At 45.5% G+C, this 72,089-nt stretch overlaps 1 protein-coding gene across 3 annotated transcripts; it reads right to left on the reverse strand.

Annotated features, from left to right (window-relative positions):
- Positions 1-26,089: 26,089 nt before the first annotated feature.
- PYM1 (PYM1 exon junction complex associated factor) lies at positions 26,090-51,432 on the reverse strand. 3 transcript variants are annotated; one of them, XM_078689080.1, is made up of 4 exons: positions 51,154-51,288; positions 34,835-35,001; positions 34,097-34,205; positions 26,090-27,025 (listed from the first exon to the last, which is right to left on the reverse strand). In XM_078689080.1, the coding sequence occupies exons 2-4, from the start codon at positions 34,836-34,838 to the stop codon at positions 26,497-26,499; spliced, it is 642 nt and encodes a 213-aa protein (XP_078545206.1). In that variant the 5' UTR covers positions 34,839-35,001; positions 51,154-51,288; the 3' UTR covers positions 26,090-26,496. The 3 variants fall into 3 exon arrangements, with proteins under 3 accessions (XP_078545206.1, XP_078545207.1, XP_078545205.1); XM_078689081.1 differs by lacking the exon at positions 34,835-35,001 and having other exon boundaries at positions 51,154-51,432; XM_078689079.1 differs by lacking the exon at positions 34,835-35,001 and having other exon boundaries at positions 26,351-27,025; positions 34,097-34,190; positions 51,154-51,385.
- Positions 51,433-72,089: the final 20,657 nt, after the last annotated feature.

The following is a 72,089-nucleotide window of genomic DNA, read 5'->3' on the forward strand; positions in this document are numbered from 1 at the left end:
GGTGGCTTACCTGTAGTGGCTGTAGTTGTTTGAAATAGTGTTTTAGGTACTGCTTGGCCTACATTTGTTTGTTGTCTTGAGGAAACATCTAAACACAATCGTGTTTGGTGAATGTATGCGGTGTAGATAATGTTGCTGCCTTAAAAAGGTTAGCTATGGGGATATTTCCCAAGAAGGCCATAGTAGCCCCTATTTTGCGAGTAGAATGCGCCCTAGGGGGTTCTAACAAAGTTCTATTTGCTTTAGTATAACATGTTTGGATACATTTTACAATCCATCTTGCAATTCCTGACTTCGAGATAGGATTGCCCTTGTGAGGGGGAGAAAAAGCAACAGTTGTTTTGTTTTCCTGAAGTCTTTGGTTCTTTCTATGTAGTAAAGAATTGCTCGCTTAACATCAAGTGTACGTAGAGCTCGTTCTGCTACAGAATCAGATTGAGGAAAGAAAAAAGGAAACTCAACTGATTGATATGAAAAGCAGAAACTACTTTAGGGAGGAATGTAGGATTAGTACGAATAACCACTCTATACTTGAAAAGTTGAAAGAAAGGTTCTCGTATGGTTAATGCCTGGAGTTCACCAACTCTCCTTAGTGAGGTTATTGCTATGAGGAAAGCAGCTTTCCATGATAGGAATTGTAGTTGACATTTGTGCAATGGTTCAAAAAGTCGACCCATTGGCCTTGTAGGAACTAAGTTTAAATTCCACTCTGGAGCAGGTGGAATCCTTGGAGGTATTACTCTTTTTAATCCCTCCATGAATGCTTTAATCACTGGTACTCTGAATACAGACAGATGTTGTCTGTTTTATAAGTATGCAGCTATAGCTGCTAGATGTAAGCAAATGGATGTGTAAGCTAATTCACATTGTTGCAAATGCAACAAATAATGTTTTGCACAGAAGCATCAAGTGGATTGATAAAGTAGGTGTAGATGTTCTGGTGACATTTTGTGGGATCGAGAAGGAATGTTTGAAGGATTGTTGGCAAGCTGAAGGCAGTAGCCATGTTGGATAATTCCAAGCCCCCATTTGTCAGATGTTACTGAGTTCCAAATGGGGAGAAAGTTTTGAAGTCTTCCGCTGACAGGTGTGGAATAGTCGGCTGGAACCGTTGGGAAGTCACTGCTTGTTTGAGCAAGGGGAAATGCGTGGTGTGGGGTTTTTACCTCTGCTCCTAGGACTATTTCCTCTATAACACCCTCTCTAAAAACGTTTTGTAAAGGAGGATTCAGAATTACCTTTGAAGGAGGAAGTGCTCTGGTCGGTACCAAAAGACTTGGACCCTCCTTTATAAAGGAACCTCTGTTTGAGGGAGATTGAAGTGTTCCCCTTGAGTTTGCCACATCAGTATCCTTTTTCAATCTATCGAGTGCTAAATTAACATTGGGGCCAAAAAGATGTTATTGATCAAATGGCATATTTAAGATGGATTGTAGGACTTCAGGCTTGAATCCTGAAATCCGTAACCAAGCATGGTGTCTTAACAAGATGCTAGTGTTTATTTCTCTAGCTGCTGTGTCAGCTGCATCTAGAGCGCATCTAATAGAAGCATGGGAAATTAACTTCCCTTCTTGGACTAAGTCCTGAGCTTTTGGCTTCTGCTTGTCTGGGAGAGACTGAAGCAATTGTCCATTTCATCCCAATGGGCTCGATCATACCGGAATAGTAGGCCCTGTGTATTGGCAATACGCCAGTGATTAGCTGCTAGTGCTGCTACACGTTTTCCCGAAGCATCGATAAGTTTTGAATCTTTATCTGTGGGAGGGGCAGCCCCAGATGCTTGACAATTAGCCCTTATACTGGCATTTGATACTACTGGAGAGTCAAGTGGTAACTGACCCTCGATAAAAATAGGATCTGTGGGGAAAGGTTTTTTTTTTGTCCACTCTGGGAGTAAGAATTCTAGCACGGACAGGATCTTTAAAAATATAGTCCTTATGCCTCAGCATACCCTTGACATAGGGAGTGTTTGGTTAGATTTATGTGTACCTAAAGTGCCAAATAGAAAATCTTCTAAATACTGTTTATGTAGCTCCACCCCGTGGTATTCTACTGCCCTGGCAATAAGTAGTTAGTATGACATATCATCAGGTGGAGATGGCCTAGCAGGATAAAGATCAGGGTCTGTATCCTGTTGAGGATCAATAGTGTAATCCGTCCAAAGATCGAGTACTTGTACATCATCATCGTGGTCAGTGTCACCTGTATCAAGTTGAGGTGGAGAAGAGTGGCCTGGTGTAATATTTAATGGATCAAGCTGTGGTAAAGAGGGAGGAGGTGGAGATGGAAAAGTAAGGAAAGGGCTAGTGCCTACACTTTATATTTTCAAAGGAATTTTGTATGGGCTTTCCTCATCAGGATGCTTGTGCTTGAATGGTGTTTTGGCATGAATGTGTCCTGTATCTGGATGGATGTACATTTTTTTTCTGTTTTGGATTCAATACAGGCGGTACAGTGTCTTTATTTGGATCCAGTTGTGTTGCCATCAAGTCTTTGGATTTCGGCACCAAAGCTTTCGGAGCTGAGCAGGAAAGTCCTTTTGGTGCTGAGGATTTTGACTCCAAAGGTTTTTTATGTTTCAAAGATTTTGGTTCCCAAGATTTTGGTGCGGAACCAATCTTGGATCTGGAGACTGAAGGTTTTGGCTCGGAAGTGGGCTTTGGCCAGCTCGGTCCCGAGCTGGAAGGCTTTTCGGAGTGTTTCAAGCCATGGGGCGGGGCGGGCGTGAGGAACCTCTTCTCGGTGCCGACCTCGGCCTTGAGGAGGAGGTGGTGCCAAAGCCTTACATTTTTTAGGGTCGGGGTGGGGGTGGGGGGGGGGGGGGGAGAAGGTGTCTTCAGTACTTGCGTCCCCTTGTCTCTGCAGCACATAGTCGTCTTCGAGGTCGATCTGTAGGTCAGACCTGGAGACAGATGGAGCCGAAGCCATCTCTTCTTCTGGCACGGATACCTCTTCCTGCTCAGATTCTTCACCAAAGAGGTCTGGTGTGACATCCAACTGCTGCATCTCTTAGGGAGAGTTTTCTTCGACCTGAAAGAGCGGCACGCTGCGCAGTCTTGCTCCTTGTACTGGGGGCACAAGCACCAATTACACACCTGATGAGAGTCTGTGCGTGCTTATTTTGAGTTGCACAGAGGGCAGAATTTAAATGGAGTCCGTTCCATCGACGAGGGGCCGAAAGGACGCGGATGGGCTGGGAAGGCCGACCGCAGAGGTTTCGATCAAATTGTCGAATATTAGAGGTTTGGTTTGAACCGCAAAGATAGAAGCACGATCATGAACAATACCGTAGAGGTAGAGAGAGATACGCACCGAGAGGGAACCAGAGGATCGATTTCGAAGCGGAGAGCAGCAATACCCGTCTGAACCAGATGGCAGGAAAAAAAAAAACTAACAATGGAGAGGATACCCATGTGCACTATCACCAAAAGAAGCAGTCACCTACCTCGTGACTGGAAAGACTTCTTCGAACAAAAACAACTTGCAAACATCCGGACCCAACACTAGATGGCAGGAGTATACAAAGCATGTGATCTACAGCTCACATGCCGCAAACATATAGTGACCCATTTTACAGATACATGTATGTGTTTTTACAAACCAAGTCCTGAGGCGAAGACAAAATGCATTGGCTATGTCATCATAAATGTATTGCTCAAGAGTTTTTGATGGAATCATATGATGAATAATCATCTTCTCATTTGGAACATGACACAGAAACCTGAACATCACAATTAGAAAATAGCATGACATTTTGGAGAAGATGTGGTGGATTTTGAGATTGTCCTCTCAAACTATTGTACCATCTCTAGGTCAAGATATACCAGCAGCTGCAAGAAGGATCTGGGAGGATCCAATTTTGTGAGGGCCTTATGAATTATACAAGAAAATCAGAGTGATTTTAAATAGGAAAACAGCGACTTTCGTCTTGGCTGATCAAGATAATTATAAGCCAAACCATAGTCCTTTCTATGTTCCGGTTACCAAGAACCTGGGAATAATGTGTAAAAGATGATAACAAGCCCTAGGGAGCTAGAATATGAGAAATATTTCTCATTGATCTGTGCATCATAATCCTTGTCATCTCACAATGTTGAGGTGCACTTTCATTTAGGTTATTTTACACACCCTGATACACGAGCACCATGCAATGAAATTGGTATAGTGAGTAATTCTTTTTTGATGGTCTGTGGGCAGGAATTCACATAGATGCCACATGATTCAGTTTATATTTATATACCTCAGTCATTCAGTCTATCTCACAGTTCTAATGTGGGAGGAAGCTGTGGAAGTTTTGCTCTCTAACGCAGTCACTTGTGAAACGCAAAATAAAATTTGCTGTTTTTCTTGATTATCACAATCTGGATACTGCCTACATAACAAACGTGGGCACATTCCTACTCTGCCCAGACTTGGTCTCGGCAGTAACCCCTGGTTATTCTCCCTACAGATTAGATATGACTCAAAAGACGGGTGGCAGATTAGCTGTCATATATTGAGACCACATGCTGTCAATTTTTCAATTAGTTTCCTCCTTGGAGTGTGAAGCACTTTCCTTTAATACTGAATTGTCGAAAACTCAGTCAGGCAGGGAAACGGCCACTACAACGCGGCCGTTTCAACGAAAACCTTAACCACGCATGCATTACAACGCATGCGTGGTTACAACGAAAGCCTTTACCACGCATACGTTTACTACGAGGTACGTAGTAAAAGCATGCGTGGTAAAGGGTACAAATAAAAAAAGGGGGGTGGGGGGGCTCCCCCCCCAAAAAAAACACTAACCTTTCGAGATGTGCAGGCAAACGGCGTCGCAGAGGAAGGAAACGGCCGTTTCTTATTAACTACGTATGACGTCACCACGGAAAAATACGTGTAGAAGGATAAGCGTGAAAATAGCATTCCGTTGTAACGCATGCGTGGTAAAGGCATGCGTTACAACGGAGTTCGTTGTAAAAACATACAACCAGTCAGGCAAGGGTCTGTTAATTTATCGTCCACCCGGACTTCGTAACATTTTTATAGAGGTTACAGGCCTCTTGGAACCGTGTTAACATTCTTCAGATTATACAGTCCTACAGACTTTCATTTTCTTTTTTTTTTTTTTTGAAAACCTTTATTTAACAGTAGCCATCAAATACAGAGAAGGGCCTACAACCCCCAGGGCTGGCCGCCAAGCAATGCGATACGTTATTACACCCCAACTGCAACTACACCACCCCGGGGAGCATAGGAACTCCATCCATAGAGCACATCAGTTAGAAAGGCGATTCATCTCGGAAACAGGATAAAAAGGTTCTCATTTTACAATAAGAAGTAAAAAGGATCAGGTGTCGTACAGTGTCTCGAATTACAATGGGGAGGCGAGCAAAAGAACAACGCATCCAAAATAAGCTCACTATCATGCAAGTTGACGGCGTTAAGACATACGACATCAGGATAAACTGGCACAGTATTATTCGGCAACGCCATCATTATTGTCCGCCTCATAGCGCCAAAACCTCATAAAGGTCAAGGTACAAATGTAGAAACAAAGACGTAAAGAAAGTCGAACCCACTACACTAACCCGGAAAAGGAAAGTAAGAAAAGACAAAGGAAGAGAAGGGAGAAAAGAGGCCATAGAACCAAAATATAAACACCCATCCCTACACCCCCCCACCCTGCACCCCTGCTGATGACTACGGCCACCCCCTAGCAGCGTGCCTATCGCCCAGTAACCAAAACCCGAAATATAGGAGAAAGGGAAGAAAGGAAAGGACAAAGAACCCCATTCAATAAGGGAAAGCGGAGGAGGGCATATTTCTGCGGACTCCCGGTCTCCTTCCCCCGTTGTAGCCAGCCCCACCCGGACTCCGTTAGGTCAATAAAACAATCCCGGTAAACATAGTGCCACAAGGAGAGACCCAGATACAATTTCAACCCTGGCCCCTACGATCAAAGTCACTGAAGTCGACAATTAAGGAAAGCCTTTTCCACAAAATACCACAAAAGTCAGCAAAACAGGAGTACACAGCGGAGAAAAGAACGGCAGATCCCAATGTAGATGGCTGGCACCAATGTTGCCCCTCCGCGCCACCGAGGCCAAGCCGTACCCCCTCCGCCATCTTGAAAGAGCGACAGGGGAGGGGAGTCGACACAGTTCGAAACAGCAACCGATAGAAAGTAGAAGGTTCCAAAATGGGGACGACTTGTAAATGTTCCGAGGGATACACAATCGGGGGTTCCGACAGTTCCATTGGGAGGTCAGGCACATCACAATCAGGTAGATCCACTACAGTAGGGGCAAACTCTGCTCCCAACGCCGGGTCAAAATACGTCTCCAAAACCTCTTTTGAAAGGCGGGCTGGCTGCCGGGTCCCGGGCGGCAAGCCATGATCCGGTCTCAAGCCCGCGAGTCCATCCGACGCAGACAACAAACTGCAAGTCTGGACTTCGATAGTCCCCTTAAGTGCCATAAGTGCCTGCAGCACCGTCCTCAGTGACGGGCCAATTCGAGCCTGCTCCGCTAGATGCCTTTCGCCCTCCAACATGGTAGTCCCCCCGGAGAGGCGCCTTCCCCGGGGCAAGATTAGGCGGAGCAGGAAGAAGCCATGAGGGACTGACGGTTAGCGAGCAGTAGTACGCAGCCAGGAACCAACCCGGGGGATCGGCGATGTGAACGTCGAACCCCTGGTCAGGGACCCCCACGACACAGCACCGTGTAGCACTCGTCACCTCACCTATGCAGGGCACCAGGCAGCTGATGATAGCAGAGCAGTCGGAAAAAAATCCAGGTTCTCCAGAGACCGGACCCAAACACATTCAGCAGTCCGTTGTTATTTAATTCTGACCCGGCAGAGCCGGCACTCGAGACCCCGGCTTCCCTGGTGGGTCAGGCCTCAATGCGCCCATCGATGTAGCTCCGCTCCACAAAGGCGGAGAAACGCCGGGATTGCACCACCGGAATGCGGGTCAAATCGCACGCACGGATCCGGTACAGGTAATCAGAATGAACAACAGGATAATAGATCAACGGGCGGAGGTCATCGGAGCCGGGAGACTACGCGGCCATCTCGGTTGGTGTCGTAGCTCCTCCCCCCCCAGACTTTCATTTTCAATTGGAGGCACACATGGATAAAGATACAGAGGCTTTAACTGATTACATGTCCTACTTTGGCCTCACCCAATTGATGGATGGCCCAACCCAGTTTGCACGTCACACGCTAGATGGCATTTTAACAAACAACTTTTTATAGAAAGTGCATTTTAGAATATAAGATCCCGTTACAGGAAAAAGAATCCCGATAGTATACCCAAAAAACTAAATCAGCAAAAAATTAAGTTAAACAATGTTTCAGACATTCAATAAGCTCTCCAATGTAGCTTGTAATAAGTTGACAGGAAGTAGCCAATCCTTCTGCAACACGCTACTTTTTTCCAAAACAAAGTTGAACTGATCTACAATAGGTTCTCCTCTAACATGAATCGGAGTCAAAGGAAAGTAGTTTGATTTCCTCTTGTACAGAGAACAACATGTTCACTGAATTGACCCTGCTCATGAAGGGACAGGTACAAGAGCTAAATATGCCTCCAAGTTTGATCCCTGTCCCCCATCTATTGTTCAACTGGATCCTGACATTATTGCAAATCATCTCATGGAAATTTTCAATACAATGTTTACATCTGGCTATTTTTCCAAACAATGGAAACGTGCATCTATACTTCCATTGCAAAAAAACAATCCAACCTTAATCCTAGGGATCTAAATAACTACTGTGCCATCTCTAGGCTTCCTTTTCCAACTAAAATCGTGGAAAAACTATGAATCAGCAATTAGCTACTTTCATACAGAAGCACCAGATCTTAGATCCCACCCAGTTCCGATTTAGGAGCGGCCACAGCACTGAAACGGCCTGGATATTGGCAACTGAGGATATTAGAGCAACTCTTGATGGGGGGGGGGGGGGGAAGCAGCACTCCTCATACTTAACCTATAGACAACATTTGATACGGTCAACCACGGATTCCTGAGCAACCGCCTCTTTAAAATTGGGATAAAGGGGGTCATTCTGGCCCTTTTGAGTTCCTTTTTCACAAGAGAGTTACTAAAGGAGTTTGAATCTGAATCCTTCTCCTTGCCCTGCAGAGTCCCTAAGGGGTCTTCGCTGATCTCCAATCCATTGAACATTTATGTAACATCACTGACCAGCCTGATCAAATCATTTGGTATCTCCCTTACATCTTAAGTGGATGACACTCAGATCCCTTCTTCATGCAATGATGATAACACCAGTAACAGATTTCATAACTGTATGCTGGCAGTCAGTGATCTGATGAATAATAACTGCTTGATGTTAAACTCTGGGAAGGCAGAGGTCTTTCTGTTCAGTAAAGAGGTCTCCTTTTGGTCCCCATCTTGTTGGCCTCTTGAGCTAGACACTCTCCCATTACTGGCTAGAAAGGTAAAAAATGCAATGTCCTAATGACAGCAAACTCGCAAATGTATGGCAACCAAGTCAATGCCACTATTTCCTCCTATACACTAAAGATTTAAATAAAATCCTCCCCATATTTCATCAGCTTTGTAAACAACTATTGTGACAGCCTTAGTTTTGTCTAAATTAGACTACTGTCACAAATATGGGGCGAGGCCATGAGAGACACTCCTCTCCGTCTCTCCCGCTCACCACCCATATCCATTGCCACAATTTAGCGTTTCTGCCCTGCTGTACCTGCCCGCGAGCGGCTGAGGAGCGGATCTTGACAGGCTGCTCTGGTGCCTCCTTGAGACCCAATCTGACACCGAGGGAACTCACCTGCCATGCTGGGAGGCCAGCGAGTCGAGAGCGGCCCGTGAGAGAGAGTGCCAGCCCGGACGGACCTGCCTGCTGCGGTTTCCCAGCTCGAGCCTGCGGTGGCTCTGGCCTGAGTGGCACGGGCGTTGGACCTAGCTGCTGAAACTGCCGGAGTCCCGGTGGAAAGGACTGAGTGGGCTGCCTGGACCCAGCATGTGCCCGGCTCATGGACAGAAGACGATTCGGGTAGAGAGAGCTATATCTGCCGGAAGAGGTGATCCAGGTACCTCAGGCCTACAGCTGACCAAGGCCCATTGGTGCGCCTTAGTTGAGGTGCACCGAATGAAGCTGCAGCCCTCCCGCTGCGGTTGAGCGGCCACATGCCTACCGGCCACAGACGGAATCAGAGGCGCCAGTGCACCAGGCAAGTAGGGAGTGTGGACTGGGAAAGAAGGCCCTGCGGTGGAGACCTGTGGCAGGGGCGGGACTGGAGCCGACGCTGCTGTTTAAGCCAGGTGCCTGATCCCCAAGGGCTGGCTGGGACGGGACCCCAGGCCCGTGCCTTGAGTGGTACCTCGCTTCGTGGACCGTACTGACCTGGCAGAGGTGAGAGGATGCAGCTGCGGGCCCCTAGTCCTTCTTGTTGATGCACACAGGCCATGAACCGAGACCCTCTCCCTACAGCATCCTCTGGGGTGAAGAAAGTAGCGGACCCCCACGAGTAGACCCATGGTGGCATCCGGTCCACCCCCTCTCTGGCTCAGTGTGAGCTTGTCATGTCATGCTGCCTTTTGGGGAGCACCCCTGGGCGAGGGTGCAAGTTAGAACCTAGCAGACCCCAGGTGGTAGACACCAGGGAAGGGAAGGGACATCGCCCTGCGGGCCTGCCACTGCTTGGTGACTGCACCACGATTGGGACTGCTGAGCACATATGGAACCCCTGGCGACTCTGGTTAGCCCGCCTGGCGAGGACTACGGACCGAACAAAGAAAGACCACATTGTGAAGGAGATACTCTTCAGGCTTGCGGGGAGAACTGGGGATCACCCCCCACAGCTAACACTCCCTTCTGTGTCACATGAGGAGAATTCGGAGGAACCCGTGACACGCTCCTTCCTCGAGTCCCTGTTCACATCCCTCCGAGATAACCTACAGGAATTCAAGAAGGACCTCTGCAGCAATATCAGAGAACTCAGAAGGGATATGGACTCCCTGGGTGATCGTTTAGCAGCTCTGGAGGCCCACGACAACAGTCATGTGGAAGACATTCAGCTGCTGCAACAGGAAATCCTATGTCTCCCTGATCAACAGTTGGACTTACTGGCACATGTGGAGTATCTCGAGAACAGATCTTTCCAGTATAACATCCGGATCAAGGGTATTTTGTCCAAAGCAGAAGGCAGGGACCTCACTGGCTATGTTGCGGTTCACTTCTGTGCGGTCCTTGATGCGCCCCTGACTACGGAAATAAACATGGACCGGGCTCACTGAGTTGGCCCTCCACATGTGGAGACAGTCCGTCCCCACTGACGGACATTCAGGTCTGTATACAAAACTTCTACCAGAAGGAGGACATCCTGTGCAAGGCCCAGGAGAAGCATCCCATTGCCTTCCAAGATCCACTATCCACCCATTTTGCAGGACCAGGCAGCATCCACTTTGCAAAAGAGATGTGCCTTCAGACCAGCGATCTCCCAACTCCGGATCATGAGAGTGCCTTACTCATGGGGGCATCCTTTCCGCCTCATTTTCCGCTTGGAAAGGCATCTTTTACAGCTGCGGTCACTGGAAGAGTCCTGCAAGGTGTTGGGTATCGATCGGTCAGCGGATAGCTCAGCATCTCTGACCCACACCCGGTGGTCGCCCTCGGTGGCGTTCGAGGGTGTCGGGGAGATCTGCCCATCCGAATCCGTCGATGACACGAGGTACGCACTGCAATGGCCAATTCATAGAGGCACAGCACTATCTCCCGCACCACTCAAAGGGCGCCAATAGGGATAGATGTTCGCTCCTCCCTACCATGCTGTGGGGGGACACTCCTCTCAGGGTTCTCTCCCTTAATGTGAAGGGCCTCAACAGCCTAATTAAGCTTAGGACGGTCAAATCCTACCTGGAGAACTTGAAGGCCAACCTTTGCCTACTCCAGGAGACACACCTCCTTACACAGGATTATCATATTCTCCGTTTACGAGCCTTCCCACAACAATTCTTATCCTCGGGACGCACTAAAACAGCGGGGTGGCTCATACTTTCAGGGGGGAGATCAGTTTGAAGGAAGCGGAGGCGAGGGGTTGCCTTTTGGCTTACCATCTCACTCTTAATGGCTGGTCCTTTGTGGTGGCATCCATCTATGCCCCTAACGAAGGCCAGGAGGCATTCCTAAGGACAACCTTGCCAGACGTTTTCACACTCAGGAACAGAGAATCTTAAGGAGAGAGACCTAAACCTAGTCCTGGACAATGACCTAGACAGGTTGGCGCAGAGACACAGCAATGCTGGAACATTAACCAAAGGAGGACAGGGTTGGCTCATGGACCTAGGGCTTTTGGATATGTGGAGGACACTTCACCCCATACCTGCGACTACTCTTACTTCTTTCATACACCTAAGACCTATGCTAGAGTGGATTGTTTCCTGAGCACGAAAGACATTCTTACCTCCGTAGCGGAGATCCTCCCCGCCATGTCAGACCATGAAGCTAGAACTCTGGAGTTGACGCTTCCCACCATGCACCGCCTGGCCTGGTCCTGGCAGATGTGTGACACTATTGCAGCACCCTGAGGTGGTACGGCAGGTTCACAAGGCCATCACTGACTATTTGGCTCTTAACGATTCCCCATGATGTCTCAGTTGCAAGCATTTGGAAGCTCTCATCAAGGTGGTTGTACGCGGGGAACTCATCGCCATTTCAGGCGCGGATAATAAAGCGTGAAGGAAGACAAGGAATCAACTATCCGGGCAGGCACGAGCGCAACTGGCCAGTATTGACCTCGATAGAGCAGAATATGCGGCTCTTCATTTGCGTCACACCTTTTATGTCAGAGTTGACAAGGTGACAAGGGTGGCCGCCTCCTAGCCAATGGGCTAGGAGGCGGCCAACAGGCTATGCATGCAGCAGCAGAAGATGGGCGTCCACTCACTCCTTAACGCAACGGGATGCAGATCACAGATGATGCCGCCATCGCGGACGTATTCAAAGACTTTTATGCAGACCTATGCACTGATCAACATCTGGACCTTGCAGACTGTACATCCTACCTTGCAAATTCACATACATACCCCCTCTCTTCATACCAAATAGCCTCGCTGAAGTCTCCTGGCCCCGATAGCTTCCCGTCCACATTCTATAAAAAATTCTGTCAAGTCCTTGCCCCGCTCCTAACCCAGCTATTTTCCCTCCATGCTGACAGCCCTGGTGGCGGTCATCCCTAAGCCCAGTAAAGATAAACAACAATGCAGTTCATACAGTTCGATCTCCCTACTGAACGTCGATCTCAAACTGTTCACCTGTATCTTAGCATCCAGATTGGGCAGAAGTATGCAGTCCCTTGTAGACCAAGACCAGGTGGGTTTTATTCCACCTACACCAGACTAGCGATGACATTAAACGAGTGCTGCATATCATTAAGAAGGTTTCAAGTACCCCAGGAGAATATAAGCTTTTAGCTATTGATGCCGAGAAGGCCTTGGAGAGGGTTCGCTGGCCTTTCCTAGAACAAGTCCTGGCCTACTTTAAGCACCACCGGGAGGTTCCAGGCTTGGGTACTAAATTGCAATCACCTTCCCACATACATCAGATCCCATCGCCATTGACAGAGGCACTCAGTAGGGCTGTCCCTTGTCCCCCCTACAGTTCGCCCTCTATACGGAGCCCTGGGCTCATAGAGTCCGTGACAATTTTAAAATCATAGGAACCACCTTCGGGGTGGTGGGGGGAGGGGGCGGGGGGGGGGGGGGGGGGACAACATAAGATTAACTTATACGCGGCACACATGCTGGCAACACTGGACAGCTCGACGATGTCCCACCCGGCATTCATGACGGAGCTAGAGATATTTGGTCCCAACTCGGGATTCCGAGTTAACATAGCCAAGTCTCAAACTTTGAATCTACCTATGCCCCCTTCCCTCGAAGCCTGCTTCGCTGCACAATACCCTACATAGTGGGCAAAATCGGTGATCCCTTACCTGGGGATCACGCTGGCCTTCACTGTTGACGAAACCTCACTCCTTAATTACTAATCCCTACACAGTCACCTCAAGTCTGAGTTAGCCCGAGGGAGATCGCACACAATTTCATGGCTGGATAGAGTCGAAGCCATCAAGATGACCATTTTACACAAAATCCTGTATATCTTTCAAACGCTTCCCCAAGCTCCCCCAAAGGGATTATTACCAAATTACAATACAGACTGCATCAATTTGTCTTGGCTGGGAAACTACCCCGAATGAAGAGAAAGGTTAGCTATCTACCTCCCAGTGCGGGGGGCCTTGGGATACTGAATTTACAACTCAACTGTACTTTCAGGCAACCCAACTAAGATACCTGGTTGAATGGAAAAGGCACTGGCTCTTTCAGGATCGCGCAGTGGCCTTTGGGAGATCCCCTTTCTAAAGAAAGCACAGAGGCCCCGGAATCTATATCTCTCTCCAATCTCAAGAGTGACTATGGAGGCTTGGGATCGGTGTGGCATCAGATATGGCCTATCCTCCTTTCCCTCGCCTTTGACGCCTCTACTTGATAACCCGGACTTCCCACTGGGCAACAGCCCCGGGGAATTTTCCAGATGGCGTCAGTCCCCCTGCCGTTCGGCAGGACACATGATGGGCGAGGAAGAGGTGATCCCTCTACAGGTGATCCCTCTGCAGTTGTCTGCCCAGCTCCACGCCGCGTCTCTGCCAGATGCGCCGCTCGTCTCTCCTCATGCGGACGGTGAGTTCTTGGTGCCTCATCACTGCCGGGGATGCAGCCTTGCGCCACAGAAGAGGCAGTTGTCTGCCCAGGCCCACGCCGCTTCTCTGTCTGATGCGCTGCTTGTCTCTCCTCATGGGGGGCCAGAAATCGAACTTCGACCTCCGCATCCTTAACCCACTGCTGGTCTGCGATCATCCCCTGCAATTATAATGTTGCAGCCCCTTCTCTGCCGCCACCTCTCCTAGATGAGGGGCTCGTAACCACAACAACGCCTCACCGCTGCCTCTTATGACAGAGCGCCTTGAGGCTTCTTCGTCGCCGCCACCTCCCTTGACTGAGCGCTTCCGAACCACAAAGCGCCTCACCGCTGCCTCGTAGGACATAGCGCCTCGAGGCATCAAAGTGCCTCGGAACCTTCAGTACGTCCGCTCACTCGGACTTGCCATTGCTCACTTTATGACTGGGACCAGACTGCCGAGGTTCCCAGCAGGGAATTTAGTTAATTGTTGTGAACCCCCCACCAGCACCGATCGGGGCCTGCCTCACTAAGGCTGCCTTCTGCCTTCGCCCAGCATTGCTTCATTTGCTGTTATGATGCGAGTGGAGACACGCGAAGGAGCGCTACTTTATTAGTGGCTTTGGGGTAGGGAGACTAACTGGGCTAATGTGAATTAGAGGAGTTGAGGCAGCGCTAAAAGGTGTGGTAGATGCACGGTTGCAACATAACTGTGTGATCTCTTGGTTGTCTTGGTTGTTTTGGAGCTAATCATGTCCCCCCTTTAAAAAGTCCAACAAAATGGCGTCTAGCCGGGATCTGAAGCCTTCTAGGCTACTCAAGATGGACGCGTAGCCAACAGAGAGATAAAAAAACAAGCATTTACAATGCAACGGTTTCGCCTTTGGAAAAGTTTGAGCTATTGGCATTGTGAATGACAAACTTTTTATTTATGTGTTGGTTTTAAAAACAGATAAATAAATGGCATTGTCATTTACAATGGCAATAGCTTAATCTCTCGCAAATGCGATTTGTATTGCAACTATTATAGTTAGCATTTTGCACTACGATGAAAACTGGCTAGAGATAGATACAAAAAACAAGTCTTAGCTAGGAGGTAATACTCACCAGACAGAGACACCCGGCAAAAATGACTTCACTTAAACTATCATATGTACAGCACTAAACATTGCACATCCGTCATTGAATAACTGTTTGTTTACTGCACTAAAGATTGAAGATTACGCGTGTTATTTCTATAGTGCTCATATGCTTCAGAGCAAAGAGGACTTTAGGAAAAACACTTGTAAACAAATAATCATCGTGGGGGGAATTATACTCAGGCATTGTAGAATTACAGTTCGTTTTGGAGCATGTAAATGCTATAGACGGGAAATGGTTAAAGGTGCTGGTTCAGAATTTGTAGCTGTGGTTCTGTGCATTTGCAACGGGTGCATTTAGTCGCAAAGTTTCAAAGTAGAAGACATGGAATTCATTCCTAGCCTAATAAACTGATCAAATTTTGTGATCCTGTGTAAATCATGTTTTGCCACTATGCCCTATTTCACTTTCGAGTTTGTGTTTGGCAGGAAAATACATTTTTTTTAAAGGGGCCGGAGTGTGACACTAACTGCCCTAAAACATGCTTTTCTTGGTGTGATTATGAACAGATTTGCTACATAAAGCCTGACTTACACCACTAGCTATCAGAAAACTGTACCCTTTCAGCCTGCCTTCCCTCTTCTTTCAACTGTCTCCACACTCCATGCCACTTCGATTCATGGCCTCGTGCGGAGCAGATGGTCTCAGTGACATTTTATGGGATAATTAGAATAGGCAATTGTTGGGCATTTTATTTTCAGCGCAAATCCCCTTCTGGACAGTCTATGGCGTGTTTCAGCTCAGACGCCATCAGTAGAGGTAACCCTTAAAAAATACGAGAGGGAGGGCATGGGGTGGGGAGGGAGGGTCACTCATCCGCACAAAACGACAGCAAAAAAGAACCTTCTACACCTCAAAAACGCTTACCCTGAGAACTGGATGTGGTAGAAATAAGAAACTCGCCCAGGCCAAGGTCGCAAGAGAGGAAACTGTGACACGAATAAAAACATATCAACATATATTTTATGTAGCTCCGTAGGCTTTATATAAACGTTTTATTTTTAACGAACCAAATGTTACTCATTGTTTTGACTTGCTTCGGGGTTTCCAGCTCATGGCTAGTTGCAGGTAGCAAACAGATTTCTGCAGCACGTACATTAACTCATCAACCTATCCTACGCTACACACTAAATTTAAAATGTAAAACAGGCAAAAAGCGCGACTTGTAGCCGTAGTGATAGTGCTTAAAGGAACCCTGACACCCGAGGAATACGGGGACGGGTAATAAGGGGGCTTACAAGGAGTTAAAGTCACCGAGAAAAAAAAATACCAGAGCGACGACTTTTGTATGTCCTCGACATATATTAATACCGGAAAGTGATATGGATTTCGAAAAAAAACATTAAAGGCAAGAGGGGAACAGCAAGTGGGAGATTCACGGAAACGCAGAAAAAAAGGTTTTGGGACACTTTCGTGTTGTTTAGACAGGAATTAAACCACAGTATGCGCAGCAATGCCATGCTTTAACACCTTGACCGCGGCGCCGTAGCCGCGCCCTGTGCTGGATATTCCAGAACAGGGCGCGGTCGTGACGGAACCGTTCCGTCATCAGCACAGCTCAGCCGTGACTGATGACGGAACGGTTCCGTCATCAGCATCGAAGGGGTTAAATAAAGAGTAAATGTTGACCTGTGAAAGACGTGTACGCATGTGTGGATAAACTTTGTAAGCAGAACAGTTGTTCAGACACAGAATTCACGACTGCAGGCGAGTACTCAGGGGCACCACCTGCTTTATAATGTATATACGTTTTGCACACACTTGGGAACGACATGCCCAAGATCACAGAGCGTGCAAAGCGAAGCCGGGACATACAATCTGCTCTGTACAGATTAAGCACCCGGTCCTTTCCCTGTCTTGTCTGTGGACGAGTCTTACCTTGTCACTCAGCCCCCTGGGCTCCTCTTCCCGGGGGATGGGGGAAGAGGACGCGACCCCCCTGTGCCGACTCCCGGCGCTGCTCTGCATCCTCCGGAGGGTCGGTGGCCTCGGATGCCAGGGTCGGGAGCAGACCTACAGGCTTTGTCGTGCTCCGGCGAACCCGCAAGGGTGGGGGCCCGTCGTTCCCCCGCAGGCGGCTTGCGGTCTTCGGCAGTGTCCTGACCCGGGGGGGCCTACCTGCTGGTATGGGCTCCCCTCTCCTCATTTCTGGCCTCCCCACCGGGGCCCCCAGGGAGGCCACTATACTCTCCTTCCTCCGCTCACGGTCCAGCATCTCCCCCTATGCTCCCAAAAATGCAAAAACGAAACTCCAGCTGTTCGTTATGGATAAAAAAGTTTAGCAAAAAATATCATGGCACCTCTCTGGCAGAACAAGGAAAGGCACGGAAGCGGGGGGGGGGGGCGGGTAAAGACACGGAAGGGGGGGGGGCGAGAAAGACACGGAAGCGGGGGGCGGGAAAGACACGGACAGCGGGAGGGGGGGGGAGGAACGCACTCACCTGGACTTCTTCCGGCGGCCGTGGTCGGCATGAAATGAGGAAAACAAACAGCAAAAAAAAAAAAACGAAACTCCGCCCAATGACGATGCGAAAAGGGTGGAGAGGGAAAAACATTGCCGGAACGCCCACCAGTCGCCTCGGGATTTGACGGACGCCTCTGTTTGCCAATGGCTAGCGTCCATTTATGGAGCTAGCCAATGGCAAACGGAGGCGGTCCGAACATCCATACGGTTGACAAGAGTTTTCGATCTGGGAGGGGCACTGCGTGCCCTCGCCAGGTCGAAACCTAAAAAGAACAGTGCCCCTTTCTACAGCAACACCCCTGATTTCTCTTATCTGTGAACTTATACTGATCCAGTCCTCCAGACCATTCCTTAGACCGGAGCTCCCCCTAATGGCCTTACCCTGAATTTCGCCCCTCATTGTTTTTCCTATTTGACCAATTCCGGATGTCGGACTGGAGTGACAGTATCCTGCAATGTTGAGCTAATGATATTTGCATGTCCACGCTCCCCCTGATACACACAGCTGCACCCTCTAAAGACCCTGAATCCCTCATTGCTAAATTTATGTTGAGACTGCCCCCAATTTTCTCTTGCCAAATTGGCCTGTGCCTCACCTTTATTGTCATTGTTTACCAACATCTGCCCCCCAATCAGCCCTGATTTACTGGAGTGTATTGTTCGATGTGTGATTTACGATGTGCCTAATTCTCGATGCCACCATTCGCAAGATGTAGGAGTTTTTAACGTTATAATTGTACTGCTCCACTGCTGTGAGTGTCCTGTGTGTCCAGCACTTTGTACTTAAGTTCCCCTAATATGGCTGCATTGATTTCAAATGAGGATGTATGCCCCTTTGCACCCTTTTCCTCTCTGTGATAAGCCCCCCTACTTGGCCCTGACGGGGATTCTCACTGGCATGTCTGTTGCATCCGAGCTTGTGGATTTTTCTCCCTACCTTCCCTTACGCTGGGGCTTACCCTGACTGCCGTGTTTCAATAGCTGTGGGAACTCCGAATGCTGCCTTTCAATCTGCGGAGACTCCCTTACCCTAGCCCTCCCCCCCTTACCAGCCTGATTCCTTTGTCCTTTCTTACTTATTGCCCTAGCCTCCTCATAACCTCCTCTTACACTCTCGTCCTCCACTCCTCCCTTCCCTATTCCCCTCCTCTCCTACTACCGCCTGCTACACCCCCCTTTACCTCCCTCTCCTACCTCCGCCTGCCACACCCCCTTTGACCTCCCTCTCTTCCCTCTTAGTGCCCCCTCCGCACAACCCTACTATGCCTCCCCTGCATCTATCCAAACACGGCCCAAACTCTTGGTCCATTCTCTACCCCCCCCAATCTCTCAGAATACGCACACAAAAAAACATTCAAACACAACCTGAAACACTCGTAGTTGACAACTACTACAGCCTCACCGCCCCTATTATTACCAACTACATTTTCTATTCCAAACGCCCCTCTAAATGGAAACGCACTTTCCTACAATCTCTCCCAGTCACGAAGTGCCTCAAAATCCCCCATGGCCACAAACTATCCACGACTCCCTCTCCTACCTTTCCTGGGGAAATTGACATCTCCATTTTTAAAACCGGAAACATCCTCATCCAAGCTGCCGTTCCCCTCCTCAACACCTTTGAATTTCACTTTAGATCACTGACCATCCAACTTCACAAGTCCGCCAATAACCTTCCCCCCTCTCATCCTTTGCCGTCCTCTTTAACCCCTCTCTCTCATCCTATACTTCCCTCAGCATACGTGCCCACGTCCAACAATGCCTTAAAATTGCTGACCATCCAACTTCACAATTCCGCCAACAACCTTCCCCCTCTCATCCTTTGCCCTCCACTTTAACCCCTCTCCCTTATCCTTTACCCCCCTCTGCAGACATGTCCACGTCCAACAATGCCATTCAATTGATGAGCATGTCCACGTCCAACAATGCCATACAATTGTTGACCTCCAACCCCCGCTCAGCCCTCCGGCCCTTCCTACTCCCACGGTCCCTCCTCTTCCCCAGGTCCTCCCTACTCCCCGCAGCTCCCAATCCCGCGCACACACGACCTGTACTCCCTCATGCCTCACTCCCCACCCCACGTGTGCTAACCCCCAACCCCTACGGACTCTCCGTGCCCTCCCCCTCCTCCTCTGACCCCACCCTTTTCCTCCTCTCCTAAACCCATCCTCTCTCCCCCGAAACTCATTGCACCCACCAGCCCGAACCGTCTCTCACTCTATTCCAGAAAAGCCCCTACACCTCCTCCCCTAGACCCATTCTCTCTCCCTTTGAAACTCGTGACTCCCACCATCCCGACCCGCCCTTCACCCAACATCCGAACAATCCTGCCCCTCCTTCTTCACCTCCTTCACCCTTTATGGCCATATACCCACCTTCCCCCTCCATGCCTCTCCTCTTGCCCTACTATGAACACCCCGTGCCACTCCCTCCACCTTCTCCAATTTCCCACCTTAGTCTTATATCTAACTCTCTTGGCAACATTGAACGCATTCTCGCCACTCTCACTAGAGATCTCGCTCATCTTAGATCTGATTTCTATTCCCGCAAAAACGGAGCCCTCCCACTTCGGATAAACTCCACTCACACCAGACATATTAATCCCACTACCCCCAAACCATTTTGCACAACTCCTCTACACTGCAGCGCACACAGACCTCTCCGCACCTCCTGCCCCCTCTCACCTATGGAGATCCTAGACCTCTGCAAATCCGACCCTACCCTGCACACCCACTAATATCCAGCCTCCCCCTGTCTCCAGCATCCCTGTCATATAGGGGACTAGCCGAACCCCCCTCTCACCTAGCTCACCTAGGCCACCTCCCCAACTCACCTCCATCCACTCCCTTCCACTCCCCAAAACTCCCCCTAAACCTCTTTCCTGCATGCTTGTTAATTGTTGGTCCGCTGTTCGACATGCCACTGAAATCTCTGAAACTATTCTTAGTGAATCCATCGACATCGCGTTCCTAACGGAAACCTGGCTCAATGACCACTCGACAAGCATCCTTGACCTCCTCACCCCTACGGGCTACTCCATTCTCAGAAAAGACCGGCCCATCCGAAAAGGCGGTGGTGTTGCCATCATCTTCAAAGAGGAATTACAACTTTCCCTTGTCAATAACACTAATTACTCCGCCTTTGAATACCTCGAAGCTGAACTCAAAATTAACGGCTCCCAACCCATTCGCCTTCACAACATGTATAACCCTCCCGGCAATACACATCCCTTCGTTGATGAGCTATCCGACCTTACACAATCGTCACTTTCCAACTCCCAAAACATTTTCCTGGGAGACCTCAAGCTCCAGTGGAATGAGACCAATAACCCCTCTATCACCCTCCTATCCAACCTTCTCGAGATCAATAACCTCGAGCAACTTTATAAATCTTCGACCCATTCCAAAGGATGCCATCATTACAAGCAAAGATCTAGCCCTCCCATCCAACATCGTTCCCATCGACTGGTCCGACCATCATCTCATTCTGTTCTCTATAGCGGTCTCTGCCATCCCCCCTCCCACAAAAATCATTAAACCCATGAAACTGTCCAGAAATCTTAATAATATCCCCCCTGATTTACTGGAATCCAAACTCCATGCCCAACTTCTCGCCATCCCTCCCCTCACTGAACGCGAATGAGCTTACAGAATACTACAACAAAGCAGTTGTGGATACCCTGGACCTCCTGGCCCCGCTGAAGCTTAAAAACCAAAGAACCATTCCTTCCAAATCATGGTTTAATACGGAGCTTAATAATGAAAGATGCTCACTTAAACGGACGGAAAGAACGTGGGGACAGCACCCTACCCCTTTGCACCTAGCTCGCCTGAGACTTGCAAGATCATCTTACAAAAAACACATCTTTAAACAAAAAGCATCTTTTTTCCGAGCACAACTGGACCGAGCCAAAAATAGACCCAGAGAACGGTTTAACATTGTTCGCAATCAAACCTCATCCACTCCTCCTATACTTCTGGCCTCGACCACTAGATGCGAAGAAATAGCCCTCTTTTTCTCTGAAAAAATTGCTAGAATAGAACAATCTTTCCTCCAGACTCCGACCCCTACCTCCATTTTGGACACCTCCCCTAACTCACCCGCATCCCCCCCCCGCTCCCTCCATGATCCTACATAACACTGATCTCCCGTTCCCCTCCATTCCTTCCACCCTCCACGATTCCAATCCCCCTAACACTCTCCTTAAAAATAACGCCGCCTGGCACAATTTCCAGCCAGTTACCGAAAGAGATGTCTTTGACATCATTGCAAAACTTAAACATTGCGAAACTGAAACCCTCCTCCCACACCAAAGACCCCCTCCCCTCTAAACTTGGCCAAAACCTCACACACATCATTACCCCTTCCTGGACCTCGATCATTAACACTTCCCTAGCCACCGGCTGTGTCCTCACCTCCCTACAACTGGACCAAATCACCCCCATTCTCAAAAACCCTACTGCCGACCCTAATGACCTCAACAACCTCCGTCCTATTTCCAATCGGCCCCTTCTCTCGAAAGCCCTTGATGACACATTGAACTTTTTAACTTACTTGACCCCCTCCAATCAGGCTTCAAGAAAGGTTGCAGCACCGAAACCGCCATGCTTAACATTGTAGATGACATTCACCACTCCCTTGACAATGGCGAATCTAGCCTATTGATCCTCCTCGATCTCTCCGCAGCGTTCGATACCGTTAACCATTCTGTTCTAGTCAAAGTCCTTAGAGAACGATTCGGCCTTAATGGTATGACTCATAATTGGTTTGTCTCATACCTGCAACACCGTGCTCAACAAATTAAAATCCACAACTGCTTATCGAACCCCTCCCCCATTTCTCTAGGAGTTCCGCAAGGATCCATACTCTCTCCCTCTCTCTTTAACCTCTTCATGGAACCCCTCACCCTCATTCTCAAACAAGCCGGGATCAACTACCATCTTTACGCGGACGATACACAACTCTACCATAAGATTAAAACCCATGCTGACATCCTCCACCTCAACAACACCCTCATCAAAATTCAAGCCTGGTCCCACTCGAACCACCTCAAACTTAACCCTAAAAAACCTGAAATTATTATTTTCTTCCCAAAAAACAACCAGCTCCCCATTCAAAATTGGATCACAGACCTTAATGCCCTCAACTGCCCCTTGTCCCTAGCCACCTAAGTCAAATACTTGGGCATCTCCCTTGACAACCGCCTATCTCTCAACGTACACATCAAAAACTCTGCCAAAGGAGCCCTCTTTACCCTCCGTAACCTTAAGAGAATTAAGCCCATCATCCCAATTGATGATTTTAAACTGGCAGTTCAATCTCTTGTTCTATCGCGCATTGATTATGGCAATGCCATCCTCACCGAAATTCCCAAAACCCACCTGGCACCTCTAAAATCAGTGCTCAACCTCGCGGCCAGACTTATCACAGACTGCAAACGATTTTACCACATCTCTCCCGCCCTCAAATGGCTCCCCATTGAAGGCAGATCCACTTATAAAACCGCCTGCATTACGCACAAAATCCTCCATCAAAACACACAGACATACCTTGCTATCAAATTGACCAAAGCAGGCTGCACGCGATCCCTGAGAAGCTCTAACACCCTCCTACTTATCCCCCCCTTCAGAAAAAGAATTCCACTCAGTCACGCTCCTTTTCAGGCAATGCCCCACTTATTTTGAATGCCCTCCCAACAGACCTCTGTTATAACCCGTCCTACCCCAGCTTCAAAAAACAACTCAAACTTCTTCTCCTTAATAAATACGGGGGCTTCTAATCCCTCCAGAGAGGCCTCACCCTCTCAGCATCCCCCCACCCAGCTGCTACGCCTATGGTTAGTGACCCCCCTCTCCTTCCCTTCCCCTTCAATCTGATCACCTTACCTTCCCTCCTTGCCTCTCCTTTACCTCCCGTTCCTTACTACACTTTATGACCTTCAGTTTTCTGTCACGTTTTTGTCCTTCCTGCTCCTAGGTATACTTTATCGAACCTTCCCACCAAACTGCGACCTCTATATTGTATATCTCATTGTGTTTAGCAATTGTTTTTTTTTCCATCTAGTTTAACCTTTATCCTATGTGGACTGCTCATTTATGAATCAACTTTCTGTAATTATACACACTGTACCTGTATTTAATCACCTTTCTGTTACAATTCTAAAGCGCTCTGACACCTCTGAGTCCAGCCAGCGCTATATAAAACCTCTAAAATAAACAACTGCGCGTGGACTACGCTATTCCACAGATAGAGCGATTGCACTACTGGCAACTACGTCACTGGCTTTTACATCCTGACAATATGACAGTGGTGCAGATGCCTCACCCCGTGCGAAAAATGGCTAGTTTCTAAGACACCTGACAAACGATTAACCTCAGCTCTCTACACCTTCCTCACACAACCCTCCAGACTGGTCTACAAATCTAATCAATGTTGCTGGGAAAAGGAGTTGGGGAGACACTTGAGCAGAAAGGATATTATCGGCCCGCCGTACAACCTGCAACAGCCCTTACCAAAACACTTACCAAAGTAACTACGTACTGGTACTTGACCCCAGAACGCCTGCACAAGCTCAACCCGAACAAAAGTGCTGCTTGCTGGAGAGGGTGTGATGCGGGGGACACTGGTGCATCTTCTGTGCGATTACCTGCGTATTCAGGCATGCTGGATGACATCGACCGACACCTAGACACACAACTCCCTAGATTGCCTTCCTATACAATCTTGCGGTTACCCAATCCACTCACTTACCCCCTGAAATCAAGAAAGGGAAGGCAGATTGGCTTAGTCCTGGGCTCAGCAATTCAAAATACTTTGTCAAAGTGGGGGACGGCACATTTATCCACACACTTGGGCTGGCTCCACCGCCCTTTGGCTTATTCTAGGTATGGAGAGGATCACCCTCTCTCTTACCAATCAAGGGGTGTCCTTTGGAAAATTATGGCTCCCTTACATATCCCTCCTTACAAAAGAATTTCGAGAGCTGACTTGCCCCCAAATACCTCCATGTCCTGCGACTGTCAGAATTGGCCCCCACCACCGACAGTGAGACTCCCCCACGGACTCAATGTTCCCATTATTTCATTGCACTGTTACCGAAGCAAATTGAGCGCTTTGGGAGGAGACAAGGATGTATTATGTTTTGATCTTGTTTGTTGCTCCTTTAAACCAAGACTGGTAGATTCTAATGTCTGTGTTATCTACACTGTCGCTTTGCAATGTACTTCTTGGTGTTAAAAGAATAAAACGATTTAAACCATAAATTAGACTATTGTAATGGTCTCTTGATTAGGCAACAGCAGTAGTGAACAAGCTCCAAACTCTCCAAAATGCAGTGCCCGCCTGTTGCTATGGATTCCTAATTTTCAATCTGTAAAACACAACCTGCGAAAGCTTTATTCATTACCTATCAGACAGAGGATTAGCTTTAAAGCCTTGTCCATAACCTACAAGGCACTTCATGACATTGGGCACGGAATTACTGACAGCTAGGTTTAAATGGTACTATCCCAATGGGCAGCTAAGTTCCATTAGTGCCAAAAATAATGTTGTCCCTAAATTCAAACGCTCCTCATAGAGCAGAAGAAGCTTTGTGGTGGGTGCTTCTAAATTGTGGAGAACTCTTCTTCTGCACATTAAGTCCATGACAGATCTTTTATCCTTAAGGAAGGCTTTAAATACCTCGTTATTTAATTATTAGTAGGGCTTTTCAGACTTTTGTGACAATGGCAGCGCCAAGACACTTTCAGGTGTTCATGCAATTTAAAAGTAACATACAATATGGCATGGCTCGACCAGCATGGAAATACCAGAGACCAATGGTCTTAAGTTTATAAGCAAACAAAATAAAAATCTGCCTAAGGGGAGGCAGTCGTAAAATAGGCCGATAGTCTTCAAGTCCTAGGCAAGGCCTCTTAGCACTGTAGAACAATATATGTAAAGGGGCTAATCTATTAAATGGATTTTGAAAATGAGAATTTGGAGCAGATCTTCAGTAAGCAGCGCCGGAGTCAAGAAGAAAGTCAACATTTTTACAGCATACACTTGGAAAGCACCATTGGAATTATTTCTTCTCCTATATGGGAACGAGGGTTGAACTAACATCAGTAACTTTTTTGCAGTTGTAGTGCATGTTTAGGAGCAAATCTATTGCTTTTAGATACTAGGGCACTGTACAGTGTTAATTGTGTCAAAATTGGGGATTGAAAATCAACCCACTGACATTTAGGATCAATTAATAGATTCTAGTTCCCGTTGCAAGTGTAGCTACTGTATCTTGTAGTCACTGTAGTCTGTTTCCGTGTAAAGCCAGGCTGTAGGCTGGTGGACCTGTCTAGTCTAGATTGTACCAAGGCAGCGAGGGAAGCCAAGTTTTAGTGGAAAAGCAGGACAATCTAGCATGGTTACATTTCGAAATTTCTAGCAGGCTATACCTATTTTAGCACTGCATTTATCTTGGAAACCACTTTCAGATCAGCATCCTGAATGTACATAGTTTATTCCCTTTCTTCAGTGTCCTACAGGTGCAGATTTATCCTGTGGTAAAGACAATGGTTTTTGATGCTATAATCTTCTCTAAAATCACTGCAGCAAAAGTGTACACTTTTCACAATACGATTTACAACTTTTGTCATCTGTGCATCAAGTAGCTGCTCAAAACTGCTCTACCTAACATTGTGATTTTAACTTTCTACTGGCTTTCAAAAAATAAAAAAGTTGAAGTTCATGGTAAACCAGGCACTCCTTGTGGGGTTGCATTCAAAGACTAGACCTAGTCCAAGCCAATTTCTATTACACAATTTATTACTGGCAGTCTGTTCTTAAATAATAATTATAAAAAAAGACAGATGGAAATCCGACGGTAACAAAACAAACTCATGAGCTGTTTAGATAAGGCTGGTTATGTGTAGGAAGATGGGGAAGCTTGCAGAGGCAAGCACCAGACAGTTCGAGAACCACAGCGCCTCTGAACAGTCAGAGGGGCCACTTTATTCCTTAGTGTCCGACCTCCGCCAATAGCTGAAAGTGATTAAAAACCCCAGACAGAACTCGTCAAAACAAAAAACAATTCTAGCTCTATGTAGACGAGTCCAAATGAGTGTTCTGTCCCCAAATACACACAAGTTCCAGAAACGCCTTGTGGACAAGCACCTTTTGTTCTCAAGTCCTCAATGGAAGACCCACAGTCCCTACAAACCCAGCTCTAGGTCTTCAAGTTCCTCCTCCAGAGCCTGCCTCCTCCCTAGCTTCTCTTTCTGCTCCTTGGTCAGCTCCTTCAATTCCCCAGAGTCAATTTTTTGCTGCAAGTCCTCCACTTGCCTTAGCTTTTTCCGAAGGTTCTTAATCTTCTTTGCCCGCTCAATGGCAGCAGGATCAGTAGTAGGTACGTGCTGGGCTGCAGCAGGTTTGGCATACCCTTCTGCAGAATTCTGTTGCGATTTAGCATCGCCGTCAGCACTAGACTGCCGCACACCGACATCTGCCTTGACAGAAGCTCTTCCTATTGCCTGGCAGAGCTCTTCCACATCATCTGGTTCCCCCTTGTCATGCTGCTGCTTTCGTTTCTCCTTCCGCTTCATGTTTCTCTTTGCTGTCTTGGACAGCCCAGACTCACTCTCTGCTTTCTGGACTGTCTTGCCAGCAGGAGCTTCATCGGCGCTAAGACCTGGCGGAAGGTCTGGTTTGCTTTTGAAGAACTTCACATATTTGTTCTCGTACCTAAACAAAAGGACGGAAGAAAAGGAGAACCCATCAAAAACCTCACTCGGACATGTGGTCAAATAATCACTAGTCTCAGACACCTGTGAACAGCAATTTGTTGCATTAAGAAGAAAAAAACAGGGCACCACTGGTCTTTCTTAAATAGCAAGCTAGAAATACATGTAGGAAAATAGTTGACATAGGAGATGCTGGCCCAGTTAGTATACTTTTCCCATTATAAAATACACAATAATTGAAGCAACATGTACAAGTGGTGAAATAAGGCCTGACAAGACCAATCTAGGCAACACAGATGATGGAACCTCAAAGGCTGAGCTTCCTTAAGCAAGGATTGTGAACATGGGTATGCTATGGAGCTAGTTCCCTGCAGCTATGCCTCAAGTTAACAGAACCAAACTGGACAAGTATTCTGATGTTACAGCTTTGGTCATTATTCAACGGATCTATTCTGGAGATAATTAAAGGTAGCTGCCATTTCAGCTTTAATTTGTATTCTGACCGTCATATGTTTGCCAGATCTGAAACCTCGAACTTTAATTCAGCCAGATCTCTGCTGATTCCAGTTTTATGCCTATCTTTTTTCAAGTGTGGTTGCACATGGGTCTTTTTAGTGAGAGTGGATGAGCAGGCATTTGGTGACATCTCTTTAAGCTTGTGATCAATTAAGTGGTTGAGGACAGTCGGCATGGAAGACTGGCGTAACTTCTACATGTTCGTCCGACTTCTCCTTGTGATGGCCTTTCACACATCTTTTTAATCATTTTGTTTTCAACAATTATATCATTCTGTACCAACAATCTACGTTGGCTGAGAGTGAAATTACATAAGCATTTCAAGTCTATTCTGCCTTCCAAGAACATCTCTCAAAGGCTACATACATTCTTACAAATCTAATTGCCTGTAGGCCTCCCAACCCTCATCTTCCACATTTCTTCCAGTCATGCCTTGGTATTTCGTCTTCGATGTTGCTTGTTGTTTGTTGTCCTTCCTTCTCTGACAATAATGATTCTCCATCCACCTGCATCTTTTCAAACTTCTTTGGGGAGCGCTTCCTTCGTAGACTACTGTTTTGGTGTCTATGCAAGCCCATTCCTGCTCGCCATTTTACCTCTGCAGGTGTCCTTCGGCATACTCATTCTTGCATGGCTATGACCAAACCAAGCACACCAAACATGTGCTTCTTCCTCAGCAAGTTAACATCACTAGGGATGCCTAGTATCACAAACTGGGAAATGGGGGGTATTGGACAGTCCAATATAACATTTCCAGTTCACTTATTTCTTTCCAAAATATCTGTCGGTCATCATATCCCCAAAAGAGTGTGCAAAAAGGTGTATTCTTCAACCTTGCATTTTGAACAGTTGGGTGTCTGAGCTCGTCCCATTTTACACAGACTGCTTTTTTAATTGTATGCCTTGTGTAGGTTTCTTAGTTGGATCAACTGAAACCTAGCAGTAATCATCACTTCCCTTATAAGCTTAAATGCTGATGCTACCTCTCAGTTCATGTCTTCGAGAGTACCATCTTCCCAGGTTACCTTTAGTTTCTTCAGTCTGACTTATTATATAGAAGGGTTTTGCATACAGATACTATTACTCCTCTGCCGAAGTCCCCTTGTAGTGGCCAACTTTGTACCAGTGTGGATTCAGCAACATCTAACCAGTCAATCACCTATGCATGTATGGCATGTCCGAGTTGCATATATTTATTTATCAGTGATTGTGCAAGTTCATATTCTTCTTGCAGCTTCAGAAAGGTTTAAAGTTCTCCACCTCTATAAAGTCTTTTATTTGCAAATCTATAGGAGGGCCAAATGCTGGAACTCATCTAATCTCTACACCTCTTTTAGCCCGCTCCCTGTCCATGATATTTTTTCCACTCCGATCTTATCTTTTAACCCCAGCTATTTGCTTGGTCCATCCCAGCCTGTTAAGTTTACTGGTGTCACTATCAGGAGTCAGTGTGCAGGCGTGACTATGAAGTTCTATCCAAAATCATTGCTGGATCATCTTTCGAATGTAAATCCAACCATCTAGAACTTGAGGTTCAGTAGCCAAATAGTAAGCCCTTATGTCTGGTACTGCTATTCTTCCATTGTACACTGTTCAGCACAGCATTTTCAAAGCTATCCTGGGGGTACCCCATCCCATAAAAAGATACACAACTTCTATTGTAGTCTAAGAAAGAAGGTTTCGGGTATTGTAGATGGTTTATTTTGCATCAAATAGAGAAACTTTCAGAGAGTAATCATTTCAAAGATTCCTGCTTTACCCAATATTGACAGGTAGAGGGCTCTCAATCGGCATATATTTGTAGGAAACCCTTTCAATGGTGGTTCTATATTGCTATATTCTTTATTGGTTATATGTACTCCAAGGTATTTATACCCCTCTTATGTCACTTCAATAGCTTAATAAACTATTAGTAATAGCTGGAGTGTGCGCTCACCCAACTGCTGATTACATATTAGAAGTCCACCAATTAGACATTCAGCCACAGCCTCCCAAGTTTCCAAGTTGGTTTGGAATCAATTATTGTTTCTAAATATATTATATTTCAATTGGAAATTGGGAGGAGTGCCCATGTACATACTTTTACTACTGGCATGGTTCACAAACAAAACATTACGGTCACAATAATATTCCAGCAGATTTAGCATACAGTGTACACCCACAGAGGTGCAGTTAAGTAGATTCAAGTCATCGGCATATAACAGTGCCAAGAAATGCAAGAATACCAATGTGCATGTGCAGCCATTTCTTTCAAATATTGATTGATGCAGATCGGAAATATATTAAAGAGAAGATGGCCTAATTAACAACCTTATTTTGCATCCCTTGAGTTACTATTTCCAGATTGCAGTTAGTGCCTTTCAGGTCCCAGGTTGAACATTTCCCCAAGTACTTTCATAAAGTTGCAGGAAGACACTTAGGCTCTACTCGGGAAAATCATGAACATTATACTAAAATGTCTGACATCTGTCAATTTATCAAATGCACATTTTAAATTGATAAAAGAAAATCTATAATCCAGAATTGTTCTTCTGCAGTTGACAAGGGTAAGATGCAGGTTAACACAGTTTGATTTTTACAGAACCTTGTTTGCAAAATCTGTAGTACTGCATTCTCCTCAACCCAGACTGATAGTGTACCATATATAATAGTTGAGAGCATTTTACTGCTGGGGCATATAATCACAGAAAGGATAAACATTTCAGGGGCTGGTTGCTTACCGCTTTTTAATACGGGCACCATCACCACCTTTTGCCGGGTTTCTGGGTGGCACTGGTATACAACACTGCATTAAATATCTTGTAGGGCACCAACTGGAGTAAGATCTTAAGTTGGTTTTATTGCTTTGGTGATATCCTTCAATTTCCTTATTGGGAAATCGCAGACATTCCTAAGTTTTATTTTCAATTACGGTAACCAACTTGCGTTTCCTCTACATTAGATCCCAACATGTTACTTTCAGACCAGCTGAAGGTAGTCAACTAACCTTATTGGTCGGTTCCAACACGGTAGTGCTGACTTTATCGGCCATAACATACAAGAGTTATTCTTTTGCATTTCTTTATATCAATAACAATTACATTAGAAGGTGCTGTTGCTAATGATGTATATGATGAGGTTGGCTTCCCAGAGAAAACAATTTCTAATTTCTTTAACGTAGGTCCGACGTAATTGTGTCCACATTTAAGTGGCCCCCTGAGGCACAGCACTTCATATATTCCATGTTTAACTGCCCTGTCACTATTATTTTCCCACAGCACTAAACTTGGTAGGAACTAGGCTGTGCAAGAGTATTTTCATGTAGCTGGTGGTTAAGCAAACTGACAAACGGCTCTATGACAAAGCACCAACACGTCCAAACCCTCTCCTTCGCCCAGACTATTAATGAAAAACGATGGGCTGGAATGCTACTCTGAGCGATTGCCAGTGGTTAGACTTTTGTAAGCATTTCTCCCATATCCTTTTGTATGATTCATGTTACATCATAAGTGCTCAAGGGTATGCCCAGACGTGGGTCCCTTGCTTACTGTGCAATAGTATCCAAGTCATACCGCACCTCACGAGGCCTAACAACGCCGTAATCTGTCTGGGATTGCTTGGGTTCCCTTTTGGAGAAGGTCTAATATGGCAGTTGGGGGATAGACTGTTCCCGTGAGGAGCAGGGTAAGTACTGATTTGCATAAGGTGGGCCTTTGTATAGAGTAGCACTATGGGTGAAAAACAATGGGTTGCAGTACTAGCTCGAGCAATTGCCAGGGGTAGAATTTCTGCAAGCACTTCTCCCATCTCCCTTGGTGTGATTAATGAGAACGACCCCGCCCCCCTCACGTCACTTTTAGCGGTCTCATCTTGTGTTAAGCACTTTATATAACAGTAACTGGAATTCTACTGTTGTGCCAAAGGTTGTTTAATAAGAAGAGCCCCATTTCATGGGGAACCATTTTAACATAGACCATTTGTTAGAACCACCAGTGCCTAGAATGCATAAGAAAATGTAAATTCCACTGTTTTTGTGCAAACAGAGATCGACAGAGAGAGATTGAGTGAGAGAGAGCGAGTGAGCTTGGGGAGAGAGTTCGTGGCTTTTTTACCTAAGAGTAAAATTACAGAATATGATTTACTTTGGTTGCCTACAGAGTGATTTCTCCTATATTGACTATGTATATGTTTTTAACTGATGGATCCATTTGAAATAAACAGAACTATAAGATTGAAAACTATAAATAAAATGTACCAATAGGATTGATAAAAAATACTTTTCCCGGAGAATTGTTTAACAGAGCGTGCTGGAAGCCATAATGTGCTATAAATTAATGTCTGGGTTACCAGTTTTGTTGTTGTTTATACTAGATAATAATCACTCCCTGCTACCACTTATTTGTGTTTTGGGGTACCCTTGAATACCATTTCTCTTATGCCTGTGTTATGGGAGAGCCACTTATAACGGAAAACTCACAATGAAATGCAATGCATCAACCTGGAACCAAATAGAGACTGAAGTGGTCATCCTCTTGTGACGCTAAAAAGATATGTGCATCACGTCAAGACTCAGAGGTTTCTTAGCACTTCAGAAGAAAAGCAGAGTATGCAGGATATCAAAAAGCCAGGTTTAAGCAAGTGGGATAGAAAAAAACCCAAACAATACTAAGTATATAACCTTGCTGTCAATGACATGTGGAATTTTAGATAGTCACAGGTACGGCCAAGGATTATGGGGGACAACTAGTAAATCAATTCACCCATTCCCTAAAACCCACCTTCTTCAAGCATCCCAGCACTTATGTTAAAACAACCTGGGCTTGCAATAACTTTAAGGTGAGCACCCAGGTTAGAGTCCAAAAGTGCTTCTTCACAAAGAGATTCGCTGGACAACACTCATACATTCCTCTAATTGTCTATGGGGTAACTCATACTTTCTCTGCAGTGGTCAACACTCATATGAGAAGAAGTATAGGCTATGCCGTGCACTCTGATATCCTCAGGGGGCTGGAGATGTACATCCATCTGAAGGAACATAATGCTGTTGCCATATAATGTCATGTTGAAGAGAAAAGAAAACCAAACCTTGACTGACGTTCCCAACTCCACACAAAAACCAAGAGGCATACCGGCTGAGAGTATCACCTCATATGGACACTTTAGGCATCCCCAAAAGAGTAGACTTCTGGAGAGTGGTCAGACCAGCATCCAAAAAGTGACCCACAAAAAGTGTTCCTCCTTCTACGCCCTTTCCATAAGAGCTTGAACCATGCAGAACCTCTTCAACAGACATCCACGAAGCTAAGAAAGATGCTTTGAGATGCCCATACAGAAATGCACTTTTGCAGCTCATATCCTACAAACCACTATACCTACAAAAAAGTCATAAATTATTTTAAATTGTACAAATTTGAGTGAAGCCCTTAGGTGACCCAGCGGTGGAGCTGGTGAGTGAAATGCAGAGAAAGGTTTTGGACTATGGTGAATGTAAATTTAGAATTGATTTAATTAGCCCACCCAAACCCATTCCATCATACAAGTATTTCTATATTCAGCACCATCAACTTTGCAGGTACTACTCTTGAATGCCCATTCTTTCGCTGAGAAAGAGACACCACTGCTGAGTTAATATGTTAAAACACCAAGGGCCAGATGTAGGTAGGCATTTACCGGTCGGTAACGGCCGAATTCGGCCGTTACCGACCGGTAAATGCAATTTGAGATGTAGGGCCCTGTATTTTACAGACTCGGTAAATTTACCGATAGGTAAATTTACCGATTATGTAAAATACCGAGTCGGTATGTTTACGGAATAGGGAAAATTGATATGTAGGTGGGACTCTTCTGAGTCCCACAAGCATTAAAAAATCGGTATTTTACCATCAAATACTATTTGATGGTAAAATACCGATTCTGGTGTGCTTGCACATGTGTGCATGCACACCTATGCCATATGACAGGCAGACCTGCCCTTAGGGCAGGTATGCCTGCCACATGGCACCCGAGCCTCTTTTGGGGGTGCCAGAGGGTGTCAAAGTACCCCCTGCACCCTTGTGTCAAGGTAAATACCGACCGGTAAATGCCCAATCATTCCTATGGGCTTCAAAGCCCATAGGAATGCATGGGCATTTACCGGTCGGTATTTACCGCATCGGTAAATACCGATTGTTTCCGAATCGGTAAATGCACATCTGCATTTACCTACATCTCGGTACTTTTATTTTACCACTGCTTAAATACCGAGTCGGTATGATGCGGTATTTAAGAGGTGGTAAAATAAAATTTACCTACATCTGGCCCCAAGACTTTAACAGTTTTGGGAAAGGAGAAAAATGTATTTCACGCACGAGTGACTTAATATGTTCTCTATATGGTTAGTACTAGCGATATTCCTTTGGAAGAAGGCATATACTTATAATATTCAGTTATGTCAATTACTAGTTCCGTCAGCACTAATATTTTCAATTAAAACAATTCATTACACATAGGCATTCTAAAGATAAGGTGAGAAACTGTACTATAATATCAGTTTTCTCCATCTCACAAAACAATATGGAATAAAGTGCAATGTACGTACACCGGCACCTCCTCTTGTGGGACGTAGCCATCCTTCACCTTCCGCGGCTTCCTCCAGGTCCCATCAGGACGCTGCGTTGCGGCGATGTACTTCCCTGAAATGTGACAATCTTGGGGTAAAACATGGACTTTGGTCATTTATAAAGAAATTAATGTTTTTCAGATATATGTACTTCAATTTTAACAGACGGCATGCCCATCACCACCAGTGTGTTGCGTCAAAATCACAGGTTTTGCAGATCACAGAAGCGGATTAGTGAAGGCATTAGTAAGCAGTGAAGCAGCTTCATCGGAGACGGGCAACCTCAGGTCACCAGTGTGCTTTGAATATTCTGTGAATACTAGAGGAAAAAGGGGCAATGAATAAAAGAATGACCTATAACTATTACATAAGGTGAACAACCCTCCACTGTGTAGTCAGGTTCGATACTATAGCGTGTCCTCAAGGAGTCAGATTCTGCAGTAGATCTGTATACAGGGTCCTGTAAACAGAAGGTATGATGCCCTAAAAAATGTGAAAAGCTCAATCTTCTCGCACTCTAGGGGCATGTGGTGAGAGGTCAAAGATTCAGTAGAATTAGATCTCATTTTATAGATTTAGCAAGTCTGCCAGTCTCCGAAAGCCGCAACCCAAGAATCGATTTTTAGTGATAGAGCAGAATCAACAAGGCAAAAAAAATACACAGCAGACAATAGAATCCAAGAAATATTAGATTGCATTATGAAGGAAAAAACAAACCCATCAAAAATGACTAAAATAAGTAACCACGACAAAATCCCAGGTCACACAATTGAGGATGTGATTAGAGCTGGTCTCGCGTCACTTAGGAATTGAAATCAGCAAAGCCACAGTTTTAGGAAAGATTCAGTTTCAGAGTTAGAAACCACGCGCATGCTATCGCAAACCTGCATCAGAAGAGGAAAAAAATACATTAAAACACACAGGCAAAAGAACACCTTAAAATCAAGGCGAACGCTGGTTCACTCTGCTAACTAAAACACCATTAAAACTTAAGTGCATATAAGCTAGCTGCATATTAAACTCAAATAAATGAGTGCATTCCCTTGGGTTTACAGATGCAAAACAGAACTATTTGTGATAGTTCATGAGATTCTAAGGCGGAGGTATACTTCGGTGCCCTAGACGTGCTGGCAGAAGATAGGGTACCTCTCTGGTGCAGCCTTCATGAGATCCTGCCAGAAACTGTGTGAGAGTTCCTACCGAGGGTGCATTTAGAGAGTTCCTGTAGAGGATACAACCCTGTGTCACCGTTCCGCACTGGGGGACTCGGGCTGCACCCCGCAAGAATCAGACCTGTATTAAGATGGCGCCCTCTCTGGGTGAAGGGGGGTGCGGAGAGCTAACCCCCCTCCTCACTCGCGGTCTTCTTTTTTCACCCAGTTTAGTTTTCTGTTCCCTTAAGGTACAGAACTTGCTCCGCAGAGGTGGGCGTGAAATTCTCTTTTAATAAATCAAATCAGCGACAGAGAACAGAGTGTTTTTCAAGAGCACATTTGTGCAGGGTTGTACTGCCATATATTTTCCATGCTAAGAGATATGTTTAGTCCAAGGCTACGGTAAAAAAAACTTCCCACAATGTATATGTACTCAATATCTACCAACATAGGAGTAAATGGGAGCTGTAGGATACCACTCAAGGAGTCCTCGGCATTCAACTAGGAACAGCTATTTTACAGAAATTCAGTGAAACCTTCGTACTCCAACGAACACAGCACCAAAGTTGAACTATTTCTCCTAAGGAGAGCATTTTCAGTGAGAACACACATATTTGGAGTACAGCGCGTGCCACGCCTTGGCTGCACTCTGGGCAGAAAATGTAAGTCCGTTTATCAAAATTATGTACCAGGAAAGCAGGCAGGCTTTGGCATCGCGTGATATGGGATTTTACCTCCTGCGAGAGTCTGACCTTTGTGAATGACTATAGAAATTTACCATGTGTGAAAATGAAAGTGCTGGTAATGACTGGACCTCATGTCACTACATCGAACACTGAGCCAGAGATTTGATTTAATCATTGAAAAACGAGTAACCTTTTCTCTACATTGTGTCTAAATCGCATTTGTGGCAAGGAATTTCCAGATGATGTAAGACTTTGCTTATCAATAAAATCAGTCTCCGTAGTATCTACAATCAGCCTTCCTTCTTTGGCATGTGAAATATCGAGGTCTACACCAAACACAGCAGAATGCGTCTATATGAGGCCAATGAACTTCTAGAAAATACACCAAATAAAGAGAGACTTCTACAAATAAGTAACAATTGTCACTTATGTCCTTCAGAACTGGCTACTATAATCCAGATGTTATTTAGAGTAATGTAAATGTCCTTTACTAGGTCTACATACCCTCTACTCTAGATGAGATCTATTAGCAAGTGCAATATATATATATATATTTTTTAAAGAGTTTTATATAGCGCTGGGTAGACCCGGAGGTATCTAATACTCCAGGTGTGCCTCCCAGTACTTGACGCAATACCCTGCACAAAGTCAGAAATTAGACAATCCCACAGAGGAAGTTTCCACACCCGATAACAATTGAATCATTGACTTTGATATAATAATGCAGATGTGGCCTTCAGAAGTGAGCACTATCCTAATACAGATGAGGCCACCAGAACTGGAGACACCCAGGAAGACAAAGCTTCTTTCAGAGGCAATATTCCAAATCAATGTTTTGCTGGATACAGTTCACCTCGTGTAACTCCGCCTCTCCCCTCTGCCGCAACATATCGTTTCACCACTTGAAGACAGCGCATAACCCTGACATTGTTGTACTTACGAGGTCTTAAACTCCTTTCTTCATATTTGTTGCTTCTCCTTTATTGGTCTGCGTCCTAGGCGCTTGATGTCACACACAGATGCCCTGAGCCTAAGCTTCCATCTGCCAAGATACTCTTTCAGCTTTTCAAAATCATCTATCATGTGGTATTCTTTGTGTGGTCAGGAAACAAGCAAGCATTAAGTACAAGTCTCTACCATGTCACTTCACCATACTTTAAAGAACATTAGGTTGCGGACTGTTGCTAAACTCACTCCTCACCATACATTTATCTTGCAATGTACCTAATTTTCTCTGGGGGGTGGAGATCCTTTTCTAATGCCGAAGAACGTGGACGAGAGGTAGGCAACCCCGCTGACTCTTTCTCAAGGAAATGTCCTGAGAACTGATGTTCTTCCACATACCTCAAGGGGCCCATTCCTTAGTGCAGGAGGGTCACTACAACTAACTACAACTAACTACAACCCACACTTAGGTAGTGTAAGTTTGAGAAACGACCAATTCATTGGTGTTCTTCACAGAGGGTGTGGATCATTGGTTTCACAGCGTTAGATAAGAATCTTCTTTGACAGAGAAGATTAGGTACATTATACTAGTTCCTGATGAAATGCTATGGATCCTTAGGAACAGCAGGCATGAGAAATGCTGACTACTCATTTAATTCATCTTTCACGTATCATGTATCAACTAATGGCTATTTAGAAGAGAACACTAGAACATTCTTTCTTGTGGTTTCTCGCTTGTGCTTTTAACCTTGACATAGGTCCTCTATCTAAATTATAAGGAAACAGTGAGGTATCCATAGTCAACTTTGATCACCCCACACCAATCTTTCAACTCAGTGTGTGGTGCGCGTTAACATACCCAGGCCTCATTAGGCGGCCAAAAAAGCTCTCAAAGAGCCCCCTCAAGGGGCCCGTTGGGCAATGCAGCACCAGCCCAACGAGGAGCAAGGCCCATGATGAAGCATGCACTCTTGGGTGGGGGAGGGCTTGTGCTCCCATGAGCAGACCTTCCTAGCGACTGAGTGGGTTCTGCGTATTTATTATATTATCTTGCACCAATATCAGAATGGAATACATTATAGAATTTGCATCAAGACAGGAGAGCGTATACTGGACTGGAATCTCGCCTTATCCTCCAATGATTAAGGCATACTGAGTTATGCCCTGATACCCCAATGCATTTTAGGTGGAGCCATTCATCATGGCAGAACATGGAAAGTCTTAATACCAAAATATCTTTTAGGTAACCCACATGCAAACTCTAGCCTACTCCAAACAGTGAAGCTCCCACTAACTTCTGCACGCAGGACTGCTCTCCTATCTCAAAGAGACCCTAAAAACAACACACTGCTGAGTCTTTATGTACCCCATGAACCCACACTGGCTTTAAGGCCAGGTCTTATTTATTTTCTTAAACTTACTGCACATAGCAAAATACCTCTCATCTCATAGGATTTGTTAGGAAACTAGAGTCCTGACCAGCCCTGGAATGAGGGAGTCCAAGTTAAGTGGTATATAATGTGAACTTTTCCCTTTGGCAATACTCAGGAGGGCAGGTGGATCAGGTAACCTGCTGGACAAACCAGTGTCTGATGCAAGACTGAACTGTCTCTGCGATGTCTATCAGAATTCGGGCTCAAGAATATTGACCTTCTGCAAAGAGGGTTGTCAAAATGCACTACCAGTCCCAGGAAGTTTCATTCGTCCTTTCAGAAATGGCCACAACTAATAAATCCAAAAGATAAAGAAATTCATTTATGGAATACTATTGGATCTGCGAGCTCACGGTCACCTACAGGTGTGAAGGAGCATGCCATGAAGAAAGACCACACTAAAACAACTGCTAAGTAAATCACGTGTCCACATCCTAAGAGAGCTGAAACTGGTGTCTGTATATTTATTCTGTGAACTGGAAGGCAATAATGTATAGAAGGAAACTGTACTTAGTTAACAAAGAGTGCGACCAACAAGGTCTTAGTACAAAAGTATTTTAACTTCAGCATAAAACAATTTCTTAAGAAGTATAATATTTTCATTACTGAAGGGGGAGTTTTGAGAGGGCATACATGTGTTTTCATAATTAAACCTTTTAATAGTACCTACCATATAAAAAATCTATTTAACCAGCCATGCAAAATTAATTGTTCTGTACCATTTGCCGTGCAAAAGTAAAAAATCTTTGCTTTTCAATATAGTTCTGTACTTGTTGATTTACCTTCAGTATCCTATATCTGTGCAAGTATACAGATACAAACACACCCGAGAAAATACTTTTTTTTATAATGGAAATATATTTCAGGAAGGAGAAATACTTTGTTGGTCACTACGTATGCGAGAGTTGTGTGCACCTGCATACACATGAAAAGCCACCGAAGCATACGTCAACAGGCCTAAGCCATTTGGAAATGGAACATTCTGTGTTACATAAAAAGAGACCGTTACAAACAAAACAAAAAAATAGGAACTTCAGTAAGCTCCAGGTTTACTCCATTTTATGTCAACCTCTTCAGGAGATACATGGGACATACCAAGCCTGTAATAAGTTTAATATGTAGTATGAGAAGCCGTGCTTGCAGCTGTTACATCGCTGATGTCATGTGTTTTGGCAAGGGTCGCATGAAGAAATAAATGAATATCACAAATTGGTAAATATTAAAGGACACAAATACGTCACAGACTACGGAATTTACTAAGAAAAATAGCTTGATGAGCTATCTATCAAGGATAACATATAAAACAGTAAGTAAATGTATGCTAGAGAAACTCCAAGAAACAAAATACTTTGTATATCATGTAGTGTACTGCTTAGGGCACGAAGATTTTGGAGCCAACCTGATGTGTTTGCACATGGACAAATTACTATGAGGAACTAGGTCCTTGGAGAGGGAGCAGCAATAGCACAATTAGAAAAGTGGTAAATTCGGAAATTATCATTTACTTAAAGACAATGATAACAATAATAATAATAATAATAATAATTATAACTGAATTTGTAAAGCGCCTGGTTACACCAACTGGTGTGTCCCCGCGCTGTAGAAAGCCATTGTAAAGCCCGAGCGCTTCACCTACAGTTGCTTACGTCTTCCTCACAATCCTACCTTACCCTACCAACTCCTTGCCTACTCCTTGGGAAATAAATGCGTTTTCAGCCCTTTGTGGAAAACTGCCTCTGCCTTCTCCAGCCGGAGATTCACCGGCAGTCTATTCCATTGTTGGGCTGCTAGAACGCGAAAGGAGTGTCCTCCCATTCTCACTCTTTTGAAATTAGGAACTAGGACCTGTCCTGTCCCACTGGACCTGTGCTGTCAGGATGGATGGTACGGGGTAATCAGTTTGTGTAGATATCAGGGCCCTTTCCCTTGTAGAATCCGATGGCCAGTACACAGGGCTTTGAACATTACCCTTTCCTTGATTGGAAGCTAGTGTAGTGTTCTCAGTGCTTTCTTCAAGGGTGCTCTCTTGGGCAGCGTCAAGACCAAGCGTGCCGCTGCATTCTGAATGCGTTGCAGCCTCTGAGCGCACTTGGCGCTGGCTCCCAAGTAGGTAACGTTCCCATAATCCAGCCTTGATGTAATCAACGCCTGGACCATGGTTTTCCTAGCTGAGAGTGGCAATAGGTCCAGTGTTTTCCTAAGAACCCTCATTACCCCAACGCAGGTGCCTGCCACCCGTTTGCTATGATGTTCCAATGAGATTTTGGGGTCTAGCCATACCCCCAAATTCTTCACCTGTTGGCTTGGAGTGGGAAGAGGACCCAGCACTGATGGCCACCATGCTGAGGTCCAGACCAATGGGGCCTTCCCCACAATCAGTACCTCGGTCTTGTTACCATTTAATTTGAGGCAGTTGTTTGCCATCCACGCTGCTAGTTCCTTCAAACAGGAGCTGAAGTTGGTGGCGGCCTGTCCCTCTGGCTGTATTAAAGTCACAACCAGTTGCGTGTCGTCTGCGTAGGACACGACTTCCACCCCGAACTTGTCCGATATTTCTGCAACCGGTACAACATACAGGTTGAAGAGGGTTGGGCTGAGACTGGACCCTGAGGCACTCCCTGTTTCAGACAGATATTTTTGGATCGAAATGGCCCCTGTGTCACTTGGAAACAGCGGTCCCTCAGGAAAGACTCCAGCCATGCCCATGCTTTACCCACCACTCCTCCCCTTTTCAGGCCCTGTAACAGCGTATGATGGGCTACAGTGTCGAATGCGAACAAGAAACCTATTACAGAGAAACACAAAATACCCTCATAAACTAACTCAGTTATAGTGTTTCTATAACATATTAAATAATAAAGAAAACAATAATGGCACTGTCAAAAAAATATATAACTTGGGTGGATACATCTGTTACCAATATTCTGTAGATACAAAATTCATAAATGCCGAAAATGGTTTAAAAAAACGAATTCTTCTTTTTATTAACTCAAACATAGTTTTTTTTTATGTTTGTCTTAGTAACTCTATATACCATCAACAGTGTGAGTGGTGTGGAGTTCAACTATTTGAGCTTTGACAGAGCAGAACAGATTCATCCATAACTTAGACAACAAATTTCCAATGGCAAAAACACTTGAAATACATTTTCATGGGGAAAAGATTAGATCACAAACGTATACATTGTGTGCAACCCTTTTAGGGAGGCAAGACTCGGGATCAAAAGCTATATAGGTGTAGCGTTTTAGGTTCAAAGAAACTACTACAGGAAACACCAGTTCTAATTAGGCTTGAGAATTGTACTTTTCGGGAATGTGCAACCACATCATTTTGTTAAAATAGCACAAAGTGTTTCATAGGGTGTGTAAATTAAAAAAACTATCCAAAGTAGGTTCTAACTCTTTACAAATAATAGTATTCGGCTTTTAAAAATAAAGTTCTCATGTGCATTTTAATTTTGAAAAGCGACATTGTGCTAATTAGCATCATTTAAAAAGAAACCAATGATTGTGCGCTAGTTTAGTACATCATTCCAACAACTGCAGCCATTTATCATTTAAATATACATCAACACCTTCGGGTTAACTCATCAGGTGTGCAAGTTAGACAACAACAATCTTGTATGGAATTTTATTTGGCTGAAGGAAAGGCAACAAGTACAGAATCAAAAGAAATGATCTTTTGCGCACACCAACAAGTCCAGGTTCTTTTACATACATGGTGATATTGACACCTTGAAAGTAGTCGTGCAAGTTCATCTAGTGCTGGACACAATTTATCTTCGAATCCCCAACATTGATACATTATTAATCATCAAACTATTTTTTACTCTATTACATGTTGCAGTTGTTACTGATGGCCAAAAGACTTCAGGCACGCTGTGCAGCAATCTGAGCATCCCTGATCATCCTTTAAACAGCCACCACAAGAGATCTAAATCTATCTTTGCCTCATACTACCACAGTATACCCAATGCACCACACAAGTGCTCTTCAACAAATTGCAACTTCTGACAGTCCTGCTTTTCGACAAAGCTTCTGTCTCATGCCCTTAAGAACCCAAGAGACCAACCTGCATTTGTCACACATGTAGCATGTCCTCTACAGCCACGAGAACTATTATCAATCTCTTCACTTACACTGTAAGGGCAGTGTTAGTGCAGTGAGGCAGACAGCGCTCCATAGCATTGAGCATGTTGCCAGGATGCATCAGTATAGTGGTCTGAAATAAGTTATTGAGTGAGCTGCACGGGCTTCGTCCTCTTAGGCAACTGCCTGCAATGGAGGCGTGACATCAATACACTTTCCGAGATGGTGATCAATCCCTTAGGAAGGGCTCGAGAAACGTGTAGAGATGCTAAACATTAGATTTAATCTTCTGGTACTTCAAATGTCTAGAGACAAAGGCAGAAGTCATGTGTGATGATGAACCAACCAATATGGGACTTCGATGGGCCAACATCAGAAAGAAGAGTTCCACTGGCGCAGTTTTGGCTGTCCACGAGGATGAAGTGAGACTCCAGACTTTTCATTCTGGGTAGGGGGGGTGAGAAGTTAAGATTTAATCCGGTGAACAGTTTGGTTTTTGGTGTGAAACTGAGAAATATACTCATTTTTAAGCAGGGCTTATTTCATTCAAATATGTCATTTTTGTGATGCTTTCGTCTGAAAGTGTAATGTGACATGTAATAATCTTGCAATTTTTGAGCCACTCACAGGAAACAACTATGCGAGGAATACTCTAATGTACAGAACACTCACTCAAACGTTAGCAATCCAACACACTGTTACAGCACTCTTGATGCTTTTGTACGCTGGAGTAACATGATGTACTTTACTTCAGTGCAAGATCAGCACTTCAGTAAAAAACCTTTGTGGGATATCGGCACAATATAAATGAATTGCGATTAAAAGACAATCCGTTTCAGAGATCCACTCTGAATGAAGGAAAAGCAGGAAACTAGTCAAACACCAATCATCCGAAACCATGTAAAACATTAGTTGTGCAATAAAAATTGTGCGCAAAATTAACTAATGCGGCTCTACAACAAAAAAACTCAAACAATGTTTTTGGGGACTGACGAAGCCCAATGGGTTACTCCAGTACTCCTAGTAAAGCATGTCAACACTACATGGAGTGTACTACTGAGGAGTAAAGTGCTGCTTTAGTTTGGTGGAATCTCACCATGTCCTAACTTTCATATTCATTGCCTGAGAGATCTGGGTAAATTCGTAGATTTGTGTAAGTCGGTACAGATGGGAGGAGTGGATGGTGCACCAGGTTAAATGGACGTTACTGGACGGAAGTAGTGGGGCGGAGGAATGGAAAAAAAAACTTCCCTGGAGAGGCTGGCCGCAGCATCCCCTTCATCCCCGACCTCGACCTCTTCCAGTCCTGGCCCGCAGCAGGAAGCACCCGGCACACAGGCTACCCTGAGCCAATCGCAACGCTAAAATACAGTGTTGTGATTGGTATGAGCGCCATGGTTGGGCGCTCAGATAGGAACAGGGAGCCTGTGCATTTGCCTCACCAGGCTGTGTAAATCAGCCTGGTGGGGAACATGCAAAGTGCGCATGACTGGCCAGGCCAAGAGGGCCGGCCAAACACCTGTGTCCTTGTGTAATGTAACTGGTGCTCATGTAAAACACTCCAATACCTTTGGGTCGGGATTGCACTATATAAAACCACCCAAAAGAAATTTCCTTTAAAAGTTCCTGTGTACCCTTATTGCGGGAAGGATACACTGCAAATTAGACAACAAGTAGCCGTAAGCTGGTTTGTGTGCAGTAATTATGTTTTTGTCAAGGACAGTCCTTCTGCCTGTCATGAAGTAATGTTGTAGCTGGTTCATAACAAGCATTGGGTGCATTTCAAAAGGCAACTGAATTAATATTCTACCTATTTTGGGAGCTGTGAAACTACCTAGTACACGCAGTCTGTGGCATGTGACCCCGTCTTATCCTTCCACTATCAATCGCGCGGCTCAAGGATTGCAAAGCGCTGACAATCGGAGGCACGCATCATTTAGTAATGTAAGGTGTCCCCGCACAAGTGGTCCTACAACATTACTATTTTTGTCACCATCTTGTGGCTTTCAACGCAGTGAAAGTACAAGGCAGTGACAATCTCCAACAGAAGAGTACAACTAAATGTGTAGGCAGGGCTCGAGTCGGGGTACCACGCGGGTGGACGGCGTCCCCCCACTTATTTTACTGGGAGCTCGATAACTATAAACTGCAACTGAGTGCAAGCCACCTTTCGTGACGTTAATCCCTATTGTGACATCAGCGTCCCTCCACTTCTTTTTTTAGGACGTGTGCCCTGTGTATAGGGCATTTTCAAAGTTCTTTTGGGGCGGCAATGAGAATTTACACAATGCCCGTAATACGTAGCAGGGAAGGGCAGATAACAAGTTTAATTCCGACGAGTAGAAAACAGCAGCTCCCTTTGGTTTTCTAAAAGAGGCACACCACTTCTGCAGGTTTTCTACATTGGTGGTGGATTTTACAGGTTCCGCAATCAGCATTTAACTGAGGTGCGCATATAACACCATTATCTTTTACTTCTCCAGGTATTACATTTAAAATTCCAGGACTGCACTATTCCTTGCCAGGCATAACCCTCCACACGACTTCACTTTGGCAACTTCATTTTTTTCCTTCTGCTATTGAATTCAGCTGTGCATTCACCAGTAATGAAGCATGGACAGTGGACTACTCCAGGTCCCTGGTGAAGTCTGGGAACCGGACAATTCCAGAGATGTCTGCAAACACGAGCACAGGCAATTTCACAATAAGCCTCACAGCAGCATTTTGGCCCACTGAGGATGAAATGGCGCCAGAGCGGAATATTTTTCAAACTACTTTTGAACTATTGATGCGCGTAACTATGGCTGCAGAATAAAACAAGCATTGGCAAAGCCAATAGGTCTTACCAATGCGAAAGCTATTTGCTTTGCCAATGTATTTTAGTTATTTTTAACAATAGCATGGCTAAAAGTGAGGTTACGAAAAGAGCGCTGGTGCCGTGTCATAGCACTTTTTATTTTCAGCCAGGCGAGACCAGCAAGCAAAGACTAAGAAAGGGGTTACGGACAAGCAACGAAGACAGGGAGGTATAGAGGGGAGAGGGAAGCAGCATCGACAAGAGTCATCAATGAGGAAGAGGTATGACCAAAACCACCCTTGATTTAGGCAATCAAAAAATCTACCATCCCAGAATCTTACAATGACGTATAGTGATTTTTAGGTATATCAGTACCTAGATATGCTAAAGAAATATAACTTGTACATGATAGTGAAGATCCTGCAATGAAAAAGAAAGTTTGTGCAGAGGAGTATGACAAGGAATGTGTCCCACAATAAGTGAAGAAATGCACTGTTCGGCCAAAGAGAGAGCAAACAGATGAGGTAATGCGAGCCTTTTGGAAGATTAAGAGTGAGATAACTAATCATTGAGACAGTGATGAGGGGTGAGAACCTTATACCTCTATTGGTTTCGAGACTATTACGAAGTTGGGTCATGAAGGACATTTTGCGATTGTTAGAACAAAACATGTGGTAAAGATTGTGAACTGAAAGGCTGGTATCCATATTGGAATTAGGAGAGTGGTTAGGAGGGGAATAAAAGCAATGTCACTTGATAAAGTTTTGAGATCACAGAGGCCATTCACGTATAAGAAAGTGATGCAGAAAAATCCATGTGAATTGCTGTCACATAGGTGTGTCTCAAAGTTACGTTAGAGCCAAGAAAGGCAATTTTCATGTTAGCCAGTGGCTCATGTAGTGAAGAAAGAAGATACTGAGTCCTTCCTGGGTGTACTGGATGAGTTATTTATGTATGAAATATTACCTGTGGTGTTATTCCGTGACAGTTTTTGTCCAATAACGCAAGGAGTTATTTGGCGAGGTTAGGCATAGTACGTAGGACAACTTTGTTGTACAAACCAAATGGTAACCGGGTCTTGGAAAATCCCATTCAAATAGTGATCCAGAGTAATACATATTATGAGGTCCAGTTAGCCAAAACTGTGTGAATGTCCAGAGTTAACAAAAATAAAATGACTTTCCTCTCCTTTTGATATTACGAAGGGACGTACTCCAAGTACAAAATGGAATCCAGAAAGAGTGCTCAACGCAGAGTTTAAGCAATGGCCAGTGGAGGTTTTTAGGAACAGCTTTAGGCAGACTCTTAGAAAAGCTAAACATCACTATGATTAGAAACGCAATACTGTACCAGTAATAGTTGATCAGTGGGTAAGCAAAATAATTCTGGAAAAGTTTCTAAGCGGGAAAGTTAGTTTTATTGCCCAAAGTTATTAATAATTTCAGAGTTTGGAATCTGCATTGCATGAAGTTGCATTTTGGCGATGTTTCTCGTGTGTGTTTTGACTTACCACACATGGATAACCTTATTCTGGGGAAGAGATTGTGAAAGCTGGTTGTCACGTGAAACATTTGCGGGGTCCCATGGATGTAAGTGGAACAACTCAAGGTTGTGGGGAGGATTCAGAGCATGGGGGGGGGGGGGGGAGAAACTTAAGAGATGTGAAAGAAAACGGAGAGACTTGGGACGTGGACCAGAGGATGAGTCTGTGTTTGTGTAAAAGACGGAAGCCCCAAAGGACTGCAGTCTGGAAATTCTGTGGACTCAAATGGTAGTGGTAAAAGGAGGAATCCGAAAGAATTGGAAGAAGGGCTATCCTTTATGTTTTGCAATTTTCAGACATTCTTCCTACAAAGAATCGGCCCTCCTTGACATCTGGGATGACCTGAAGAACACAGTTGACCAGAACGGGGTTGCTGCACAACTTCTCTTAGACCTCTTAGCTGCCTATGACAAGGTTGACCATGCCACGCTAATACAAAGACATTAAATACAAAGACATTACGAAGCTGGCATAGAAGGGACTGCTCTTGACTGGATCACATCTTACCTTCAAAACAGAACTAATGTCATCAATACCCCCCCCTTTTCTCGTCAAAACCGTACTTAACAAAAGCAAGGGTCCCTCACGGTTCTCATCTCCCCATGCTTTTCAACATCTACATGAAGTCATTACCACAACTGATCAATCAATTTCACCTCACATGTGACAACTATGCAGACGACATACAAATACCCCTTAAACTGGAAAACCCCAAAGACATTGGAAACTCACATTTTCAGATGCCTCAGAGCCATGAATCAGTGGATGAAAAGGAGCCATCTCAAACTGAAGGCTTCCAATACAGAAATTTTCACATGTGACAATTGGAAAAATTACAATCCACTTGCTGCCTGGCCTGACAATTTGGAGACACTGCCTAAAGTATCTAAGTAAGTATGAAACCTCTGAATTACCATGAACTCCAAGCTATCAATGAATGTCCAAGTAGACAAATGACCAAGATCAAGCTTTGTTACTATAAAAACTCTAGGAAGCATCTTCCCCCACCTGGGATGTCTACACAAGGTCCAGGCTGCTATCTCTCTTCTTCTGTCTAAACTCGATTACGCCAACAGCCTCTACCACAGGTCTTCTTTAACAACTATAAAAAGACTACAACAGATTCTGAACTCTGCTGCCAGACTACTCATATATAAAGCCACAAGCCCACATCTCCTCTGCTTTGAAGGCTCTACACTGGTTACTGGTTGCCAGAAGATCCACATTCAAGCGGCTTTTTATCACACACAAAGCGATACATGGAACAGGACCGCTCTTCATCAGGAATAAAATCACCACATACATCCAACAAAGAAACCTCCGCTCTAGATTGGCACCTCGCCTCAAAATCCTACCATACATGAAAAAACCCATTGGTGGAACATCTTTCTCTGTTCAAGCAGCCAAACTATGGAACTCTTTACCCAAAAACATAAGATCCATGGCCAACTACTGTATCTTCAGAACCACACATAACCACCAGACTCAAACATAAATATACAGAATATTTCTCTGTATATAAGCATTTATTTGGACTACAGATGTGTACCTACGTATGTGTATTGTATAAACGTGTATAATAATGATGTTTATAAATATATAGATATTCGTTAGTCCTGCTTAACAAATGGACATCTTACTAATGGTTATATTATTCTATGTTTAATTTGTATATAGGTGACTGCATAAATATGTAAATCTTTTATCATAACGATGTATCTACAATTGCTTCACTATTGAATTACTAATTTTTTTTACCTAAAGTACAGTAATACTTGAAAGTGTGAGTTTATTAAATACATCATGAATCTACGTATATTACATTCTTATAGATATATACCTTCCATGTACCTATGTATCTTTATATGCATTACATTACTTCTAATTCAGCATCTCTAATGCACTACTGTGTATCTCATCCTATACATCTCTCAATATATCCTCTACCTCCACTCTCGGACTTATCCCAAACCCTATTCTACTATTGTGATCCCCAAAATTACCCTTCCTAGACTCTTCCCTCCTCTACCCTTCCTTACATCACCTCATACCTCTTTTATTATTCAGATCTCCCAAACAAGCCTTTGGAAACCCTTGCCTCTGACTCTTATCCCCCTCCGCCGACCTCCACCTTTACTCATCCCAAACCTCCTCCTACAAGCATAAAAAAAACATTTTCTAGACCCTTCCTTCTTATATCCCTCCACTATCCTTTTTCAATCCAAATAAACTCACATGTCCACCGCTCTAATTAATTTCATATCTCCTATACTCATTTACCACTAATCCTTTTTGGGTTCCGGAGTAGCGTGCTACTCGCTTAAAATGAGCTTTGAAGCTGGCCAAGGGCAGTAAGCGATTTATAAGTGCAATTACAAATGAGGACCAACCTCCTTTGCATGCACATTTAACTTACTTTCAAATTATTTACCATTCATTATTTTCCTCAACTTCCTTGTTTATTGCCATTTTGGTCCCTTCTCCCCCTTCCTTCATTGTAACTTTTAGTTGGCATTCTCTCATTTTGAAAATAAGTATAATTGAACTTTTCCTCGTTTGGTTTGAATAGAAAGGAAGATGTGTAATATGATGCTTTCGCGGATTCTTGCCATGTTCTAACTTCATATTACATGCCAGAGTGCTCCAGGCTGAACCCTTGGTTTATGTCAGTCAGCCCGAACAAGCAGATAGGATATATTTAAAGCATTTTTAAGAGTCCTGCGTACTGTCATTATTGGAAGAGTGCACTACAAGAGAACCTATGTTCCAGACTCTGTCACTATTAAATAACCAGAAATACTATGCTCTTTAATAGCAGGAAGGCCCAAAATATTGATGAGGAGCAGAGAAACAACAAGCATTTGCAAAGCAATAGGTCTTGCATTTGTGAGAGTTTAAGCTATTGGCATTGTAAAATACAATGCCTTTTATTTAACTGTTTTGATAATTAACACAAATAAAAGGCATTGTCATTTACAATGCCAATAGCTCAAACTTGTAAATGCAAGACCTATTACATTTCATGCAAGCGGCCACCATTGTCCCGGGCTGCTTGGAAAGTGAAAGCATGCATGGTGCTCTGAGTGTTGCAGGAAAGCATGTCATGCCTGCAGTAGGAGAAACTCATTAAAGAAAATAGGGATTATAGACTAAAATGAGACATGTCGTATAACAGAGGTAAAAGGGCCAGTCCTCGTGGGAGGTTACAAATGAAGACAAGGCGGTACTTAGGAGGAACTAACAAGCCTATTAAAGAATCAGAAGCCAGCATCAATAAAGGACAATGATATCAACCAATGAAAAATGTGGGCGTGGCTTCACGTCCATACTTAAATACAGCTTGCCTTGCAGAGCAGAGCATGCGCTGCCTAGGCTCAACCTAAAAAGGGGGGAAGAAGATATCTAGGACAGTGATAACTGCCTCAGGTAAATCTTAGGAAGGTGGGTACTACAAAGATTGGTACAGGTGGTTTAGATAAAGTAATGGGTGAAGCCTGACCTTAACTGTCGGTCATAAAGAGAGAGGGCAAATAGCTTAAAAAGGGCTGCACGCTTTCAATACAGGTTTTATAAGTCACACAGGAGACACGAAGGTGTAACTGATGAGCACAAAGTCCATGTCAGCAGGAACGCCATGGTCAAGTCCTTAGCGTTTATTTCGATTGAATAGTGTTTGAAACAAAAATCTGGGTCATTCCACATACATAGTTGTAAGACTATAATTGTGCATCGGGCAAGGGGCGCAGAATGATTTATTTGACACTGCTCACCAACATTAAAAACAGACAAGGAGGCACGAAGGGGAATTACATGTAATGTTGACATACAGCATCAGGCCAGATTAACTAAATTGCTTAATACTGCACAGGAAAACATGAAAAGTCACAGGAACACATGAAAAAGTGCCTCTCTGTGTGTTCAGTCAACCCTAACTGAACACAGGGACATGTGTTATATGTAACGTAAATTGAAGACAAAGAACGTAAAACATAAGTCCCGAAAAATCCAATAGGCCTGTTCATACTAACTTATTTGCCATCAAGTTCTTCAAGGCGCTGCACTTGCCTCAACTCAATTGAGCTAATGCTGATTACAATCAATTTGCTCAAAGTTAAACTGAACCTCTGCCAGATGGCAGGTAAACATGTGGAAACCTCAACAATGGGCAGGAAGACGAACGGACAGACACCAAGGCATGAGGAACGGGTGGACATTGAATGACCAGGAGCAGTGTTGAGTGAGAGAAGCTAGCTGAATATAAGGTTGGTACAAGGAGGTGAATAGATGGGATCCAGATGTGAGCTGCAAGCTGGATCGGGCACTGCACAGGAAAGGTCGGACTCTAGGGTTAATGGAGCAGGCTCTTAATAGGGATGAGAAACTAACTCACCGTTCTCATCAGTAACATACGGGGTATTCGCCATCTTGGAATCCCATCCACATCCGGCCGCTGCCTCAGCTCGCCGGAAAAGAGGGCAGAAGGAGGAGGGGCGTGAAGCACTAAGTAACTCAGCCGACATTTCTGAGTGGTGCTTCACCACAGAGAGCCCGGGAGTATTCAGGCGAGCATCCAGGAGGACATGCCAAGGGGCCCGGAGAACGAGCCGGACGCGCGACACTGGGGAGGGGAGACCAAAAGAATCCGAACGCTGGAACACTCCAGAACACCCTGCGCGACAAAAGCAATGAACACACGTCCGGCGAAGCAGTCCCTTACAGGATGGTTGTCATGGTTATTGGGCATACGCCACAATGGTGTTTAAGTCCGTTGTTTGTTTCTATGACTTCAGTCTGATTGAAGCCATTTGTCTATTTGAAATCACCGATATTCTGGTGTATTTGAAAGAAGATGCTTGACTAAGGCTATATTTACACGGACTTCCCAGAATGAACCACAGGGTGGTGCAAGCTGGCCTATTTTAGCAACTTTACCAGTTTTTTTTCTCGAGATAAGGGACAATATTGGGCATGCCCAGCTCCAGGATTCTCAACCTGGATGGGCCATGAATATGCATGGGGAAGCAGGCACAATCAACAAGGGTTTATGTAAAGTTCCTTATATTAATTACACAGACGCCGTAAGCTTATTTAATTGCCCTTTATTCCGGAGCGCCGGGACTGCCTCTAGCCTCAGCGGTCGTCGCCAATAACACAAACATGGCCGCCTTCCGCTTCCTGTCCCCCTTGTTTCCTGTTCCGCTATCCGGAACACTAGACCGCCACCACATATCTCCCCCCTTTATGCAATAACCAACAAAATATCAGAGTCCTTACTTCCAGTTCATGTCATAGTCCTTGAACTTCTCTGGTACCTTTACACTTCTACCCGCTCTTGTTCTCACCACCTCTTTGCCTTCTTCCGGTTCCGTTCCTTTCGACCACCTTCCTGCTTCTCCTCTCTCTCTGACCATTTCCTCCTCACTGCTTCCTTCTTTGCACTCGCTCCTCATACTTCCTCTGGCTTCCTCTTCTCCTTCTCTGTCTTCTACTTGCCGCTGTCCTTCTTCTACATTCCCTACGCTTCTTCTGCTACGCTCACTTCCGCCTTCGTCCTCTACGTACTCTGCTCCTTCATCCGTCTCATCACCCCACTTCAGGATTTTATTGCATTTAGCCATTCTGTCCCATGACCATACTTTCCCATCACTGAGCAGGGCCGATCGGGCATAGGGTTCCATCACTTTCAGCGGTGGCGAGAATTTGCTTTCTCCTTTTTTTTTTAGGATGGCCAGCTTTACTCGAACCCAGTCTCCTTTCTCCAGCCCTACTTCCTGGGCATTCCGTCTTCTGTTGTAGTGCGTCATGTATACTTCCTGTGCTTTCTTCAGATTTCTTTTGACCACGGCAGGTGACCACTTACTCTGTATCACTAATTTCCTCCATGCCATGTTGTCTTTGGTGAAGGCTTCTCTTCCTCTCAAAACCTTGAAAGGGCTGTAACCCGTGCTCCCCGGGGTAATCCGATAGGCCCAGATCATCTTCTCCAATTCCTTTTCCCAGTCTAGTCCGTCATTAATGGCCGCTTGGATGGTGCCCATGATTACCCGATTGAAACGTTCCACTTGTCCGTTTCCAGCGGGGTGGTAGATGGGCGTGTGCTTCACTTCTATACCATTTCTGTCTGTGAAGGCAATCCACTTCGCTGACGTGAATTGGGGCCCGTTGTCGCACGTGATTATTTTTGGTATTCCCTCTCTGACAAAAGTGGTGCGTAAAAAGCGCACCACCGCTTCCGTGTCCACGTTCTCCATAATTTCCACTTCGGGCCATTTGGAATACTTGTCGATGAGAACGACGGCATACTTCTGAGTTCCTGCTTTGTTGAGGATGGGGCCCATAATGTCCACTGATATCATTTCCCATGGTCCGTCAGGTACTGGGAATTTCCCCAAGGGTGGTCTCAACATGCTCTGTGATTTGTCTGCCTTGGCACATGACTCGCATTGTCACACGTAACGTTCAATCTGCGCATCGATGGCCGGCCACCAGTATGCTTGTCTGGCCAATGCTTTAGTCTTTGTAATGCCCTGGTGTCCTTCGTGTAGTAGAGACATCAAGTGATCTAGAATGCCCTGTGGTGGGATCACCTTGTCTCCTCTGAGCAAGAAAATGAGATTCTCCGCCAGCGATAGCTCGTCCCTTACTTCCCAATACCTCCTCAGTTCTTCCTTAAGGTGTCTCTTTTCCGGCCATCCATGTATCACGTAGCCTTTGATGGCCTCCAAGTCCACGTCCTCTCTGTATGCCTCTTCCCACTCTAAGGCACTGATCACCTCCTCCGTGTCCTGGATGGTAGCAACCACGTATCCATCCCATTCCTGTTTCTCACTGCTCTCTGCTCCATCCATGGCCGCTGCTCTACTCAGAAAGTCCGCCACTTTGTTCTGCGTACCGGTTATGTGTTCCACTTCATACACAAAATCCAACAGCCTCAGAGTCATCTTGGCAATTCTTGGTGTCGCGTGATCATGGCCACTGGACGTCAGTACTCGGACCAATGGTTTGTGGTCTGTTCTGACCAGGAATTTAGCTCCCCACAAGTACTGCCTGAATTTCTCCATCGCCCACACCACTGCCAGCATCTCCTTCTCGATCACGCTAAACTTCTCTTCATTGGAAGCGAGCGATCTTGAGGCAAAGCAGATCGTCGATGTGTCCCCATTTTCCGATCTCTGCATTAGGACCGCTCCTAGGCCGCGATCACTGGCGTCCGCGGTGAGGATGGACTCCGCCAATGGGTCAAATCCTTTTAGGGGGATGGTGACACTCATCTCCTGTTTGAGCGCATCAAATTCCGCCTGTTCGTCCTGGCCCCACTGGAATTTGTTCTTCTCCTTGAGCAGTTGGCGCAAGAAATGTGTCTTCGTGGCGAAATGAGGAATAAATTTACTGTAGTACTCGGCCATTCCTAGGAATGACCGAACATCTTCTTTCTTACCGGGCGTGGGGGCGTCCCGGATGGCTTTCACGTTGGATCTTTTAGGTGTTATCCCGGAATCACTCACCTCATGACCGAGGTACGTGATGAATTGCACACCCAGCTTGCATTTGGACCATTCCGCCGTTAGGCCATTGTCTTGTAATGTACGCAGCACTTTGTGCAGTTTCTCGTTGTGGTCTTGTTTTGTTCTTCCCATTACCAGGATGTCGTCCTGAAAGAACTGTACATCTTTTACGTTCTTCAGTAACCTGTGCATCAACTTCTGGAAGACCGCCGCCGCCAGGCTGAACGGCATCCTCACGAACTCATAGCATCCAAAAGGCGTTATAAAGGAAGTGAGATGGCTGCACGACGGATGTAGTCTGATTTGATGGTATGCCGACGACAAATCCACCGTGGAGAACCATTTGATGTCTTTCGTTTTCGCTAGCATCTCATTTATGCGCGGCAGGGGGAATTTATCTATGACAATGTTTTTGTTCAGTTCTCTGAGGTCGACACACAGCCGTACCTTGCCGTTGGGCTTCTGGGCCACTACCAGGGGTGAAAGCCATTCCGCGCTCTCTATGGCCCTGATTACTCCTTCCTTTTTCAGCCTATCTAGCTCCGTTTGTACTGCTTCTCTGCTGCGGAACGGAATGTTCCTCACCTTGTGCACAACAGGTTTCGCTCCTTCCTTGAGTTTGATGAGGTGCTTATATTTTTCCAGTTCACCTATTTGTCCGTTGAATACCTTGGGGTATGCCTTCTTCCATAGATCCACGTCATCCTTCTCCTCCTGGTCCATTAGTAGTATTTTCTCAATACCTCCCGGGTTGAGTTGAATGCCCAACGCCCCTTGGTCTTTCCAGCTCAACACTGAGGGGCCTTTCTCCGCGATGTACAATTTGCAATAAGCATGACGGTCCCTAAACTCGAATCGGAGGGGGCAATATCCCAGCATGGGAATGCGTTGTCCTGTATACGTGACCGGCCTCAAATCCATGGGGTGCAGTTTCTCCTCTATCACGGGAGCGAACTTGTCCTCCCATACCTGTCTTTGTACGATGGAAATGGGTGCTCCGCTGTCCGCAATCATCTCCACTGGTACCCCACCGATGTGCATATCCAATCTAGGTTTGTCTGTGTTCGCTCCTTCCATTTCCAACACTTGAACGTCAATATACAGGAATTCTTCCACGTCTTCGTTTTCTTCGCGGTCACTAGCCTCATTACTTTGCTCTTGGTCCACATAGCGGACCGCCGCACTTTTGGGTTTCCGGCGGCACACTTTCTCATAGTGCCCGAAGATTTTGCAATACGAGCATTTCGCCCTGAACGCAGGGCATGCTTTGTCATTACCCATATGTGTGGCGCTGCCACACCTGTAGCAGCTCGGTTTGCCCCCTTTATTCGTTCTGTTGTCCATCTGGTGGTAGTGGTTGTAGTTTGGCCTCCTGCTGTCTTGATTCCTCTGCGCGTCCCTCTGTCTCGGCCGTTCGTTCCTAGATGTTGTCATAATCTTGCATACTGTTTGCGCCTCTCCTGCCTCCTTTTTGGCTGCCTGCGCGCAACGTCTTGATAGCTCCGCTTTCTTGACCATGGCCCATATTTCTTTGAGTGGGGCGTCTCCGTTTACCCACAGTTTCTCCTGGATGTGGGCGCTAGACGTGTGCATGATAATTTGGTCCCTGATCAACTCGTCGTGAAGCGTGTCGAACTTGCACGTGAGGGCCAACTTCCTCAAGGCCACGACATACTCGTCCACTGTCTCTCCGCTCTTCTGCTTCCTCTGAAAGAAGTTGTATCTGTTGATCGCGACACACACTATCGGTCTGTAATGGGCGTCGAGATCTGCAATGGCGTGACTGAAGACATCGGTGTCCGTGGCAACTCTCTCTCCTTTGACTATGGTGTCATACACTCTGATCCCTTCCGGACCTAAATTGTGCAACAATATTTTTTTTCTTCTTTTGCTCGAGAACGGAGTGTCGCCTTCTTCTTCCAAGGCTTCTAGATAGTTGAGGAAGTACCTTTTCCAGTCTTCCCATTTCATCTCCGGTTCTCCACACTTCGTCAGGAATGGCACCAGTTGGGTGAGGGATGAAGATTGCGCTGCCATTTTGGGCACTCCTCTCCTATCGGCGGGCACTGGGATCGTCTGACCAGGTGGGCTCCCCGGCGTCTGCTGCTCCTCTGTGACCCCTTCACTGCGATCGCCTTCGCTGTCTTCCTCTTCTTCCTCAACTGTGGGATCTCGTAGCGCCGGCCGGCTACTCCCTTCAGACGAGACAGGCAAGCTAGACACCTCCTCTGCTGCCTGCTGTTCCGCCAGGTTGCCGGGCACCCCACTGCTGAAGCTAGGGATGGGTCGCTTCCACGATGCCCTGTGACTTTTGCGCCAGCACTGAGCAGTACTGCTTCCCTTCGCCTTCTCCTAAGGTGTGCCTGACTAGTGATGCTGCCAAGCCGACCCACGTAGATGAGTCCGTGTGCCTCGAGCTTTCCACGCCAAGGAATGCAGGCGCCTTACCACTCTCTTCACTGGGCCTCGATCCGGCACCTCTGCCATGCTCCGGAATGTCGGCGGTGAAAGGCTCCGTCGGGTGCGTCGTGGTGTGGCTACGCGCAGGCGCGGGTCTACCGATCCCATCCTCGTCGCCATTGTAAAGTTCCTTATATTAATTACACAGACGCCGTAAGCTTATTTAATTGCCCTTTATTCCGGAGCGCCGGGACTGCCTCTAGCCTCAGCGGTCGGCGCCAATAACACAAACATGGCCGCCTTCCGCTTCCTGTCCCCCTTGTTTCCTGTTCCGCTATCCGGAACACTAGACCGCCACCACAGTTTACAAAATACAGGGACAGGGGTATTGCTGCGCCCGCTTTATATGAAACAGCCTCCCGCACAAACTATTGACATTACTTTATGTTGGAGTTGTTACATCAATCACAAACTTGGGTTGCACACCAAAATCTTCTGCCATTCTTTAAACAGGCTTTCTTGATGGCACACCAGACAAAATGTTAGCATTGCCTATGATATATATATATATATATATATATATATATATATATATATATATATATATATATCGCGCTCCAAATCCTCTCGATTCACAAAGAAGACAACAGCACTCGGGGGCTACTTTTCAACACTGCAGGTTTATTGTTCGCAGGCACTCTCCACAAACGCGTTTCGGTGTGTCGCCTTCGTCAGTGTGGTAACAGTGATTCTTACTGTTGGGTGGATTAAATACACCATTTACACTTTCTATTTTTCATACATTGAAATAGACAGAGGACAACCCCACTATAGTCACTCTAGGCGCCATCTTAGAATGTCAATATGGGTAACCTAGTAGTGATCACAGGTTAAACAATGAAGCCCCTAGATGGGCTAATCCATAGAATTAGTGGGTATAAACATTAGATTATAGGTTTCTGAGGTAAACAACAACAGAATCGAGCCGTGGATCGGCTAGGGTCCTCTATCTAATGGGTAGCATATTGGTCCACCACTACCTGCAGGCATTTAACATTTCTTATTACCGGATAAGTCGCAAAGCAATACAGTACAGCTCACATTGTTTGAATCTCAATACATCAACATTGTTAAGAAAGAAAGAAAGAGTTCTTAAGTCCTTAGAACACAACATTATTACATATCAAATTATATGAGGGTTCTGGACAGGGAGGGGAACTCTAATAAAATAATCAAATACATTAAACATGATGATGTGTATCCATCTAGTGAGTGTCGTGCAAACTATGCGACAAAAAGGGGCCCTGGAAGGTAAGTGCTCAATAAACAGTTATCATTATCTTCACAGGGCAAGCTCGCAGCCATTCAACTGAACCTCAGATTCTCCATCGCATCGCAGCAATATTAAGACCACAATCACCTGTGCTATCCTGTAAGTTCCTGCAAAACTGGAGATATGTTAGGTGTATTACGGATGTATTATAGATGTATTTTAGATGTTACACGGCCTTCACGGGACTACAAAATCCTATTTTGTCCTGTATGTTTTGTATTTTATTTCCCCAGATGAAAGGCCAACTCCTCCCCAGCATTCAGGCCCCTAGGGAACTTCGTAGAAAAGTCAATAATGAACCTGGATTCAAGTCTACGAAGTCGTCTGAGGCGATCTCCGCCCCTGACATTAGGTGGTACAGTGTCAAGGCCGAAGTATTTCAGTAGTTTTCGGTCTCGCCCATGGACCTCCGCAAAATGGCGGGCCACTGGGTAGCTGGGGTCTGCCTTGTCGATGGCTCTCAAATGTTCCAAAACCCTTAGCTTCAGTTCTTTGATAGTGCTGCCTATGTAGCGAAGGCCACATGGGCAGTGCAAACAGTAAACAACATATTGTGTACTGCAGGTGATGAACTTTTTGATTGGTATGGTCATTCCTGTATCTGGAATGGTGTACGACAAGACTCTTCTGCTACTCGCACATGCTTTACATCTCCCGCAAGGGAAAAACCCTTTTTGGTCTTTCAAGGTGTTCGCCTTAGGGGGAGGTTTTTCCAGATGACTCCTAACAAGCATATCACCCACAGACCTTGCTTTACTGAATGTAACTAGCGGGTTAGGGGGAAGGTCATCTTTTAATACACTGTCCGTTTGCAGAATATGCCAGTTCTTTCTTAGCATTTTTTTCAGGTCATTGGCTCCAGTTGAATAAGGAGTGATCAACCGAAATTTGTTAATGGTGGTGGTTCTGTTTTTGTCACGGCCTGATCCATCTGGTCTGGCAGTGAGTAGACTCCTATCACACAAAAGAGGGGGGGACCTAGGAGCTAATAAAGGTCCAGTGTCCATGCTCCTAATGCATACGTGTATACCAATGAAAGGACACAGTTCCTAAAGTGGGGTGCAAAAAGTCACCCAAACTTAAGGGTGCAAGAAAAGTCACCCATACATTTAAAAAGAAAAAAGTACAAAGGAAAGAAAGGTAAATCTTAGGTAAGGATACCCACTGGTGAGGGGAAAGAAACCTTTGTCCTCTGTTGCCCTCACACACCCCAAGGGATGTCATGCTTCATCATCGGGCAGTTGCTCCTCGTAGGGCCGGCGCTGCAATTCCCTACGGGCCCCCGAAGGGACACTTTGTCGGAGATCTTTTATAGGACTGCCGGATGGTGCATGGGGGTGTGCGGGGAGTGGGTTCAATGAGGGTAAAGAATAAAAGGAAGTGCGTGCAAAAATGAGATAAAAAGGGTCAACATGCAGCGACATTGTAACTGTTGTACCCTAGGCAGTCCGAAAACCGCAGAAATAAAATTGCCCCAAAGGCACACTATGCCCGGGTGACAAAAGGTCATAGGTCGACATGTTTCGCGCTTGTCTCGCCCATATAGGGTCGTTTGCGCTTCTTCAGGACCAAAGTGATTCAAATAAGTGAAGTGCACGTGAATAATGTCTATAAAATAAAATACCCTCTGTCTCAATCAGGGTGGAACAGCAATATGTTTACCCTCAATGTGGCAACGGCTGTATGTTGGAGACCACTCGTGATTGAATACCTAGCCATGCTGAGGCAGTTCATAAAGATGCAAGCGTAATATACGCCCGCCGGTGGCCGGAGAGTTAATGCATGGACTGCCACCGTCGTGTATCACCCTTCAAAGCGTGTACCGGTAAATGATCCGCCGGCATTAGTTCAAGTAGTGAGTAGACTCCCTCTTGATATCTTTTTTACCCTCCTCAGCGTATCCTGTAGTAAGTCTTCACCATATCCCCTTACCTTAAAGCGGGATATACATTCCGAGGCAGCCGCCTCGAAATCCAAATCTCTAGAGCAATTTCTGCGAATTCTCAACAGCTCTCCGTAGGGGATGCTGTTGATTAGTTGTGGTGGTTGGCTGCTGCTGGCAAAGAGTGTAGAATTGCCAGCAGTCTTCTTCCTAAATAGGCTCGTGTGTAGTTGCCCATCCTCAACAAACACCCTCAGGTCCAAATACTCCGCTGCCACAGGAGAAATAGAACCCGAGAAGTGTAGGTTGAGGTTGTTGTTATTGAGCAACACAGCATAATTTTATTATTACAGCCGGTACATGTCCGGTGCCAGTGATATGTTTACATTTTCGCAAATAATGATGTCAACATTTCCAATGGTACAGTAGCATATTATGTAGATGAAACTTTATGCTAAATAACTTTGTATAGAAACTAACAGCAGTGCCACATCACGTGTGCAGGAGATGCAGGTAAATCTGATATATATGGGTCTAAGCCATTCACAACAATTACAAATATCTAAAGTATTTGAGTCCCAGCTCGGTACAGTCATGTCAACTGTTCTTCAATAGTAAATTCGCTGTGGGCAGGATTCCAAATTTTAAAATGCTTCGCAGGGCATCCTCGCGCCTTGAAAACAGGGATTTCTAGGCCCATGATGAAGTCTAGGCTCTTCTTCCATACCGCCACTGATGGCGGGGATTCATCCTTCCACACCTTGGCGATATCCCTCTCCGCCAATGTGAGGCCAAGGAGCAACAGATGGCGCTTGTATCTGTTACAGCCTAACCCCTCAGTGATATGCAACATAGCCAGTCGTGGAGAACGTGGAATATCCCACCCCAGAACCTCTGACAAGAATGTTGTCACCGCTCTCCAAAACCTCCAGGGCTGGTCCTATTGGGACGTGTGAGGGAGAATAACACGTCGTCCGCATACAATGCTATGCGGTCTGAAACCCCCGGTGATCACTCGAAGCCAGAGACCTGTGCGTCGATTCTCACCCAGGCCGCCAGTGGCTCCATGGCCTGCGCGAAAAGATATGGGGAGAGGGGGCATCCCTGACGAGTTTCCCGTCCAATAGTAAAGCATCTTGAAATGGAGGCAGCCACTTGCACCGAGGCCTTTATGTCTGTGTACAACAGCCTTATGAGGTTCATTAGGCGGGGGCCAATATTAAGCCGATCCAACAAGGCGAAAAGGTAAGTCCAGCTGAGGGAATCAAAAGCCTTGTTGATGTCTTCAAGGAGGAGTGCAGCAGGGCCTTCAAGTCGGTCGACTGCAGCTATAGCATTGTGTGCGCGCCGTATATTATGCCCTGTAGCCCGGCCAGGCATGAAGCCGGCCTGGTCCGGGTGGACCAAGTCTGTAACATGAGATTACAAATATTTTAATGCTGGAAAACTACTGTATGCTTGCTTAGGGACTGCTTTGGTCAATCTTAAATCTTGATCCCGAAAGCAGGAGTGAAACTTGACATCAATATTACAGTACACAGCTGACATAATCATATTGAGCTGAATTAGTATCGGCCTGTAGCATCAATTAAATGTCCATCACATGTACAGCAAAAATAAGACCACCTTAAAACCACAGTAAAAACAACAAACACAAAGGAGTTAGTGTTTGGCAAAAAGGTTTTGAGCCCATGGTGGTGGTGTATGAATAGTCATTCTTGCATTTCTGATATTACCATCCTACAGATACCCTGGTTTGGTTCAACGAAAAAGGCAGTCATCATTATCAACGAGCATCGCTAAACTGAAAGCTGCTTCTTAAATATGTGTTGCACGCACTATATACTCACCTTGAAGGCACAACAGCAAAGCCAATCCTAGACGCAGCAAGGGTTATATTTCTATAAAATAGGGAAACTCTCAAAGAGGTTGGGCACTGAAACACATAGTTTGCTCTGATTATTTAGGTTACCTAACTCCCCCTCATAAGAACCGTCTAATCAAGTCTAACCAAGTGCACATGGGAATGAAGCTTGCTTTGTCTTGATTTGGCTCCAAAGCAGACATTTAAAGAGCCACATTACATCTCAGCTTTTGTTGGAGTTGCTTGGTTAAAGGGCTTCCCCCATATTCTCATGGTTTACATTCATACTTGCATACTAACATCAATAGCTATATAGGAGGTATGGTAATTGGATTGGCACATGGTGTATTTAAAAGGATATTTACAAAACATCTACATAACAAATCATACTGATTAGAACTAACTAGTTTCTGAAAGAAAAAATGACGAGCTAGGGCTGACCACCAACTCCTGCTGTAAGCTGTAGAAATATCTGTAATACCGGCTTCCTATCTTTTGTTTTTAGAATTAAAGTTTTGGGTTTTCGGAACAATGGAATGTGTGCATAAACCCAAACATAGCAGGTTGCTGTAGATTAGACAATAGCATCAAAGAGCTTACAATTCAAGTAATATATTGTTTCCACAAGTTTCAAAAGAAATGAAGAAGGTATTTAAAATGTCCCTTCACAAGACTAGGCATGCAAACTGTGCTTCTGTAGTAATTTCTTGATTAGGTGGGCAAGACCCTCAACTCACAAGCGGTTTGTGAAATGTACTAGCGCCATATTGAAAAGGATTGACTTGTAGAATATTACTTTTTAATGTGTACTGGAAATTACCCATGACTAAAGATTCATTTTAGCTTCTTTAGTGAGGCCAGGTACTTTCAAACTTTTAAATTGTAACTGAATATTTATTGTTTGGAACATATATATATATATATATTTATTGCTCACAATCATATATGTATTTATTTGAATGAGTTTGAACCATTTAATCTTCCTGTTGACCTTTTTTGTATTTTATTATTGGGCAAAACAGTACTGCCTCTGTGCCTAGATGAGTGAATTCCTTCTTCTCAGATTTGTAGGTCCTGCCTTTCTTCGTGTGTATCCCTGCAAGAACCAGTAAGGAAAAGTTTCCAATGGTGGAGAAACAACACTAAAGCCAGTCTCCACAAATGTTGTACCTGTCTTCTTGCTGGTCCTGCCGTGACCCCACGCATATAATGATATTTATATAGCGCAAACCTAGCTAGGAAACAACAGAGAGCAGTGTATTATGTGAGGGGTCGGGAGACGATCTATATTATAGCAGGAAATTACCATTTTTTGCGTGATGTAGCCCAAACTTTTACCCTATCTGCTTTGCTGGCTTAGGAACTCTGCACTCTACCCCTGCTTACCAATCGTAAAGTGCTCGTTCTCCCCTTGTAAACATGGTTAAAGTGGCTTATTTCTAATGTGTAGAAAGTGTGCCCAGGGCCTGGAAATGAAATGCCATGTGTGGACTGCAGCACATTGTACCATCCTCTACTATATGCGGGCTGAGGTGTCCTTGCAAGATCTCCATTAGGGAAGACTTTGCTGTCATTTTTCTCGGAAAAAAGACGCAACACTTTAATTGGGTAGTTTACAGATTAACATCTTGCCAGGAAAAATCTACCCCTCACTGACAATGAGAGTGCTCCATCCTTGTGAGCACATATGGAAAACACTGAGATTTTTGCAGCAAAAAAGTGTTTTCCCCTTAATTCTCATGTGAATGAGACGCAGGCACAGAAGACATGCTACAGACACACATCAAGCATTTAAAAAAAACATGACTGTACCATAGCAGACAAGTTTTCAGTAGATACATGTTTGACAATTGTATGTTTGCCGTATTCATATATGTGACATTTATATACCTCAAGTGTGATACTTTGAGTGACACTATATAGCAAGAAGTTGAATACAAGCACTGGCGTTGCCAATAGGTCTCGCAGTAGGAAAGTTGTAGCTATTACAATTGCAAATAACAATGCCTTTTATTTTTGTTTTCATTTTAAAAACATAAAGGGCTTTGTCATTTACAAAACCAATAGCTCCAACTTTCCTACTGCGAGACCTATTGGCAACGCCAGTGCTTGTTTTATTTATGTGTTGGTTTTGAAAATAGCAAAATTATTAGCTTTGTCAGTTACAATGTCAATAGTTTTAACTTTCGCAAATGTGACACCTATAGCATTTGTAATGCAATGTGTGTTGTATTTACGTGACTTAGATGTAATGATATTACAAATAACAATGGCTTTTAATGTTGTAAATAATGTGGTGGTGGATGCGGTGGTGGTGCATGTGGTGGTGGTGGATGTGGCGGTGGGTGTCATCGTGGATGTGGAGGTGATGGTGGATGTGGTGGTGGATGTGGTGGTGGATGTGGTGGATGTGGTGGTGGTGGATGCGGTGGTGGTGGATGCGGTGGTGGTGGATGCGGTGGTGGTGGATGCGGTGGTGGTGGATGCGGTGGTGGTGGATGTAGTGGTGGTGGTGGATGTGGCGGTGGTGGTGGATGTGGCGGTGGATGTGGCGGTGGATGTGGCGGTGGATGTGGCGGTGGAGGTGATGGTGGATGTGGTGGTGGTGGATGTGGTGGTGGTGGTGGATGCGGTGGAAGTGGTGGTGGATGTGGTGGTGGTGGATGCGGTGGATGTGGTGGTGGATGTGGTGGTGGTGGGTGTGGTGGTGGATGTGGTGGTGGATGCGGTGGTGGTGCATGTGGTGGATGTGGTGGTGGTGGATGTGGTGGTGGTGGATGTGGTGGTGGATGTGGCGGTGGATGTGGCGGTGGATGTGGTGGTGGATGTGGCGGTGGATGTGGCGGTGGATGTCATGGTGGATGTGGAGGTGATGGTGGATGTGGTGGTGGATGTGGTTGTGGTTGTGGATGCGGTGGATGTGGTGGTGGTGGATGCGGTGGTGGTGGATGCGGTGGTGGATGCGGTGGTGGTGGAAGTGGTGGTGGTGGATGTGGTGGATGTGGTGGTGGTGGATGTGGAGGTGATGGTGGATGTGGTGGTGGATGTGGTGGTGGATGTGGTGGTGGATGCGGTGGTGGTGGAAGTGGTGGTGGTGGATGTGGTGGAAGTGGTGGTGGTGGAAGTGGTGGTGGTGGATGTGGTGGTGGTGGATGTGGAGGTGATGGTGGATGTGGTGGTGGATGTGGTGGTGGATGCGGTGGTGGATGCGGTGGTGGTGGTGGATGGGGTGGTGGTGGTGGATGGGGTGGTGGTGGTGGATGGGGTAGTGGATGTAGTGGTGGTGGGTGTGGTGGATGCGGTGGTGTATGCGGTGGTGGATGCGGTGGTGGTGGATGTGGTGGGGGTGGATGTGGTGGTGGTGGATGTGGTGGTGGTGGGTGTGGTGGATGTGGTGGTGGATGCGGTGGTGGTGCATGTGGTGGATGTGGTGGTGGATGTGGCGGTGGATGTCATGGTGGATGTGGAGGTGGATGTCATGGTGGATGCGGTGGTGGATGTGGTGGTGGATGCGGTGGATGTGGTGGTGGTGGATGCGGTGGTGGTGGATGCGGTGGTGGTAGATGTGGTGGTGGATGTGGTGGTGGATGTGACGGTGGATGTCATGGTGGATGTGGAGGTGATGGTGGATGTGGTGGTGATGGTGGATGCGGTGGATGTGGTGGTGGTGGATGCGGTGGATGTGGTGATGGTGGTGGTGGTGGATGTGGTGGTGGTGGATGTGGTGGTGGATGCGGTGGTGGTGCATGTGGGGGATGTGGTGGTGGTGGATGTGGTGGTGGATGTGGCGGTGGATGTCATGGTGGATGTGGAGGTGATGGTGGATGTGGTGGTGGATGTGGTGGTGGATGCGGTGGTGGTGGATGCAGTGGATGTGGTGGTGGTGGATGCGGTGGTGGAAGTGGTGGTGGATGTGTTGGATGTGGTGGTGGATGTGGTGGTGGATGTGGTGGTGGTGGATGTGGTGGTGGATGCGGTGGTGGATGCGGTGGTGGTAAGCTTTTTTAACGAGCTACGACCAGCGGACATTGTTCTAAAATTAGAATTGTTATCTTCCCGTGGGTCCATTTCTCATGCTGAGATATGGAACGCGTAGTTGACCAAAAACTCTGATTGAACCACTGAGGGCTCTGGAAAAAGGAAATGCGAGCTCTGTGCATTGCCATTTGTTGAGTTCAGCTGCAGTCAAGGTCCATTCGCAGCAGGGCGCAGGCAAGAGGGCGTTGCCTGGAAACCGGCGCGCGGCAGCGCTCTTCATCAGAGGACGGGTGCCCCCAATGTTCGGCATTGACGCTCGAGTCTGTAGTGGGTGTGAAGGAAGCGTGTTTGGATGTAATCCAAGTGGAGCAGAAACCACCAGGTAAGAATTTACAGTGTTTAAGGCAGTTCCTTGCACGTGTTTGCCTTGAGAAGTTTAGACTAACGGATGCTGCAGCCTGCAACCAATCCTTTCTCTTTGGGGTGTTCCTATTTCATACAGAGTAATATTCGTGTTTAAAAAAGATAGCGTTTCCGTTTAAATTATGTGTGCTCCTGCATTTATTTATACTCTACAGGGTCAACCCACATAGTAAGACACTGTTTATTGTCCTGTAAGACTCTGAAGCCCAGTCCGTAACATTTGCAGGACAATAGTGCATTTAGAAATAGCTCGAGGACAAAATATGTTCAGAAAAACGTGTTCGTGTAAAAGATACATAAACAATGCAGAAGCTGTTTTATTGTGCGAAATTGGTTTAGTGGCAGAGATAAGCGCTGTATTCAACCACAGTCACTCCCCTGTGCCAGATAACATGATATCATAGTTGTTTGTAGAGGCAGCTGAAATCAGAACATTTATGATAATGGTTACACTAGAAAATACATATTTTTTTTATTGCTGAGGGACAGTGAGGCTCACTGCGAGAAAGAAAGAAAGAAAGAAATGCGAACAATAACTAAGCGACGGAGAACACAAGAACGGTTTAGTGGCAGAGATAAGCGCTGTATTCAACCACAGTCACTCCCCTGTGCCAGATAACATGATATCATAGTTGTTTGTAGAGGCAGCTGAAATCAGAACATTTATGATAATGGTTACACTAGAAAATACATATTTTTTTTATTGCTGAGGGACAGTGAGGCTCACTGCGAGAAAGAAAGAAAGAAAGAAATGCGAACAATAACTAAGCGACGGAGAACACAAGAACAGAAACCAAACAAGCAGAAACACGAGAGACGGCCTGCGGCCGTCAAAGTGAAGTGGACACGGCGGGCAGGGGAGGGGGCGGAGCGGGGAGAGCGGCATGTGGGTGTTAAGAAGCCGGGCCTTTGAAGTGAAGCTAAGCTTCACTTCAAAAGGTGTCGGAGGAATGCGGATTAGGGAACAGACGGCGATTGCGGCTGTGCACGCGCTTTTAAGCTCAATGCACATGCGCATTGAGCTTAAAAGTCACGGGCACTGCAAGGAATCGCCACGATTCCTTGCTTCGTAGTTAAAGTTTGTTTAAGCCGCAATAGGCTCGCAAGCTCGATGCGCATGCGCATCGACAGGCGAGACCTAATAAAAACTACTGACATGCCCGGTGACTTTCATCTTTGAATTTTATTACTGATAGTTCTGTTTTCATAATGCAAATACCAATTTTCCAAGTACCAAAATACAACAGATAAACTGTTCCCTGGATGGCAAATTGCAGTCAGAGTTTTGCCAATTAGTAAGTGTTGTGGTGTATTTCCACATATTAGAGGCCCTGTGTTGAAGACTCTGCTAGCTAATGAATGTAACATGAACCCCCTCCTTCCTCCTCAATATAAAGCACTTTCTCATCTCTTGTTGATTGGGGACCGCAGTACGTGCACACTGTCTGCTAACAAACCTGAGGAGAGACTAGTGCAAAGCCTCAATATTCCTGACGGGGGGGGAGGGGGGGAGGGATTGTCGGCATCCTCTCCATTTTTTTGGTCTTGGGTACATATTCTGCTGTTAGCCTTGAATACTCCAGACAGAACAGAGCAACAGATCTGCGGGATAGAGAGGTGAACCACCCCTATAGGTCCTCTGCTGTGAGTTTTTGTGTCTGTTAATGGCAGTTCTTTTTATGGGCCAGTACTGTCCGGTACGGAGTACCGGCACTTTTTTATTTTGTGAGGGAGAGTACTAGCACTTCTCGAGAGAAATGCTATACGTTTAATTGGAGAGTACCGGCACTTCTCAGAAACAAGCAGGTACTCTGGTTCAGAGTACCTGCACTTATATATTTCCATTTCAAGCACCCCTATAGGTCCTCTGCTGTGAGTTTTTGTGTCTGTTAATGGCAGTGCTTTTAATGGGCCGGTACAGTCCGGTATGGAGTACCAGCACTTTTTTATTTTGTGAGGGAGAGTACTGGCACTTCTCGAGAGAAATGCTATACGTTTAGTTGGAGAGCACCAGCACTTCTCAGAAACAAGCAGGTACTCTGGTTCAGAGTACCTGCACTTATGTTTCCATTTCAAGCCCTGGTTAATGGTGCAGGTATTTGTTACATTTTCAAAGAGGCGGTGTGATGGGGGTTGTGCCCTCACTGAGAGGCTTTGCTTGCATTACTGACACTTCTCAAATCTATCTGGTCTTGAATCAGACTGAGGGCCGGAAATGTAGGGCTTGTAAGGAAAAAGATTTAAGCAAAAGGGAGAGCGAGACAAAGTGGGTGGAGGGGGAATGGGGAGATCATTTGGAAGAGGAAGAAATAGCGAAGGGAGGGAAGAAAAGAACAAGCATTTACAATGCAACGGTCTCGCCTTCGCAAAAGTTAGTGCTTTTGGCATTGTAAATGACAGATGTTTTATTTATGTGTTGGTTTTGAAAACAGATAAATAAATGGCATTGTCATGAGTAATAGAGAGTGAGTAGTAGAGAGTGAGTAGAGAGTAGTAAGTGAGTAGTAGAGAGTGTAGTAGAGAGTAGTGAGTGTGTAGTAGAGAGTGTGTAGTAGAGAATGTGTAGTAGTGAGTTTGTAGTAGAGTAGTGAGTGTGTAGTAGAGTAGTGAGTGTGTAGTAGAGTGTGTAGTAGAGAGTGTGTAGGAGAGTGTGTAGGAGAGTGTGTAGTAGAGTTTGTAGTAGAGAGTGTGTAGTAGAGAGTGTAGTAGATAGTGGAGTAGAGAGTGTAATAGAGAATGTGAAGAAGAGAGATTGAAGTAGAGAGATTGAAGTAGAGAGTGTGTAGTAGAGTGTGTAGTAGAGATAGAGAGTGTGTAGTAGAGAGCGGAGAGTGTGTAGCGGAGAGTGTGTAGTGAGTGTGTAGTAGAGAGTGAGCAGTACAGTAGTAGAGAGTGTGTAGTAGAGTGGTAGAGAGCAGTAGATAGTGTGTAGTAGAGTGTGTAGGAGAGAGTGTGTAGTAGAGAGTGTGTAGGAGAGAGTGTGTAGTAGAGAGTGTGTAGGAGAGAGTGTGTAGTAGAGAGTGTAGTAGGGAGTAGTGACTGTAGTAGATAGTGTGTAGCAGAGAGTGTGTAGCAGAGAGTGTGTAGTAGAGAGTGTGTAGTAGAGGATGTGTAGTAGAGAGTGAGCAGTAGAGTAGTAGAGAATGTGTGTAGTAGAGTAGTAGAGAGTAGTAGAGGGTGTGTAGTAGAGAGTGTAGTAGAGAGCAGTGACTGTAGTAGATAGTGTGCAGTAGAGAGTGTGTAGTAGAGTGTGTAGTAGAGTGTGTAGTAGAGTGTGTAGTAGAGAGTGTGTAGTAGAGAGTGTGTAGTAGAGAGTGTGTAGTAGAGAGTGTGTAGTAGAGAGCGTGTAGTACAGAGCGTGTAGTACAGAGTGTGTAGTAGAGAGTAGTGACTGTAGTACAGTGTGTAGTAGAGAGTGTGTAGTAGAGTGTGTAGTAGAGAGTAGTGACTGTAGTAGAGAGTGTGTATTAGAGTGTGTGTATTAGAGTGTGTGTAGTAGAGTGTGTGTAGTAGAGTGTGTGTAGTAGAGAGTGTGTAGTAGAGAGTAGTGACTGTAGTAGAGTGTGTACTAGAGAGTAGAGTGTGTAGTAGAGAGTAGTGACTGTAGTAGAGTGTGTGTATTAGAGTGTGTGTAGTAGAGTGTGTGTAGTAGAGAGTGTGTAGTAGAGAGTAGTGACTGTAGTAGAGTGTGTACTAGAGAGTAGAGTGTGTAGTAGAGAGTAGTGACTGTAGTAGAGAGTGTGTAGTAGAGTGTGTAGTAGAGAGTAGTGACTGTAGTAGAGTGTATAGTAGAGAGTAGAGAGTGTGTAGTATAGAGTGTGTAGTAGAGAGTAGTCACTCTAGTAGAGAGTAGTGACTGTAGTAGAGAGTGTGTCATTGAGAGTAGTGACTGTAGTAGAGAGTCTGCAGTAGAGTGTGCAGTGATTTGAGCTTTATATCAAATTAAAAACGGGAACGGAACAAACTCATCCTATACATTATTGTGGTAGGTGCCCACGGATATAGGGTTTAATGATGCGTTAGACGCCACAGGCCCAACCAACACGCTTCCTTTATGATAGGAGAATGCCCAACATCGCGGAGATTTGCTCTCTGCTCCTCCCAGATATTTGTAGTAATATTATCCTGCTAAACGACAGCCGATGCCCAAACTATAAAAGAAGAGGGTTTCACAGATATGTTAGTCCTTCCGGGCAAACGAAATGAACAAAATAAAGATCAAATCACAGTTTAGAGCTCCAAGTGAGTCTTATAAAATCAGTGTCTGGAACGCATAGCATCATAGAGAAGTGGAGCATCAAAGAGGAGCGGGGTATCAAACTGCGGTGTCATTCAATCAAAGCTTCAAGGATTCTGAGCGCTAGCCGAGAATTCTTTTTTGTGAAGTACTAGTCACTGTGGAAGGTGCCCCTGCTATCCCAGATGTGAGAAGTCAGTCTAATATGAAAATAGGCAGTATTTGGAATTAATGTATTTGGCAGGGGGAAGGTGGGGCGGCGCAACACCGTTCTGGCGAGTGAACAGGAGCCATTTTGTACCGAGTGATTCTGCCTGTGTGCATTAGTGTGCATGTAGACAAACCAGGCAGCAGCATGAGCATGTGATTCGGTAAAAAAAGAAACGGGGCTTGATGCTCAGAGGGGGAAGCTGGAGGCTGCAGCTCCCCGGCACAGAAGGAGGAATGGTAGCTGCATCCCCTGTGTGACAACAGGAGCCAGGCATTGCCGGGGGTACAGGATAAAAAAATTGAAGAACCACACCTCTTAGTCCTGAGGTTGTGTGATACCACTTCATGTGATTACATTTGGGGCAGTGGGCGCCTTACATCATATCTGCCACGCCAATCATTTGCTTAAAATTATACCACATGTAACAGGAGGAAATAAACGGTCAGATTCCAAAAATCGGCACTAATCACAATAGTATTATTTCACCTGCGTGAATATTAGTCTCTGAAATTCTGGCCAGTGGTAAGAGACACAAGTAATATAAAATTGTTGTTCCAAAGAGCATTAAATGGAAATAAAAAATGAATATGCGGGAGATCACGAGCTTGGCTTGTGTTGTGTAAAGGTTGTAACATGCTTCTGTAATACCCAGATGGCTAGCAACCTTAAACTTAATTGCAAAGTCCGGACCATGCATGCTGTTCGGCAGCAGTGCAAGGATCCCGCGCTCTAAGCAAACGCCTTACAGGCTGTGGGACTCCGCTTTTCTGCTGGCCAGTTGGAATAGGCGATGGGTGTGGCCACATCTTGAAAGCTTTTTCGAGACAGGTTAATCATTCTGTGCCACTGTCGAGTCACCCCACGGCATTGCTATGTCATGCCGTGAAGTGGCCATTTAAAAGTGTATGGAACAATTTGAGAAGCATGGGCCTCGGGTCTCGCACCCCGACCCGCTTGCCCCTAAACGGCAGCTACTTTGGAGCTGAAGTGTGGACCAAAAGAGCCGCCTTGCTCAGTGGCGTAACATTACGTAAAATGGGGTGCCCCCCTCAGATTGTGAAGTTTCCCACATTTCACAGACCCCGTGCCTCGCCTGCTGGAGGCGAGTGATTATCCCACTGATAACATGGCGTCGTGTTCGTGTAATTCAGTGAAGTGTTCGCGGGCCCTCTCTGCCATCAACAGAGAGTTCACGTTAATCTGATATTTGCCTGATGTTTTGTTTGTTTAGGTCAGTTTCGTTCCTCTCTTTCCACCCATGTTCTATTTCTTTCATTCGCCCCCCCCCTATTTGTTATAAAAATTTATAATTGCAGAAGATACGTTTTTGCGTGGTGGGTGTCGGAGCTAGGATCCTACATGCAAATACATGCGAACATGCCATTCTTTTTTTATCCCTGCTGTTGTTTGCATTTAATTCATTCTTTGGTATCTTCTGCTCGCCAGTACGGGCCTGTTTCTTTGTCGACTCCTATCCGTGTTTCTGTTTCCTT

The sequence above is a fragment of the Lissotriton helveticus genome, chromosome 1_1 (genome assembly GCF_964261635.1).
Source record: "Lissotriton helveticus chromosome 1_1, aLisHel1.1, whole genome shotgun sequence".
NCBI classification, from domain to species: Eukaryota; Metazoa; Chordata; class Amphibia; order Caudata; family Salamandridae; genus Lissotriton; species Lissotriton helveticus.

Bases quoted from the DNA above. Each gene is read 5' to 3' on its own strand.
- PYM1 (XM_078689081.1), bottom strand. From the start codon at position 51,283: ATGTCGGCTGAGTTACTTAGTGCTTCACGCCCCTCCTCCTTCTGCCCT. The intron at 34,206-51,153 runs GTGAGTTAGTTT...TTTTACCCCAAG, and splicing joins GTATGTTACTGATGAGAACG to ATTGTCACATTTCAGGGAAG. The intron at 27,026-34,096 runs GTACGTACATTG...CCTTTTGTTTAG, and splicing joins CCACAAGAGGAGGTGCCGGT to GTACGAGAACAAATATGTGA.